Source organism: Aureococcus anophagefferens (genome assembly GCF_000186865.1).
Source record: "Aureococcus anophagefferens unplaced genomic scaffold AURANscaffold_6, whole genome shotgun sequence".
NCBI classification, from domain to species: domain Eukaryota; class Pelagophyceae; order Pelagomonadales; family Pelagomonadaceae; genus Aureococcus; species Aureococcus anophagefferens.
In genome coordinates, this window is record NW_008705566.1 from 2,432,351 (window position 1) to 2,492,600 (window position 60,250).

The 60,250-nt window shown below is 72.3% G+C and overlaps 13 protein-coding genes across 13 annotated transcripts; 5 read left to right on the plus strand and 8 right to left on the minus strand.

Annotated features, from left to right (window-relative positions):
* Positions 1 to 2,069: 2,069 nt before the first annotated feature.
* Positions 2,070 to 2,935, minus strand: AURANDRAFT_58930 (hypothetical protein; the record flags this gene model as incomplete). Its single annotated transcript, XM_009037474.1, has 3 exons — positions 2,070 to 2,379; positions 2,728 to 2,774; positions 2,828 to 2,935. The coding sequence occupies 3 exons, from the start codon at positions 2,933 to 2,935 to the stop codon at positions 2,070 to 2,072; spliced, it is 465 nt and encodes a 154-aa protein (XP_009035722.1).
* Positions 2,936 to 3,369: 434 nt separating this feature from the next.
* AURANDRAFT_17903 (hypothetical protein) lies at positions 3,370 to 3,528 on the plus strand (the record flags this gene model as incomplete). Its single annotated transcript, XM_009037411.1, has 1 exon — positions 3,370 to 3,528. A coding segment is annotated over one exon (159 nt), but the record flags the coding sequence as incomplete, so codon positions are not given.
* Positions 3,529 to 5,289: 1,761 nt separating this feature from the next.
* AURANDRAFT_63300 (hypothetical protein) lies at positions 5,290 to 10,740 on the plus strand (the record flags this gene model as incomplete). The annotated part of the gene is made up of 3 exons (XM_009037412.1): positions 5,290 to 6,477; positions 6,750 to 9,658; positions 9,879 to 10,740. 3 exons carry the CDS (start codon positions 5,290 to 5,292, stop codon positions 10,738 to 10,740), a joined length of 4,959 nt encoding a protein of 1,652 aa, XP_009035660.1.
* A 1,788-nt stretch (positions 10,741 to 12,528) lies between these two features.
* AURANDRAFT_63301 (hypothetical protein) lies at positions 12,529 to 14,388 on the minus strand (the record flags this gene model as incomplete). Its single annotated transcript, XM_009037473.1, has 2 exons — positions 12,529 to 13,853; positions 13,977 to 14,388. 2 exons carry the CDS (start codon positions 14,386 to 14,388, stop codon positions 12,529 to 12,531), a joined length of 1,737 nt encoding a protein of 578 aa, XP_009035721.1.
* Positions 14,389 to 21,814: 7,426 nt separating this feature from the next.
* Positions 21,815 to 22,210, plus strand: AURANDRAFT_24700 (hypothetical protein; the record flags this gene model as incomplete). The annotated part of the gene is made up of 1 exon (XM_009037413.1): positions 21,815 to 22,210. A coding segment is annotated over one exon (396 nt), but the record flags the coding sequence as incomplete, so codon positions are not given.
* A 1,769-nt stretch (positions 22,211 to 23,979) lies between these two features.
* On the minus strand, positions 23,980 to 28,110 carry AURANDRAFT_63303 (hypothetical protein; the record flags this gene model as incomplete). Its single annotated transcript, XM_009037472.1, has 4 exons — positions 23,980 to 24,786; positions 24,990 to 26,172; positions 26,313 to 27,080; positions 27,281 to 28,110. The coding sequence occupies 4 exons, from the start codon at positions 28,108 to 28,110 to the stop codon at positions 23,980 to 23,982; spliced, it is 3,588 nt and encodes a 1,195-aa protein (XP_009035720.1).
* A 1,435-nt stretch (positions 28,111 to 29,545) lies between these two features.
* AURANDRAFT_24297 (hypothetical protein) lies at positions 29,546 to 29,929 on the minus strand (the record flags this gene model as incomplete). Its single annotated transcript, XM_009037471.1, has 1 exon — positions 29,546 to 29,929. A coding segment is annotated over one exon (384 nt), but the record flags the coding sequence as incomplete, so codon positions are not given.
* Positions 29,930 to 30,153: 224 nt separating this feature from the next.
* Positions 30,154 to 30,843, plus strand: AURANDRAFT_12570 (hypothetical protein; the record flags this gene model as incomplete). Its single annotated transcript, XM_009037414.1, has 1 exon — positions 30,154 to 30,843. A coding segment is annotated over one exon (690 nt), but the record flags the coding sequence as incomplete, so codon positions are not given.
* Positions 30,844 to 36,353: 5,510 nt separating this feature from the next.
* Positions 36,354 to 36,584, minus strand: AURANDRAFT_17050 (hypothetical protein; the record flags this gene model as incomplete). Its single annotated transcript, XM_009037470.1, has 1 exon — positions 36,354 to 36,584. A coding segment is annotated over one exon (231 nt), but the record flags the coding sequence as incomplete, so codon positions are not given.
* Positions 36,585 to 36,748: 164 nt separating this feature from the next.
* Positions 36,749 to 37,567, plus strand: AURANDRAFT_24160 (hypothetical protein; the record flags this gene model as incomplete). Its single annotated transcript, XM_009037415.1, has 1 exon — positions 36,749 to 37,567. The coding sequence occupies one exon, from the start codon at positions 36,749 to 36,751 to the stop codon at positions 37,565 to 37,567; it is 819 nt and encodes a 272-aa protein (XP_009035663.1).
* A 41-nt stretch (positions 37,568 to 37,608) lies between these two features.
* Positions 37,609 to 38,439, minus strand: AURANDRAFT_5211 (hypothetical protein; the record flags this gene model as incomplete). The annotated part of the gene is made up of 1 exon (XM_009037128.1): positions 37,609 to 38,439. A coding segment is annotated over one exon (831 nt), but the record flags the coding sequence as incomplete, so codon positions are not given.
* Positions 38,440 to 46,788: 8,349 nt separating this feature from the next.
* Positions 46,789 to 48,420, minus strand: PYK3 (hypothetical protein; the record flags this gene model as incomplete). The annotated part of the gene is made up of 1 exon (XM_009037469.1): positions 46,789 to 48,420. The coding sequence occupies one exon, from the start codon at positions 48,418 to 48,420 to the stop codon at positions 46,789 to 46,791; it is 1,632 nt and encodes a 543-aa protein (XP_009035717.1).
* An 8,695-nt stretch (positions 48,421 to 57,115) lies between these two features.
* Positions 57,116 to 58,276, minus strand: AURANDRAFT_60024 (hypothetical protein; the record flags this gene model as incomplete). The annotated part of the gene is made up of 1 exon (XM_009037468.1): positions 57,116 to 58,276. One exon carries the CDS (start codon positions 58,235 to 58,237, stop codon positions 57,134 to 57,136), a length of 1,104 nt encoding a protein of 367 aa, XP_009035716.1.
* Positions 58,277 to 60,250: the final 1,974 nt, after the last annotated feature.

Genomic DNA, 60,250 nt, shown 5'->3' on the forward strand with positions numbered 1-60,250 from the left:
CGACGATCGCGGACGCGAGCGCGCCTCCGAAACAAACACGCCGTCACTCGCCGAGGCCCGGGATGGTGTGGGTGAGGCGCTGGCGGATGTCGGAGCCGCGGCGCTTGCGCTCGTTCGTGAGGAGGAAGAGGCGGCGCTCCTCCTCGGAGAAGCCGCGCGTCTGGACCCGGTAGTGCGGCGTGACGCGCGGGGGGCCGCCGAACTGCTGGCCGTGGACGCCCATGTTGATGTGGCCGCTGCCCGCGGGCCGCTGCGGGTAGACGCCGTCGACGACGACGCCGAAGGCGTTGGGCCCGCCGAGCGCGCCCTGGCCCTGGTGGTCCTCGCACGCGAGGTCCCACGAGATGCCCGGCCGCCGGTCCACGTTGCAGCCCGCGCCGTGGAGGTTCATCTGGGCCGACGTCGACTGGTTGTAGCGCGGCTGGACGCGGCCGCTCCGCGACCGGAGGAGCAGGTCGCGGCTGAACGCGCCCGCGTCGCGCCGCGGCGGCGCGCGGAACGGGAGCGCTGGCGTCGCGGCGCGCGCGAGGGGCATGTCCTTGACGAGGCGCAGCTGGGGGTGGCTCAGCCACGCCGCGGCCATGCGCGGCGCGCCGACGACGGGGTCCGCCGGCGCCTCGTAGACGGGCGCGTCCCAGACGTGCTTGCCCGCCGCGGCCCGCTGGAGCTCCTCGGCGCGACTGAGGCGCCGCGGCGACGGCTCCGGCGGCCGCCCGAACTGGACGTCCCAGGCGCGCGCCTTCTGCTTCGCGTCCTCCCAGGGGTTGCGGCTGAAGGTCGAGTTGCCGAGCGAGTCGTCGTCGTCGTCGCGCGCGTCGGCGAAGGGCAGCGGCAGCCCGGGCGGCGGCGGGCCCAGCGGCGAGCCCATCTCGTCGAGGGCCGCGAGGTGGGGCGACCGCCCGGCGCTCCAGACGCCCGCGCGCAGCTCGCCCTCGCCCTTGTGCACGCTGTCCATGCCCCAGGTCACGGAGCGGATGCTGTGCTCCGCCAGCGAGTTCTGGTTGAGCATGGGCGACCCCAGCGAGTTCGACGGCGACCCCAGCGAGTCGCCGTCCCACGCCGGCTCCATGACGCTCTTGAACTCGCGCAGCGGCCCGCTGGCGCCCGACGAAGCGACGCTCATGGCGCTGGGGCTGCCAAACGGCTTCGTTGGTAAAGGTGCTGGGCAACATGCTGTCGAGCTGCCCCGACTGGCAGCAGATCTTGCGCGCGCAATGGCCAGGGCGCGCCGAGGGCATTCAATGGATGGAAAGGTTTTCGGCGCGCTGCTGCTTGTGCTCGTGCCGGCAGCGCGCGCGCTGGGCAGGGCGCAGCCGCATGCAAACGCCGTCGCACGGCGGAGCGTCTTGGGCGGCGCGGCGGCCGCGGCAGCAGCAACGCTTCTCCCACGACCCGCCCTCGCCGGCCTCGAGGAGCGCGACCGCGGCATGAACGAGAAGGCCCTGCTCCAGAGCGACTTCACGACGGGACGGCGGCCGCCGCGCAAGCTCGACCTCGCGGCGCTGCCGACGGACGATCCCAAGTGGAACGCCTGGGGCGAGTGCGCCAAGTCGGGCGCGACGAACGCCTGCACGTACGTGCCGCTGAAGCAGCGCTACGACGCCTACTCGAAGTACGCGTCGACGGTCCGCGCGGGCGCCGAGGACTTTCGCGAGATCGGCGGCCTGCTGCGCACGGGGAAGCTCGAGAGGGTCGCGCTCCTGCTCGACGCGGGCGCCAAGGGCCAGGCGCCTGCGCCGACGCGCGCCGCCGGGCGCAGCGCGCTGCTCCTGGCGGACGCGCTCCTCGTCAGCGCGGCGAGCGGCTCGCTCGGCCGCGAGATCCTCGTGGCCCGCTTCTACGTCAACGAGCTCTTCTTCTCCACGGAGGAGGTCGTCCGGGCGCTCGAGGCGGAGGACGTCCCCCGCGCGCTCGACGCGTGGGCCCTCGGCGTCGACTCGTACAACTCGTACTTCACGGTCGTGAACCCGAGGATCGTGCCCAAGGTCGGCGAGCAGTTCGCCCCCGTGCGCGCCTAAGTCGGAGTACGCTTTCTCTTGGACGTCTCCACGTGCGCGCCTCGGGTCGTGCTATCGTCGCTTATGCTCCCGCTTGGACTTCTTCACGGCCCGCTCGAAGGCGTGGATGCGGTCGACGATCGCCTGCTTGTCCTCGCAGTAGACCTCGCCCGCGAAGATAAACTCGTCGAGGATGCGGTAGCAGCTCTCGAATTCGTAGATCAGGTCCAGCTCGCGCACGGTGCCGAAGTACTTGTCCAGGAGCTCGACGAAGAAGTGGATCGCCGCGGCCGCGAGGTGCTCGTTGTCGCCGCGGTCGACGCCCATGATCACGTAGAGCCCCACGTAGCGCTTGTACACCAGCACCGTCTCCCGCTTCTGACTCGGCGGCGGCGGCGGCGGCGCGAACGGGTCGGCGGCCGCGAACGGGTCGCCCGGCGGCGGCGGCGGCGGGCTCGGGACGCCCGCGAGGAGGAAGTCGACGAGCGGATCCGGGCCGTGGCGCGCGACGTGGCTCGCGACGGCGGTGCGCGCCTCGTCGTACGCGTGCTTCAGCGCCGCCGCGCGCGACTCGGCGTTGGTCGCCACCTTCTGCGCGGCCGTCGTCGCGGCGGCGACGGCGGCGGCGCGCGGCGCGGCGGCGCCGCCGTCGTCGAAGCTCGGCGCGGCGGCGCCGTCGTCGTCGAAGCTCGGCGCGGCCGCCGCGCCGTCGTCGTCATTCGCACCCCACAGCCTGCAAAAGTTGGCGAACTTCTCGTTGCGCGTCGACGCCAGCGCCTGCGGAATCGCACTCATGGTCGGATTGCGTCCTGGGACGCCGGGCTGCGCACGAAGGCCTGCCTGATGACTCTGGTCTGGTCCGCCTGCGACATGGTGACGTAGAACTTGCTCAGGCGGATCTTCCCCTGCTTGTTCATCATCAGGACGAAGTTGATCATCGCGCCGCGCGCGCCGCGACGGCGGCCGCGGCGACGGAGAGGCCGAAAGCGCGCTTCAAACAAAAATGATATTATTGTACTTGAACCCCACAAAACGCCGCGCTCTGGCTGCCCCCGAGTGAGAGCCCGCGTCGTGGTGGCCCTGGAAGACCGGGGGGGGGCGTCTATGTCCAGCCCCCGTCTTCATGTTCAGCTCGCTGTTCGGCTGCTGCGTGCGCCCCCCTAGCCGCAGCCCGTCGTCGAGCACTCCGAGCATGGGCGCGGGGCAGGTCACCGCGATCCACATCGAGGACCGGTCCGGGCGCTACGGCGTCGTCCCGCCGCCGCTGGCGGAGCCCATCGCCGGCCCGCCGCCCGCGTCGCGCGCGGCGATCCGGCGCGTGCCGCTCGTGCGCGTCCAGGCCGACGACCTGCGGAAGGACAGCAACGAGGCGTGCTGCGTCTGCCTGGAGCCGCACGAGGTCGGCTCCGTGGCCGCGCGGCTCCCCTGCGGCCACCTCTTCCACGAGCAGTGCGTTACGGAGTGGCTCACGCGCCACTGCTCCTGCCCCGTCTGCCGCTTCGAGCTCGCGACGGACGACGCGGCCTTCGAGCGGGGCCGCGAGCGGCGGTCGCGGCTCGAGGGCCGCCGCGTCCGCGTGCGGCGCAGCGAGGTCGAGCGCATGAGCGTGCGCGCGCTCAAGGACATCATCGGGGCCGTGGGCATGACGACGCGGGGCTGCTTCGAGCGCGGCGACCTCGTGAAGCGGGTGCTCGAGAGCTCGTCGGTGGACGTCGTGCCGGAGACGGTGCACGAGATGACGCGCGCGGAGCTCGACGCCATGACCGTCGGCGAGATCGCGCGCACGGCGAAGCGGCTCGGGGTCATCATGACCACGGCCCTCGAGCGCGACGACGTCGTCGATCTGCTCGTCGGGAGCGGCCGCGTGCTCGTCGTCGAGGACGGCCGCGACGCCGCCGACGGCCCCCGGGCCGAGGCCGCGAGCTCGGAGGCCGCGAGCTCGGGCGCGTCGCCCGCGGCCGCGAGCGCGGACTCGTCGCCCGCGGCCGTGACGCTCACGGAGGAGTCCAAGGAGGAGGCCGGCGACGACGACGCGCCGTCGCCGAAGCGGACGCGGCCCAAGGAGTCGGGCTTCAAGCGCGGCTTCCTCAACGCGCCCCCGTCCGAGAAGAAGAAGAAGCCGCCGCCCGCGGACGACTCATAACGATCAGCTGCACCTGGGGCCGTTAGCGTCGGGCTCGCTTCGCCGCGCGCGCGGCGCCGGCTCAGACGGCGTAGTTGCTGTAGCAGGAGGCCATCGGGAAGTCCGCGGGCAGCGGGTCGGGCTTGCGCGGCGAGCCGAGCGGGTCGAAGATCGCGCGCGCGTAGCGGAGCTTGGGGACGTTGAACTCGTCCTTGACGATCTCGCCGAAGACGAGCTCCCGGTCGCTGTCGAAGTTGTCGGAGCCCTTGGCGGCGACGGCGATGGTGCGCCGCGCGGCGAAGAGGCCCTTGTCCGCGCCCTGGCCGACGACGACGTCCTGGAGGAGCACGTCCGCGGGCTCGTACTCGAGGCGGAACGCGCCGAGGCTTTTCACGATCGCGGCCTTGCCGTTCTCGACGGTCCAGGGGCTCGCGGCGACGGCGTCGTCGGCGAGGCACTTGGCCTCGATGTCCGCGATGGCGCCCGTGAAGTCCTCGGCGGCCCAGCCCGCCGCCTTGAGCTTGAGCATGGTGCGCGTCTCGTTCGCCGTCATGCGAACGCGGCTCGCCTCCGGCGCGCGGCTCCAGGGCCCGCCCTCCGGTGCGAACTCGAGCCGCGGCACGACGGCCGTGCGCGACACGTAGGACTCGGCGTAGATGGGCGTCTTGTCGATGCCGCTCTTCTGGCTGAACCACGTCCCGCCGAGCGTCTCCTCGACGCCCGCGTCCGTCTCGTAGCGCAGGGCCCACTCGACGGCGGCGCGCGGCGAGTAGGCGCGCAGCCGCGCCTCGTCGATGAGCACGATGCCCACGCGGGCGTTCCAGCTGATGGACGCGAGCTTGCGCGAGATGTCGGGGGCGCGCGACGCCAGGAGCTCGTTCAGGGCGTACTTGCTGTTCTCCTTGACGAGGCCCTTGATGACGCCGCCCACGTGGGCCTGCATGGCCGCCGCTGCGATCTGCGGCTCGTGGGACGCTCGATTCCGTCGGCTCCGACGACGCGTGCACCGAGACACCCGACAAGATCGAGCAGCCGCAGCGTGCTCAAGTGACAAGGACAGAGCGTTCAACACTGACTTTATAACTTCACAAATCCAAGCTGCCCCCCGAGGGACCTCTCTAGCGCAGAGGCTGCCTCGGGCGCATCTCCGCGCCGCGCGGCGCCGCGAGCATGTCGGAGCTCAAGTCGGAGCGCACGGGCTCCGTGGCGCCCATGGCGTCGACGTCGGCGGCGTCCCTGCTCACGTCGTCCATGTCGTCGCAGGGCCCGTCGCCGGGCAAGATGGCGTCGCCGTCGGCGGCGTCGCTGCTGAGCGGCTCCTGCGCGAGCCCGAAGAAGACGTCGCGGCGGCCCAAGTCGCGGCGGCGGCCGCGCGCGTCGCGGGGCTGCCCCGCGAACATCGAGCCCATGCTGGAGCCACAGCCCGGCGCGGACGCGCCGGACCGCTACGAGTCGCGGGGCTCCTGGAGCTACACGTGGTGGCTGCCCGACGACCTCCCCGAGGGCGAGGCCGTGCCGTTGGGCACACAGGTCTGCGTCCCCGCGCGGGGCGGCCTCCCGCCGCACCTCGCGTTCGTGCCCTACAAGCAGCCCCCGGACGGCGGCCATCCCGTCTTAGTGTTCCTCCACGGGTCCGGCGAGTCCGCGCCGACGCCGCTGCGGCGCGTCGCGCTCCAGGGCCCGCCGCAGACGGCGGGCCGCGACCCGGCGAGCCTCGACTTCGCCGTGCTGTCGCCGCAGAAGCCCAAGGGCCGCGAGTTCGCGGACGACGACGTCGCGGGCGGCATCGTCAAGCTCGTCGACGCGTACGTCGCGTCGCACCGCGTCGACGCGTCCCGCGTCTACCTCACGGGCGTGAGCGCCGGCGGCGTCGGCTGCTGGGGCCTCGGGGCGCACGCGACGTACCGCGCGCGCTGGGCGGCGATCGCGCCGATCTGCGGCGGCCTGCGGAGCCGCGGCATGCGCCACGGCGCCAGGGCGCTGGCGGCGACGCCCGTCTGGTGCTTCCACGGCGCGAACGACGACGTCCTGCCCGTGTCCATGTCGGACACGACGGTCGACGCCTGCGCGAGGGCCGCGCGGTCCGCGCCGCTCCGCTACTCGCGGCTGGAACACGCGGCGCACCGCGACTACGGCTGGCCCTGCGCGGGCGTCCACGACCGCACGGGCCACGCGGCCTGGGTCCACGCCTACTACCCGCCGGACCGGCCCGCGGGCGACGTGCCCCTCTACGCGTGGCTCCTGGACCAGTCCCGGAGCCAGGACGCCGCGGAGGCGGACGAGCCGGAGCCCTGGATCGTCGGCGCGTCGAAGCCCGTCCACCCCATCACGGGCCTCGGACCGAGCCCCGGGAACCAGGTAAGGAGGTGACAGGCACGCGTCGGGGACGGCAAGTACGGCGCGCCAAGGATGAAGCTGCAGTTCGCGAGGTGACGACTTCATCAAGTGCGTGAGGCGACCGATGTGCACGCGCTGAGGACGATCAGCGCTGAGAGACGATCATGAGGCTCTCCTTGCTCTCCCTCGCCGCCGCGTACGCGTTCGTCGCGCCAAACACGCGACGTGCGCATGCGCCGCGCCGCGCGCATGCGCCGCGCCGCGCGCTCAACGCTGACGAGGCGACGCCGAAGGTCAACGCGACGCGGTGGCTCAGCGGCGAGCCGCTTCCGTCGGCGCCGCGGCGGTGCGACGAGCAGCCGGACAGACAGGGCGACGCGGCGCCGTTGCGGCCGACGTCGATGGCGCGCGCCGTCGGCAGCGGCCCCAGGAGCAGCGCCTCGCAGCGGTCGTCGGCGACGGTCCGCGGCGCCGCGTCGGGCCGCGGCGCCGCGCTCGGCCACGGGCTCGGCGGCAACGACAGCGGCGGGCTCGGCGGCGGCGGCGTCGGCGGCGGCGGCGGCAGCGACAGGAGCGGCGGCGGCGACCCGAAGGCGTCGGCCCGCGGCGCTGAGCGCCGGCCGTCGGCGACGGCCCGCCGAGGCGACGCCGCGTCCTCGCCCCCGTCCTCGCCCCCGTCGAAGGCGAAGCTGCGGCGCATGTCGCGCAGCCTCTACGTGCGCGGCGAGCGGCGCCTCGGGAGCGGGCGCTACGAGGACGCCGCGGACCTCTTCCGCGAGTGCGTGGCGCTGACGCCCAAGGACTCCTACGCCTGGCGCGCGCTCGCGACCGCGCTCGCGGCGGACCCCGGCGGCCGCGCGTCGGACGCGCGCGACGCGTTCGCGCGCGGCGCGGCGCACTGCGGCAGCGTGCACCTCGTCCACGCCTGGGCGAGCTTCGAGGCGGCGGAGCAGCGGCACGACGCCGCGCGGGGGCTCTACGAGCGCGCGCTCGCGCTCGACCCGGCGTCGGCGTACGTGCGGCACGCGTGGGGCGTTTTAGAGCGCGACGTCTTCCACGACGACGCCAAGGCCCTGGCGCTCTTCGAGGACGCCAGTGCCGCCAAGTCGGCGCTGCTGGACGTGGCGGCGGCGGAGACGCGCTACGGGGGCGACGTGCGCCGGCTGCGGGCGCACCTGCTGGAGCTCCTCGGCGCGCGGTCGCCGCGGCGCGACGACGCGGTCGTCTACCGGGCCTTCGCGCGCTGCGCCATGAGCGGCGACGAGCGCGTCGCGGCGCTGCAGCGCGCGCTCGAGGCGGAGCCGCGGAGCGGCGCGGCCGCGGTGGAGCTCGCGGAGGCGTACGAGGACGACCTGGGCGACGCGCGGCGCGCGCGCGCGTTCCTGCGGTCCTTCCTCGACGGCGGCCCGCGCAACGGCACGAAGGCGCGGGACCCCCGGGGCGCGTCCCAGCGGCGCTGCGCGGCCAAGGCGCTCGCGCGGCTCGAGCGGGACGCGTTCGGGAACCTGGACCAGGCCGCGCGATGGTACGCGCGCGCGCTCCGCGAGGACAGCGCTTCCGGAAAACCCGACTGCGGCGTCGCCATCGCCGCGGCGGAGTGCGCCGTCGAGCGGGGGCACCACGCGCTGGCCCGGGAACTGCTGGGCCGCGCCGCGAAGGCGCACCCGAAGCGCGCGAGCCCGTGGATCGCGCTCGCGAAATTGGACGTCGCGCGCGGCGACCGCGACGCCGCGGAGCGCTGCTTCGGCGTCGCCCTGAAGGCGGAGCCGACGCACGGCGCCGCGTCGCTCGCGCTGGGCAAGTGCCGCCACGAGGTCTGGCGCGACGCCGAGGGCGCCAAGGACGCGTACAAGGGCGGCCTCGCGACGCTGCACCGCGACCGCGAGACGTCGCGCGCCTACGCGCAGTGGGCGCCGGCGCTCTGGCACGCCTGGGCCCAGGTCGAGCTCGCCCAGGACGCCCACGGCCGCGCGGCGACGCTCCTGAACCGGGGGCTCAAGGAGATCGGGTTGGCAAAGCGCAAGCGGCGGCGGCTGCCGAGCCACGGCAAGGACGAGGCGTTCCTCCGCCACAGTTTAGGGAGCCTCGAGCTGCGGCGCAAGCGGCCCAAGGAGGCGCTGGACGCCTTCCGGTCGGGCTACGCGCGCCTGGAGCCGACGACGCGGCCGACGCGGCGCGACCGGTCCGCGAGCCTGCTGCTGCTGGGCGCGGCGAAGGCGTCGGCCGCGCTCGAGGCCGCGCGGCGCGACGCCGACGAGCGCGCGGCGCCGCCGGGCCCGTCGCCCCTCGCGAAGAAGGCGGCGGAGCGGCTCGCGGGGTCCTTCAAGCGCACGTTCTGGCGCCGCGACGCCGCCGCCCCCCTGAAGACCGCGCCCGAGTGCTTCGATCTGGCGACGCGCGCGGACCCGTCGCACGCCGAGGCGTGGACGGACTGGGCGGCCTACGAGCTCAAGCGCGGCGACCCGGAGGCCGCGGCGGCGCTGCTGGACGCGGCGGCGGCGGCGCCCATCGTCGCACCGTCCGTGGACCTCGCCAAGGCGCGCGCGGACCGCGCGCTCCGCGACGACGACGGCGACGGCGACGCGCCCGACGCGAGGCGCGCCAAGGCGCGGCGCCGCGAGCGGCTCGCGGAGGCGCGCCGGGCCCTCGCCCTGGGCGCCGCGCGCTTCGTCGACGGCGTCGACGAAAGCCTCGCGCCGAACCGGGTCCTCGAGGCGCTCGACGGCGCGCTCCCGAGGCGGTCCGAGCGGGCGCCGCCGGGCAAACGCGGCGCGGCGCGGGCCGGCGCGGCGCAGCTGCTGGCCCACTGGAGCGACCTCGAGCTCAAGAACGGCGGGGACCCCCAGGCGAAGCGGCTCGCGACTTTGGCGCTCCGCGCGGACGGCGCCTGCGCGGAGGCCCACGTCGCGCTCGGCAACGTGCTCGACCGCCGCGGCGACGCGGCCGCGGAGGCGTGCTTCGAGGACGCCGTCGCCCTCGACCCGGCGCTCGGGCCCGCCCACGCGGCGCTCGCGGCCCTGCGGCGCAACAAGGGCGACTTCGGCGGCTGCCGCGCGGCGCTCGCGCGGGGCCTCGACGACGCGCCGAACTACGCGCACCTCTGGCACGCGGCCGCGGAGCTCGAGGCCATCCTCGGCAACCTGGACGGCCTCGCGAAGCTCCACGAGCGCGCGCGCGACGCGTTCCCGAGCGGGCTCCTGCTGTAAGAGGGTACCGCGACTTTCACCGACCGACTCGGAGCCCTCTCCCTTCAACGACCGGGGCAACGCGGCTGCAAGAAGCAGTTTTTTAGCGCCGCGCGAGCAAAACCACTGAAGGTAAAAGATGGGCGCCGCTCCGTCCTGCGACGGCGCGACCGTCGAGGCGGCCGTGAAGACGAACCGCGCCTTCGTCTTCATCAAGCCGCACGCGTCGAAGGACAGCGTCGAGGCCGTCGTGAAGGACAAGTTCGCGGCGACGGGGATCCGGATCCTCGCGCAGGGCGTCCTCGGCGGCGCGGAGATCGACGCGAAGCAGCTCATCGACAAGCACTACTACGCCATCGCGAGCAAGGCGACGATCCTCACGCCGGACCAGCTCGTCGTGCCCGAGGACAAGTTCGAGGAGAAGTTCGGGGTCTCGTGGAAGGACGCGCTCGCGTCGGGCAGGGCCGCGAACGCGATGCAGGCCTGCGAGAAGCTGGCGATGACGCCCGACGAGCTCCAGAGCGTGTGGAAGGGCGTCTGCGGCGCCGGCGGCATGATCAAGTTCGGCGGCGGCTTCTACTGCGGCAAGATCGAGAAGGGCGGCGTCGAGCTCTTCGTCTTCAACCCGTTCTTCATGGCCATGCGGTCCAAGTTCACGGCGCCGGAGGCGACGATCCGCTGGTTCGACGTCGAGTTCGACGTCGACAAGCTGTCCTGGGCCGACTTCCGCGGCACGGTGTTAGGGCCCACGGACCCGGCCAAAGCGCCCGACGGGTCGCTGCGCAAGGCCATCCTCGACGGCTGGGAGGCCCTGGGCCTCGCGGCCACGCCCGACAACACGGACAACGGCGTCCACGCCTCGGCGAGCCCCTTCGAGGCGCTGGCCGAGCGCGCGAACTGGCTCGCCGCCGACGTCGAGGCCGACTCCTACGGCAAGGCGCTGCTCGCGTGCGGCGTGTCCAAGGAGACGATCGCCGCGTGGGCCGTCGACCCCCGCGTCCCGTTGGGCGGCAAGGAGGGCTCCATCTTCGACGCCCTCGAGGACCTCAACGCCAACGACTGCCTCTTCAAGGCCGTCCACTACGCGCAGTGCGCCTAGAGGGGGGAGGCGGCGTATCTAACACGGACCGTTCGGCTCGCGACGTGCGGGGTCCGTTTTTCATCCGCTGTTTTGCGAGGCCTGCGGCGGGGAGTCTCTGGTGTGCAACTTTCCTTCAAGATGCTAAGATGTCGCTGGGCTGCTCAGCATGAGGCAGCTTTAAACGCGCTGCCGCGTCGCGAGGACCACGGCGTCGACGCGGAGATGGCTGTCCGCCATTCACCCACAGAAAGCCATGGCATGACCTCTCGCGCGCGGCGTCAGGCCGCAGAGCGTCACCTCGACAAAGCCTTCTTTCCGGCGATCCTCTCCTGCCTCTCATGGCAGGATCAGGTCAAAGCCAGTCTTCTCTGCCGCGACATGCTCGAGCGCGTGCCCGATGCGACGTGGCGCACTGCATGCCACGAGCGCTACGGCCAGTGCACCAACTGTAGCTGGTTCGGGAGACCGCCGGCGCCCGGGAGGCCGGGCGTCTTGTTCCACGGCCCGTCGATCGGGCGCGATCGGTGGCTCGTCGGCTCGCGCTGGACGCGCGGCGACCTGGAATGCGGCCGACTGACCGTGCCGCCGACTGCAGGCGCGTTCGCAGCGCAGACGCACATCGCTGCGAACGACGAGTACGTCGTGTACGCCACGGACGACAGCTACGCCAACGGCGACGACGGCGCGTATCCGCTGATCGTGCGGTCGACCAGGGGCCTGGGAGTGCGCGCCGTGCGCCATGGTTACGATGCGGGCTGGACCTTCGCGCTCTGGGGGGGTAACCTCGTCGCCCACGCCAGTCATACGGACGAGATAGAGGTGATGTCCGTCGACGAGCCGTCGCTGTCCAAGACTATCGACGTGGGGAATGCGGTGTGCTGTCTCGACGGGAGCGCGAGTTCGCTGCTCGTGAGGACGCACCGCGACGTTCAAGTGTGGATCAGGGTCGAGCACTCTGACGACCCCGCTGACTTCTCCATCGAGTTGCAGCACGACTACGACATTTATTCTCAACACCTCACGCGTGCAGCGCGATGGGCGCCGGAGTTAGCGACCGTCGACCCTGACGTGTTCATAGCGACGATGCAGGAGGCTGAGAACGGTCCATCGCGAATCCTTATCTTCGGCTGCAACCCCGACTGGCCCATAGTGCTGATAGCTCAGAGCGATCCGGTCGACTCGCCTCATCTGAGTTCGCGGTTTCCGTACGAGAGCATCGCGGTGTCGGGCGAGTACGTCGCAGCGGTGACCATGTTCAGTTCTTGGGGCACATTTAACGAGGATTTCGGTATCGAGCAAGGCGTGCTGCTTGCTCCGCGGATGCACGTGTTCAGCGGAAACGAAGACTTCGGACCGTGTCTGTGGGACCTCGCGGAGGACATTGAACCAAACCCTTACTTCAACGGCTCGCCTCGCATCGTCATCGTGGGCTCGCTCCTGCTCTCGTCGTCGCTGGGCGGCTTGGCCGTCTGCGCCTGGTGCCTCAAGTCCGGCACCTTTCTCTATCGATTTACCGGCTTCTTCGAGCACCCGCATGGCTATGCCGTCGCCGACGACGAAGTCATTACGAGCATGACGCTCAACGCGTCCAAGGATGCTCTCTTAATCGGCTGCTTCGGCGCGAACCATTTCGTGCTCGACGCGACCGGCGGAGCGCACCTGCGGCACACCGACGTCAATGCCGATCGCCAGCGCCAGCACGTGATCTCGCGCGTGCTCACGCGCCTCGGGGAGAAGAAGGGCCTGGGCGACGACGTCGTGCAGACGCACATCGCCGGCTGCCTCAAGTACAAGGACACCGTCTATCTATAAATAGGGTTCCGCCGGCGCGGCCTCCACGGGTCGCGGCGTCCCGCAGCTCGGGCAGCGGTCGCCCTTCGCGTCTCCGTAGGCCGCGCCGCAGTTGGAGCAGAATCGCACCGCGGACTGGCGCCTCGCGGGCGCGGCGGCGACGGCGGCGGCGGGGACGACGAGCGGGTCCGCGGCCTTGCACTCGTCGTCGACGGCGCGGGCCTCGACGGGCGACGCCTCGACGACGTCGTCGTCGACGACGAGGTCCGTGTGCTCGTGGGCGACGTCGTCGGCCGCGACGAGGTCCGCCGCGTGCGCCACGCTCGCGGTCGTGAGCTCGAGGGCCGCGGGCTCATCGTCCGGCCGGCCGCGCAGCGCGTCGGCGACGGCCTGGAGGCCCTTTTTGGAGGCGCGCCGCGCGCGCGACATGACGCCCTCCTCGGCCGCGACCTTGCGCGCGTACTTTGGACTCTCGATCTCGAGCACGACCCCTTCCGGCACGTCGTCGTCGTGCTTGGACTCCTCGAAGCTGCCGATCTCCTCCATGAAGAGGGGGGAGCTCCGGCGGCTGGCCGGGAGCGCGCGGCCGGGCCGTTTCCTCACCATCCGCCGCCGCGCCGCAAGGGCCGCGAGCAGCAGCAGCGCGCCGACGACGGCGACGATGATGTAGAGATTCGCGCTCGCGACGCCCGGGATCAGCTCGTCGTCGTCGGGGTCCCGGGGCACGCCCGACGGCGCGGGCGTGGGCGACGGCGACGGCGCGGCCGTCGAAGGAGCGGGTGACGGCGGGACCGAGGGTGACGGCGTCGGCGATCCTGAGGGTGCTGGCGACGGTGCGATCGACGGCGGCAGGGACGGCTCGGGCGACGGCGGCGTCGTGGGCAGATACGTCGGCGAAGAAGAAGGAACGACCGTCGGCGAGAGGCTGACGGACGGCGCCGCGCTCTCGCAGAGCTCCGCGTCGACCTCGCAGTCGTCGACGCATTCCCATCGGATGGCGTAGTCCTCATACCAAATAAACCATCCATAGTCGAAGCGCGTGCACTGGTCGTCGTCGTACGTCTGCTCGAGGTACCGGTCGTCGCAGCCGTCGTCCTCGAACATCTCGAGGGAGACCCGCGCCGAGTCCAGGCAGGCCACGCGCATGCTCCGCGCCTTGCCGTCCATGTAGAGGGCGACGCATTGGCCGTCGACGGCGAGCTGGGGATTGCTCATGCCGGTGATGCCGCTGTCGCCCCAGCTCATCGTCGACTCCTGGCAGCTGCCCCCGTTGAACCCGGTGAGCCGCACGCCCGCCTCGGCGGCCGCGGCGAGGAGGGCCAAGCGCCACATCGCGGGGGCTGCGTGTCACGGGCGCGCGGGGGGCTGCGTGTCACGGCGATGTTCCACGAATATTCCCGGACACATCGTTCGACAGCTCAGGTAGCTCTGTGGCGTTTCATAACAGCACGTTGACATTCAACTTAGTCCGAACCCGAGCTTCTCGTAGTCGAAGCGGCAGGCGTGGCCCGTGCTCGCGTGGGGGTCGCACCAGCCCTCGCCGTCGAAGAGGCGCGCGGCGATGTGGACGCCGCGCTGGTGGCAGCCGCGGCCCGCCGCGCACGCGGGCTGCCGCTCCATGCAGCCGTCGTCGCAGACGTCCAGCGCCTCGAGGGGGCACGTGCGGTCGTCGCGGGGCGTGAAGACCTTGACCCAGATCTGCCCCCCCGCGCGGACGCGCCGCAGGCAGAACTCGTGCATGCGCGCCGTCGGCACGCCGCGCGCTTTGACGGCGTTGAAGAGGTGGCGCTCGCCGGAGAGGCCGCTCTTGCCCCGGTCGTCCGCCGACGTGAAGTTCGCGACCGTGTCGATGCGCGGCAGGTAGACGTGGAGCATGGCCTCGCGCGCGCCGACGGCGAAGCGGTCGTTGAGGAGGAGGTCGTGCTGGATCGAGCACCCGAAGTGCGGCACGAAGAGCTTCGCGACGGGGCTTTTTTTGACGTAGGCGTAGACGTCGCCGGGCACGGACCGCGTGAAGATCGTGTCGACGCGCACGGACGCGACGACGTCGTAGCGCAGGTCGAGGGCGAGCTCGCGCGCCTCGATCAGACGCGCCGTCTCCTTGAGCGAGTGGAGCGCGCGGAACAGGTTCTGCAGCGACGCGCCGTGGTCCTTGTAGAGGTCGCGCTTCCGCTCCCGGCTCAGGCTGTGCCTCAGCCGGCCCAGCTTGACGTCGAGCACGTTCTGGTCCTCGAGCGCGTAGCGGCACGGCGCGAGCCGCGTCCACGCGAGCGGCGCCGGCAGCGCCTGCGCGCGCTCGTTCGTGCGGGCGTTGGTGATCTTCGCGACGACGTTGAGGTGGAGGAAGACGTCGACCGTGTAGGGCTCGGGACGGTGCGCGAGCAGCGGCGCGAGCATGAAGGTCTCGAAGTTGGCCATCGTCGAGTTGGAGCGCAGCAGCCCGAAGAGGGCGATGGCGATGCGCGTCGTCTTCTGCGGATCGTGCGGGAAGTTTTGCACGCCGCAGCGCGGGGCCGGCTCCCGCGCATTGCCGGCGGCTGCGCCGAGCAGCCACAGTAGCAGCCCGGCGCGACGCGCCGCCATCGCAGAGAGCAATTACTTCAGGGTAACTTCAAGTTATCCGTTGATGAAGTTGTAACAAAAAGATGGCAGCCCGCTTGTCGGACCCGCGCCTCGAGGCGGCGCACGAGTCGGCGCTGCTCATCCCGGCGACGGCGCAGTTCATCGAGCTGCTGGACCGCGTGCTCGGGGCCGCGGCGGCGGAGGTCTGCGCGCGCCACGACCAGCATCCCTACGTGCGCGCGTCCCTGGCCGTCGTCCTCGGCGGCCCGGCGGCGAAACGCCACCTCGCGCCGCCCATCGAGACCTGGCGCCTGCGGCCGCCGCACTCGACGCCGGACCAGCGCGCGGCGCTCCTCGCCGAGGCGCGCGAGCAGCTGCTGTCCGCGTTCGCGGCGTCGCTCGCCGCGGAGCCCGAGCACGCGGCCGCGCGGACGGCGCTCGGCGGCGCGCTGCGCGTGGCCTACCGGCGCCACCTGGGCCTCGGCGACGGCGACGCTGACGCCTGGGACGACGGCGACGCCGACGACGGCGACGCCGACGACGGCGACGCCGAGCGGCGCCGCGACGCGTTGGCGCACGCGCTCCTCGCGCTCGTCGACGGCAACGGCTTCCGCGAGACCTGGGGCAGCGGCGCGACGCGGGCGTCGGCGCCGAAGGTCCACACGCGGGACTACGGCGGCCCCGGGCCCCTCGAGGCGCTGGACCCCGCGGCCTTCGGCGACGACCCGACCGCGGCCGAGTCCGCGCGCGCGCTCGTCGCGTGCCGCGGCCGGTCCCTGCCCGGCGCGCTGCGGCGGCGGCTCTGGCGCCTGCGGCTCGGCGACCTGGACGGGGCGCGGGCGCGGCGCGTCGCCATGGACCTGGGCGAGGCCCGGCGGGCCCAGGGCCTCGACGGGCCGTCGCCCGTGAACGCGGCCGTCGCGGCCCTCGTGAAGCGCGCCCTCCCCGAGCCCTGGCGCCGGAGCCTCGGCGCCGACGCGGCGGCGCGCGTCGCCGACGCCGCGGCGCGCGCCCTCGAGGACCTCTACGCGCTCAACGGCGGCGGCGGCGTCGCGGCGCTGAGCAAGCGCGCGGCGGCCGCGGCCGTCGCCCTCGCGGCGCTGGGCGTCGCCCCGGGCGACGGGGCCGCCGACGCCCTGGCGCCCGACGAGCTCCTCCTGCTGCTCCACCGGGCGCTGGCGACGCTCGCGCCCGGCGGCGTCGGCGGCGGCGCCGCGGCCGCGGCCGAGGACGCGCTCGCGCACCTCGAGCGCGCGGACGCCGCCCTCGCGAGCCACCTGCGGGGGCTCGCCCACGGCGCGGCGGGCGCGACCGGCGCCGCGAACTTCCTGCGGCCCGTCGTCGACGAGTACCTCGCGCCGCTCCTGCCGCTCGACGCCGTCGCCTTCGTCTGGGACCACTGCCTCCTCGACGGCTGGCCCGCCGAGTTCCCCGTCTTCCTCGCCGACGTCCTGCGCCTCCTGCGGAACCAGCTCCTCGCCGCGGCCGACGAGCACGCGCTCCGCGTCGCGCTCATCGACGCGCCCGCGAAGGTCCGCACCTGCGACCTCCGCGACGCCTGGGCGCGGCGCCAGCGCCTCAACAGCCCGAGCAAGGCCGCGCGCCTCGGCGCGTCGGGCCGCCTCGGCCGCGACGCCGACGCGTCCTCGTCGGCGCTGCCGACCGCCGACGGTAACACCGGCTGAACCCGTCGACGATGCCGCCCGACTCGAACTCGCCGTTCTCGTCGCGGGGCTGCCGCGATCCACACGCGCCATGGGGAACAAGACCAGCGCGCTGGCCGAGGAGGTCGCCCACGTCCATCATGCGGAGGAGGAGGAGGAAGGGCTGAACACGCGGCTCATCTCCATCTTCATCTTTTTGCTCGTCCTGTTCACGCTCGCCGCGGAGACGGGCCTCGACGCGCTGCACGAGGCCCTGGGCGAGGCGTCGTCCGTGGGCAACCAGATCCTGTCCAAGGTGAAGAACGAGGTCATGCTCGTCGGCGTGCTGAGCCTGGGCCTGACGCTCGCGGAGGGCGTCTGGGACCTGCCGGAGGAGGCCGTCGAGAGCTTCGAGTGGGCGCACACGCTCCTCTTCGTCGCCGCGCTCGTGCTCGTGGGCTTCGCGGCGTCGCTCATCGAGGCCTGCGCGCGCATCTCGGCGCGCTACCACGCCACGGAGGGCATCTCGCTCACGTCGCTCATCCGGCGCAACGACAAGTACCTGAGGAAGGGCGGCGACGCGACGAAGTCGTGCGACGACGTCATCGTCGTGAGCCGGACGACCGTGTCCTGGTCCGAGGCGGCGCACTACGCGGCGCTGCGCCAGGACTTTTTTAACCGCATCGACCTGCCCATGGCCTTCGACTTCTCGCTCTACCTGGACGGCGCGCTCCGCGAGTTCATCGTCGAGCTCATGGAGGTCGGCGTCGCGAGCTGGGCGGCCGTGCTCTTGGTCGTCGCGCTCAACGAGGCGCGGATCGTGGTCTTCGACATCGAGAGCCTCGCCGCGCGCGTCGGCCTCGACGTCGGCGAGTCGGACGTGTTCCTCGCCGCGGGGTGGCTGCTCGTCGCGTGGTCCGCGTCGCTGCGGGGGCGGCTCGAGCAGGCGTGGACCCAGCTCCTGAAGAACATCAGCTGCGCCACGCCCAAGTGCCTCGGCGGCAAGCTGCGCAAGGCGCGGACCGCGCGGCTCCTCGCCGGCGGCGAGCGGAAGCGCGAGGAGAAACTGGAGGCGACGATCGAGAAGCGCGAGCGGCGCCGGTCGGAGGTGCCGACGGCGAACGAGCTCGAGTACGAGGAGGAGGTCGAGACGCTGGAGAAGGACGACGAGGACGACCCGCTGGGCGTCCACGAGCAGGAGGAGGAGGCGGAGCTCCGGACGATCCGCCGGTCCGCGTCCGTGACGCGCGACGTCGTCGCCAAGCTCTTGCACGAGGGCGCCGCGCCGCCGGCGGCCGACGCCGTGGGCACGCCGGCCTTCCGCGACGTCTTCCCGCGCGACTCGCCCCGGTTCTTCTCCGCGCTCGTCGGCGCGCTCATGCTCCTGAACTGCTTCTACGGCGCGCTGCTCGTGATGCGCTACGGCAAGCTCGCCTACGCCTTCGAGGCCGGGGGCACGTGCGCCGCCGGCGTCGTCGGCGGGTCCCGGGCCGCGCGCGCGGCCTACGTGCTGGCGACGGTCGCGCCGATCCCGCTCGTGCTCTCGGCGATCCGGAAGCTCGTCGCGACGGGGTCCTTCATCGCGTCCCTGGCCCACGAGTCCGAGGAGCTCGTCGACGAGGTCCTCGAGGAGTCGCTCAAGCGCGAGCACGACGTCCACGCGGTCCGCGTCGCTTTCCGCCTCGCGTTCGAGACGGCCGGCGGCGCGTCCGTCGACGACCTCCGCAAGGTCTTCGACACCTTCGACGTCGACAAGGACGGCGAGATCTCCAAGGAGGAGGCGGGGAAGCTCGTGCGCTGGATCCACGGCCACCGCCTGCCGCGCGAGCACTTCGACCGCATCTGGCGCGAGCTCAACAGCGACGAGGTCGGCGGCGTCGACTTCGGCGAGTTCACGACCTTCGTCGACCCGGCCTTCCACCGGCCCCTGCCCAAGTCCGTCGACTGCGGCCCGAAGCTCGACCTCGGCGCCGCGACGCCCGCGAAGTCGCCGCCGAAGCGCCACGACTCCCTCTTCGGCGCGCTGCCGAGCATGGCCGGCCTCTTCCCGGCCGAGGAAGGCGACGCGGCCGCGTCGTGAGGCGGGCGGGGTTTTATGTCGCGCGCGTCGGTCCCTAATTCACCTCTCCGAGCCTCCGTGAGCTCCACTTCAACTTCAATTTGCTGAGCATGTGAAAACACGCGAGATCGTCGTGCGGCACCGTGCTCACAGGCGCCTGTGGCACGGCGACGGCCGGGCCTACTCGCGCGTCGTCCCCTCGGCGGAGAGACACGACGCCGACTCGACGGCCGTCATCGTCAGGTTGCCGGTCTCGCCCATCTCCCGCTGCTGCTCGACGACGTCCAGCAAGATGGCACGTCGAGCGCCGCTGATGGCGTTCCTCTGGGTCGTCGCGCTGATGGCGCCGCGCGCGTCCTCCGACGGCGAGGCGCTGCCCCAGGCGGACGGCGCGCTGAAGGTCCTCATGGTATCCATCGGCCTCCACGGGCACGTGATCCCGCTCGTGCGGCTGGCCGAGGCGCTCGTGGGCCGCGGGCACGACGTGACCCTGGCGACGCACGACTCCGTCGAGGCGCGGCAGTGGGCGCGCGACGCCGGCGCGCGTCCGGCGTCCGGCCGCGCGCGCGCGCGCGCACGCTCCGCGCTCGACGTCCCCTCCCCCGGTCGCAGGCGCGCGGTTCGTGAGCGCGGGCCCGCTCGAGGCCGCGGACCGGCTGAGCCACGGCGGCCGCGACGACGCCGCGGACCGGTCCGCGGGCCTCATGGCCGCGGCGCTGCGGGGGTTCAACGCGAAGGCCGGCGGCGACGGCGCGCGGCGCGACGTTTCCGGCGGCGCGCGGAGCGGCGGGCCGCCGTCGCCCTGGGACCCCGGGTCCGGCGGCGGCGGGCCGCCCGGGGCGCCGCCCGAGGACGACGAGAGCGATTTTTTCTCCGCGGACCCGCTCGACGCGCGGCGGCTGCTGCACGCGACGCGCGTCGCGCGGCACGAGCACGCAAAGGCCGCCGGCGGCGACGCCCCCGACGAGGTTTTGGACCACGGCGCGGCGCACGCCGCCGCGGGCACGGCCGCCGTCTTCCGCAAGGCGAGCCGGCGGTCGTCGAAGCTCGCGGCGCTGACGTCGCTTGTCAACGAGCTCTATTTACCGCTCGCGCGGCCCGTCTACGAGGCGCTATTCCCTTATCTGGCGGGCGGCGAGTTGCCGGACGTGTTGGTGATGGACGCGGCGACGCTCGGGGCGCGGGATCTCGCCGACGCGTTCCGGCTGCCGCTCGTCGTGAACAGCCCGAGCCTGCTGCACACGTTCGGCGGCGGCAACGCGTCGCGTCTGCCCGCGTGGGGCACGGGCCACCCGAAGGACATGGCGTTGTGGCAGCGCGTCGTCAACCACGTGCTGCCGCGGTGCCTGGCGCTGGCGCTGACGCCGGCGCTGCTCGCGCTGAACCGCGAGCGGCTCGCGCTCGGCCTCCGGCCGCACCGGGGCCCCGACGACCTCGTGTCGTCCGCGATGCGCGTGCCGCGGAGCGGCGGGCTGGCGCTGGGGCGCCGGGGTGCCGCGTCCTACGTGGAAGGCGAGGGCGTCGGCACCTGCGAGCCGGGCGCGCCGGGCAACGCGACGGGCCGCGCGAGGGCGAGGTCCAGGGCAGCAAAAGAGAGCGAAATTCCCAACTTCAAAGCCTCATATCTCGGCCGTTTTCCACTCGTTTTGGCTGATTTTTGGACGAGCGATCATCTCTCGGAGCGGTCTCGAAGCGTGGATGCTTTTTCCGGAACGCGCGCGCGCGGAACACTCACGTTGAAGCGACGTTGAATCACTCTTTTGCTGCCCAGGCGAGGTCCGAGCTCACGCTCGTGAACACGGCCTTCGGGTTCGACCACGACCGGCCCGTGCCGGGGCGCGTCGTCCTCACGGGGCCGCTGCTGCCCGCGGCGCTGACGTCGGCGCAGACCCTCGACGACGCGCCGCCGGTCCGCGTGCCGACGCTCGTCGAGCGCTGGCTCCGGGGCGGCAACGCGACGGTGACGCCCGAGACGCACCGCACGCGCAAGGGGGCGAAGAAGCAGGCGCGCGCGGAGAAGAAGGCGCGGGACGTGGCCGACGACGACGGCGGTGATGAAGTTGGCGTCGTCTTCGTGTGCCTCGGGCGCATGCCGCGCGTCGAGCCGTGGCAGGCGCACGCGATCGTCCGGGGCCTGCAGCCGCCGGCGTCGGGGGGTTCGGGCGACGAGGGTGCCGGCGACTTGCTGGAGTGGCGCGTGCTCTGGGCGCTGCCGAGCGACCAGCGGTCGTCGCTGCCGCACGCGCTCCCGCCGAAGTTCCGCGTCAAGCTCCTCGGGCCGCTGTCGACCGTGGCGATCGTCGCCCAGCCGGACGTCAAGGTCGTCGTGAGCCACTGCGGCGCGGCGGCGGCCCAGGAGGCGCTCTACTTCGGCAAGCCGCTGCTCTGCGTGCCCTTCTTCGGCGACCAGCCGGACGTCGCGGCGCGCGTCCGCGACGCGGGCGCGGGCCTCGTCATCGACAAGCACGCGCTGAGCGACGCGCGCGTGCGCGACGCCGTCCGCGTGCTGCACGCCAACGAGTCCTTCCGCCTCCGCGCGCGGGGCGTCGCGGACGCGCTCCGCGCCGCGGGCGGCGTCGTCGCGGCCGCCGACGCGCTCGAGAAGTGGATCGGCGCCGCGCCGCGCGGCGGCGGCGCCTGCGGCGCGGGCGACGACTGCCCGGCGCCGCCGCCGCGCCGCTGCGGCGGCGAGGACGAGCCCGCCGAGCCCTGGCACCGCGAGGCGAACCTCGACGACTACGCGCTCGGCGTCGCGTTGCTCTGCCTCACGACCCTCGGCCTCACGACCTCCGCCAACTTCATCCTCGCCTACGCCCGCGCCTAGGCACCCCCGGGGACCCGCACCCCCGGAGCGCGCCCGCGCGCCTCTCTTCGTACATGCTGACGTCCTTCTCGCGGACTGCAACTTTACGGCTCCCGAGCTTGGTTGACCCTCTGGCGATCGCAGCTGATCAGCTGAGACGACCACCAGCGCGCTGCTGCGACCGCCGCTGCGACGCTGCGCTGCCGCAAAACCGCGCCGTACGCACCCTAAACGATGAGCGCCCTCGTCGAGGCCAACGACGACAACGTGTCGCTGGACGTGCACCACCTCGCGTCGACGATCAGCGTGCCCTACGAGGACCCCGGTGACCTCACGGCGCGGGCGGCGAGCGCGACGCAGGCGCTCATCGGGTCGCTCTTCGAGCTGCCGGCGACGCGGAGCTCCGTGGGCCCCATCGCGAAGCTGCCGCCCGCGACGACGGCGCTGCCGCGCGAGAAGCCCTGCCCGGAGAAGAAGGCCGAGACCAAGTGGGACAAGTTCGCCAAGGAGAAGGGCATCCAGAAGAAGAAGAAGGGCCGCATGGAGTGGGACGACGAGCGCGACAAGTGGGCGCCGACCTGGGGCTACGACCGCGCGGGGTCGGCGCTGGACGACGCGCCCATCGTCGAGGTCAAGGCCGGCGGCGACATCATGGCGGACCCCTGGGAGGCGAAGCGCGCGGCGAAGAAGGAGCGCGTCGCGAAGAACGAGGCGCAGCGGGAGAAGAACGAGCAGCGCGCGAAGCGCGCGCGCAACGGCGGCCGCGACGCCGACGGCGACCGCCTCGCGGCGCCGAAGGCGTCCGATCTCATCAAGGCCGCGGCCGCGCGCGCCAAGGCGGACCCGGACGCGCCCGAGGGCCTGCCCGTGGACATGACGCGGAAGACGCACAAGGGCGCCAAGGGCGTCGCGGGCGCGCTCGCGCGCGCGCAGCTCGCGACGGCGTCGCTCGGCAACTTCGACGCGATGCTCGACGGCGAGCAGGCGCGGCCGAGCGGCGAGGCCAAGGGCCGCAAGCGCAAGTTCAAGGCCGTCGCGGGGCCCGCGGGCGCCGACGCGGACCGCGGCATGGCCGTCATGCGCGACCTCGAGGCGCCGCGCGCCCAGAAGCCCAAGAAGGGCGCGAAGGAGGTCATGGACACGCACGACGGCGAGCTCCCCAACGGCCAGAGCTTCAAGCGCAAGAAGGGCCGCGCGGGCGCCGGCAAGATGAAGAAGGTCACCAAGGCGCGGGGGAAGTAGGCGGCGTAAGCGCGGCGTGCCTATCTCTCGAGACCTGCCGGGCCCAGAGCTCTCTGGGCGTGCACAAACACCACTACCGCGAGTCTTACATCCAACTATCGGCGTAGGCCCACAGTCGCAGAAGCTCCTCCGTGCAGTCCGCTTGGGTATTGAGGAGCTCCATCTCAATCACCCCGATTCTTCGCAGCCTGTATCCTCCTTCATCGTCACGGTCGAAAAATTCACAACCTCGTAAATATAGTTCCAGGAAGCAGCCACGTTCTCGCATGAACCCCTCATCAAGACTCAGGCCTCTCGCGTTATTGATGAATCGCATACATTTACCGTCGATCTTTCGAACCACGCACACGGTTATAGATACATCAGCAGGCTCGTCTCGATCAACTATGCAGTGCTCCTCAAGATCATGCTCACCGAACTCGATCGCAAATCCCTCAAGGTCGTCTTTTTCTTTCATATCAAAGAGTCCGTCGATGACGGTGACGCCGCGGTGCTTAAATATCACTAGAGCTGAGTACGCGTCGATTCCAGGGATGGTGCGCGGTCTCCGACCCAGTAGCCGCTGCATCCGCACGTACTCTGGCCGACCAGTGAGCGCGCCTGTCACGGCTCTCAGCTGCGCAGCCTCCGGATAGTCTCGCGCCGTGTGCGCGCTCCACGTCGCGTCTGCCGCGACGAGCTTCTGCGTCGCCCGAGAGCACGCGCCAAGACTGACCAAGTCCACGGTCGAAAGGAATTCGCTCGCCAGGGACACGCCCAAATTCGTGGCGGTGCGCGAAACCGGTGCGCGGCGGCGCTCCTTCCGTCGATTCACCTCGGCCACGCGCTGCGACATCGCCTCGCTCGCGGTAGAGACGATCTTCCGAAGGTCGTCTGGCAAGTCCGGCAACGAGAGAAGGCGAAGCGCGTCGGCGCCCCAGGCACGTATGGCCTTCTCCGTGCTGTCGACCATGCCCACTTTGAATGGGCTGCCCCAAGCCGTGGTTGTCGCTTCATCCTCGGCGAGCGCCCGGTGCTGTGGCTCGCGGCCGCGGCGCCGGCTCAGTGGCGAGGCGAAGCGAGCCAACATCACCATGGGACTGGCTTGGTCTTGGCCGGGGGTCGCATGCGCACTGTGGCACCGTGGCTGACGTTCTTACGCCGCCCGCGCCCGACCCTCACCACCCGTGGGCGGAGTAGGGCTTGATGCCCGCGAGCTTCTCGACGCGGAGGCGGCTCGAGCGGTCGTCGACGACGGCCTGGCGGATGACGGCCATCTCGCCCTCGCCGACGCCCGCGTTGCGGCGGCCGATGCCGGCCCAGACGACGCGGCTCGAGCCGCGCTCGGCCGTGAGGAGGCGCGACACCTGGCTGCTGCTCCGGCCGTCCTCGAGGTACTGGCGCTCGGGCGTGATGGACGTCGACGCGACGAGCTTGGGCCGCCCGCAGGCGTCGACGTGCTCGTAGACGGCGCCGAAGATGTAGTCGCTCCGCGCCTTGGCGCGCGACGGCCGCCCGAGGGACAGGTCCGGGAGCGCGTCCTCGTACTCCTTGACGCGCGGCAGGCCGTCGCGGCCGCGGTCGTCGCGGAGGTCGCGCGGCGGCGGCAGCAGCACCTCCATGCCGCCGTTCGCCGCCGCGCGCTCCTTGCGGCGCGCGACGCATTTCCCGAGCGCGTCGCCGGCGACGCGGTGGTCGTCGGAGCTGCCCACGGCGCGGAGGGCCGTGCCGCGCGGGCCCTCGATGAGCATGGGCTCGACGTCCTTGGCCCCGCTCGTCGCCTGGCCCACGAGGGCCAGCACGCCGGGGCTCTGCCACGGCTGGTCGCTCAGCGCCGCCTCGCGCCGCGCCCGCGTCTCGTTCGTCGACCCGCCGCCGCGGCGCCGGCTGCCGTAGCCGCCGGACGACGTCGGCCGCCGCGGCCGTGGCCGCGCCGTGCCCGGCGCGAGCATGGTCGGACGACGGACGCTGTTGTCGGGGCTGCTCTCACAAAACGCCGGATTCACACAGTTCGTGACGTTCAAGGTTAACTTTAGAGCCCGCCGGGGATTCGCCGGCGCATGCCGACGCTCTTCCCGAGCCTCGCCTTCGCCTGCGTCTCGGGGCTCCGGGCCCGCCGCGCGCCCGGCCCGGGCCCGCGCGGCCTCGGCCGGCCCGAGGGCGCCGGGCAGGGCCCCGGCGGCGGGACGAGCGGCGCCGCGGCCGCGGCGCGCGCGGGCCCGTGCGCGACGACGACCGCGCCACCGCCGGCGTCGACGTCGACGCGCAGCGTCCCGGAGGCGACGTCCTCGGCCGGCGCGCCGCACTGGAGGTGGGGCACGCGCGGCTGGAACGCGGCCGCGCGCGGCCCGAGCGCCGCGACGTCGACGTCGACGGCGCACGGCGTCGACGCCCAGCTCGCGAGGACGACGACGGCGGCGCCGTCGACGACGAAGGCCGTGCGCTTGACGCGGTCGCCGCAGTCGCCCGGCGCCGTCGCGGCGAAGCGGGCGTCGCCGCGGCGCCAGAAGCCCACGAGCTCGGAGTCGCGGAGCTCGAAGGCGTCGACCACGGCCCAGAGCGCGCCGAGGCGCGCGAGGGACGTGTCGCTGTCGAACCAGCCCGCGCGCTCCGTCATGCCGAAGAGGAGCGCCCGGTAGTAGAGCCGCGGCTGCTTGCGCACGGCGCCGCTGAGCATCTGGCTCGGCAGGCCGAAGGGCACGCCCGCGACGCCCACGAGGAAGTGGTCCGGCCCGAGCTCGTAGTTCGACGCCTCGCCGGTCCACACCGCGTCCATGTGGGGGTAGAGCTCGAGGTAGACCGCCGTCTTGTTCGCCGCGTGGAGGTCGAGGAAGGGCGCTCGGTGCGGCGCGTTCTTTTTGCTCGCGACCTTGGACAGCGCGCGCTCGGCGCCGCGCCGCGCGGCGCCGATGGCCGCGGGCGACGCGGAGATGCCGTCCATGTAGAAGCCCTTCATGCCGCCGCAGAGCGCGAGGTGGCGCGCGCCGCGCTGGAAGAAGCGGAGCCAGGCGCCGCCGGCCGCGACGGACGCGGCGACGTCGTCGTCCGTGCCGTGCGGCGCCGCGCCGGCGCCGGCGCCGCCGCCGCGCACGGGCGTGCGCCAGGCGAGGACGTAGTCGCCCGCGCCGAGGCGCGCGTCGAGCGTGCGGTCCGTCCGCGGCCTGCCGTCGGGCGACCTGCTCTCGTAGGCCGCGAGCGGCGCGTCCGCCGTGCCCCGGAAGAGCGCGGACGCGAGCGCGAGCTCCGCCGCGTGGATCGACGTCTCGCGGTGCGTGTAGTAGGGCGAGACGGCGACGCCCGCGGCCTCGCAGCTCTGGGCGTAGCGCCGCAGGCGGTGCATCGTCGCGTCGTGGAACGGGTAGTTGATGTACCTGGGGCGTTTCGGGGGCTCGCGCGGGCGTTTTTTTCTCGCGGGGCGCGGCGCGCGCGCGGGTTGAGCAGGCCGCCCTGGTGCAGCGAGACGCCGCGGACGCCCCGCTTCGCGAGGGCCGCGCAGTCCGGCGGGTCCCACTGCTTCGCGTGGAAGCGCCGCATCTCCGGCGCGAAGATGGCCGCCGGGGTCAGGGCCCTGGCGGGCGTGACCGCGAACGAGAAGTCGAGCCGCGTCGCCGAGGCGGCGCCCTTCCTCCCGAAGACGCCCCTGCGCTTGTGCTTGGCCGCGGGCCCGCCGGAGGCGCGCAGCGTGACGACGCCGTCGTCCGTCGTCCAGCCCATGCCGCCGTGGCGCCAGCCCGCCGGGTAGGGCGGCGACAGCTTCCAGTCGAGCTGCGGGCCGTCGCCGTCGTCGCCCGCGGAGCGGTCGCGCGCGGAGAGGAGCCGGAGCTTCGCGCCGAGGTCCACGGTGCCGAGCCAGGCGAACTGGTCCCAGACGGAGCCCTCGGCGCCCATGCCCGGCGGCGAGCCCTTGCGCGCGTCGAGGGGGCGAGAAGGCGCCCACGTCCACGCGTGCCTTTTCTCGCGCGCGCCGCTCCGGAGCCCGAGCCCCGCCGCGAGCGGCGCCGCGCCCGGCCGGAAGGACGCGACGACGCTCACGTCGTCCCAGGGCGCCGGCGCCTCGACCGTCGCCGCGGCGACGACGCGCGCGTCCCGCGGCGCGACGCGCGCCTCGAAGGACACGCGCGACTCGCCGCACGCGGATGTCCAGCGCCAGACGAAGACGGGCGCCCCGTCGTCCAGGGAGCGCGTGAGCACGTCGGACGTGCGCTTCCAGGCGCCGCAGTCCGGCGCGAGCTCGAGGCGCAGGCCCCGGTCGTCGAAGAGGTCCGCGCCGCCGCGCGACCTGGGCAGGAAAAGGGTGATTCAAGTTCTCTTCAACGTGAGTGTTCCGCGCGCGCGCGTTCCGGAAAAAGCATCCATGCTTCGAGACCGTTCCGAGAGATGATCGTTCGTCCAAAAATCAGCCGAAACGAGTGGGAAACGGCCGAGATCGGAGCCTTTGAAGTTGGGAATTTCGCACCCTTTTCCTGCCCTGCGCGCGACACGGCCGCGAAGACGCCGAGCCCCGCGCGCTTGCCCCGCGCGAGCGCCAGGGACCGCCCGAGGCCCAGGTCGATGATCCGGTCGTCGACGGGCTCCGCGGCCGGCGCGCGCCGCGGCGCCGCGCTCGCGAGCCAGGCGACGCGCGACGCGGGCGCCGCGGGCAACGCGCACGGCGACGCCGGCGGCGGCGCCTCCAGGGTCAGCCGCGCGGTCGCGACGGCGCGGCCGCCCGCGCGCACGGTCAGCGCGCCCGCCGTCTCGCCGCCGCGCGGCCGGCCCCGCGCGGCGAGGGCGACGACGAGGGGCTCGCCCGCGGCGACGGCCGCGAAATGGACGCCGCAGGCGACGCACGCGACGCCGGGCGCGTCGACGGTCACCGTCGCGTTCGCCATGGCGCGCCCGGCGACGACGGCGACGAGCGCGACGCCCGTCTCGCCGAGCGGGACCGCGACCGTGTCGGTTGTTGGTTGGAGCTTTTTGAGCGCGTCGAGCGGCAACGCGCGCCCGAGCGGGAGCGCGGCCGCCGGGTCCCGGAGCGGCCAGGCCGCGACGGCGTGCGCGCCGCCGGCGACGGCCGCCGCCGCGTCCCGCGTCGCGGCGGCGACGTCCGCCGGCGCCGTCGCCCAGGCCTTGGCCTCCCGCGCGACGGCGGCCTGGAGCGCCTCGCTCCAGGCCGACGACGCGCCGCCCGAGCTGCTCTTCAGCGCCGCCTCCGTTGCGTCCGCCGCCGCCGTCGGCGAGACGAAGTTGTCGTCGTCGCTGAAGACGGCGTTCTCTTCTGCAAATGTTACTGCTAGCAATAGCAGGAATCGCAATGGGGCAGCCCCCATCGCGTGTAGTTTTGGGGTTAATGGTGCCGGCTCGTTTCATGCGATCTTTGGCCAAGGGGATCTTCAAGATCCCCTTGCTTTGGCTGCGCGGCTATGGAGGCAGATGAAGCTTTATTAAAGCATGCCTATGGGCTGTGGGAAAAAATAGTCGAGAAGATTGAAGAGGAACACTCCACGGAGGACGCACGTGATATTTTGTGCTTGCTCATGCAGCGCGTGATGGAATTTGGCAATACCGTCTGTGAGGACGAAATAAAGAGACGCGCTCGACTTGCACTCAGGGTGGGCACCAAAGAGGACTTAGCAAAGGCCGCCCGCGCCAAAAAGAAACTGGATTTCGCAAAGGCCGCCCTCAAAACGACAAGATCTCTGATCGAGAGCGAGATCAACAACCGTTCGCTTCGGAGCTCCAAGGCCGATCTGGAGACGGAGTTGAGCGACTCGGGGAAACGCGCAAAAAAATTACGGAAGGAAAGAAACGCCGCAGCCGCGGAAGTCGAGGAGTTGCGTGCGCACAGGGATAGATTGGCTGAGGAGCTCGACGCATACAAAGACGCGTCGAAAGCAGCCGTCGAAGTTCTAAAAAAAACGCAGCGCGCCAAAATACCGAGGCTCGGCACGCAGACCGGGAAGTACGAATTCGAAAAGGTCGCGGACGCGAAGGTCAAAGAGGGTCCTTGGGCCGACGAGTTGACGAAGGAGCACATCGACAAGATGAAGGTGCCGCAGCTACGGGCCGCCCTCGACGACCGCAGTCTCGACACCCAGGGCCTCAAGTCCGACCTCAAGGAGCGGCTCCTCGGCGCCATCGATGATGGTAAGACGAACTAAGTGTGTAACTGCAGCTAACCCAAAACCCGCGCGCCCCACGCAATCACGCCGCCTTCGGCTTCGCGGGCGCGGCGCCGCGCGAGAGGCCGTAGGCGAGGACGCCGCCGAGGGCGACGGCGCTGCCGACGACCTTGCGCTGGGAGGGCGCCTCGCCGAGGAACAGCACCGCGGCGACGAGGACGAAGACGCGCTTCGCCGCGTTCGCGACGGCCTGGGGCACGGGCCCCAGGAGGTCGAGGACCTGGAAGGAGAACTCGTTGGAGAGGTAGTAGAGCGCGCCGGACTGGGCGACGAGCTTGAGCACGAGCGTCCGGTCCAGGCCCGGCGCGTCGAAGGCGGCCCGCGCCGCCGCGCCCTCGAGGTAGAGGCTCGGCCCGACGAGGCACGCGCACGAGCAGCACGTGAGGAGCGCGTAGTTGTTGCGCGCGTCGAGGCCCCGCTCCTCCTTGATGCGCTTCGTCATGAGCTTCTTGGCGATGACCTTGGCGAAGGCGAAGCAGACCGTGCTCGTCAGCGCGGCCTTCGCCGCGGGCCCGAAGAGGTCGCCCAAATCGACGGTCGCGCCGGGCTTCATCGCCGCGTGGACGACGCCGCCGACGATGGGCGCGAGCGACGCGTTCGTCGCCAGCGACGGCCGCGACCCGAGGAAGACGACGCCGATGACCGTGCCGATGATCGGCTCCAAGGCTTTGATGACGTGCGCCATGAACACCGAGCCCGCGCCGAAGGAGAAGACCTGCGCCGCGTGGCCCGTGCTGTGCAGCAGGCCCATGGGCAGGAAGTTGGCGCCCAGGAAGTGCGCGTCGACCTTGGGCGCCGTGCGCAGGCCCGCGAGCCAGGCCGGCGCGATGAGCGCCACGCCGGCGAAGAGCTGGAGCCAGGCGACGACCCACGGGTACGGGAACAGGTTCAGCGCCTGCTTGTTGAGCACGTTGAAGAACGAATTGCAGCTGTACCAGCCCAGCAGGTTGAACGCGAGCGCGAGCATGGCTGGCAGCGCGCGACGACGACGACGTCGAGGCGCGGCGGCAAGATCGAGACAGCAAAAAGGCAACCCTGGGAAAACAGCGACTTTTTGATCTTTTTGCCACAGGCATGGGCGCGTCGCGCCTGCATTCAAACCACTCAATAATGATGCGAGCCCTCGTCTACGCGCTCGTCGCGAGCTTGACGCGCGCCGCGACAACGACGACCACAAATTTCCGCGGCGAGGACACGTGGGTCGTGCTCGTGGGCGCGAGCCGCTACTTCGCCAACTACCGCCACGCGGCGAACGTGCTGGCCATGCGGCGCATCGCGCAGCGCCTGGGCGTGCCCCGGGAGCGGCTGCTCGTGCTCCTCGCCGAGGACCCGACCTTCGACGGGCGGAACCCGCACCGCGGCCGCGTGTTCATCTCCGCGAACGGCAAGCGGCGCGCCGCGGACGACCTCGCGGGCGACTGGGGCGCGAACGCGACGCACCTCTTCGCGGACGTCGACTACGCCGGCGACGAGGTGACGCCGGAGCTCGTGCGGCACCTGCTCACGGGCCGCCTCGGCGCGTCGACGCCCCGGTCGCGGCGCCTCGACTCTGGGCCCGCGTCGAACGTGCTGGTCTACCTCACGGGCCACGGCGGCGACGAGTTCCTCAAGTTCCACGACAGCGACGAGCTCTCGGCCGTCGAGATCGCCGACGCCGTCGCCGAGATGCGCGCCAAGGGCCGCTACGGCCGCCTCGTGCTCGTGGCCGACACGTGCCAGGCCGGGTCGCTCCTCGCGCGCCTCTCGCCGTCGACGACGCCGAACGTCCTCGGCGTCGCGTCGGCGAAGCTCGGCGAGAACGCCTACGCGGCGGGCGCCGACGCCGTCGTCGGCGTCGCCCTCGCGGACCGCTTCACGGAGCACGTGTCCAAGTTCTTCGACGGCAACCGCGCGTCGTCGGGCACGTGGGGCGACTTCGAGCGGAGCCTGCGCAAGGCGCCGACGCGGTCCACGCTCGTCGTCGAGGACGCGGCCTGGGGCGCGCCGGACTGGCGCGCCGCGCCCCTCGCGGCCTTCTTCGGCTCCGAGCCCACGTTCCACCTCACGCCGTGGCCGCCCTAACGTTAGAGCATCTCCCGCGCCGCGGACGCGAGCGTGTCCGCCTCCGCGAAGGAGAGCCCCATGTCGATGAAGTCGTCGAGCGTCAGGTGGGGCAGGTCCCGGAGGCTCTGGATCTCCTCCTCGCGGAACCGCGCGACGTGGCGCCGCAGGCCGAACGCCTCGAGGAACGTCGCGAGCTGCTCGAACGGCGACGCGACGGGCGGCGGCGCGGCCCGCGGCGGCGGCGCCCTCGGCGGCGGCGCGGGCGGCGGCGGCGCGGTCCGCGCCGGCGTCGGCCTCGGCGCGGCGGCGGGCGCCGCGGTCCCCGGCTTCGGCGCGCCGCACTGGCGGCAGGCCTTCGTGGCGCGTTTGTAGTTGACGTTGTCGCAGAGTTGGCACCGCCAGAAGCCGTGCTTCAGCGGCAGCATCGCGCAGGCGCTCGACCGCGGGTCGCCGCAGTCGGCGCAGACCAAATTCTTCGAGAAGTTGTGCTTTACGCAGCCGTCGGCGCCGCAGATCCAGTCGCCGACCATGGCCACGATGGGGCAGCTCGGCAGCCGCTTCTTCCCGCAGGCCATGCACTTCTTGCGCTTGACGCCGTGGAGCTTGTGGAAGTTGTTCACGCCGCAGGCGCAGATCCAGTCGCCGGGCTTCCACGAGCCCCTGACGTCGACCATCGTCGGGATGTCGGCCGGCCTCTTGCGGCGCCGGCCGCTCGACGGCGCCGCGGGCCGCGGCGGCTCGGGCTCGTAGTAGGGCTCCGGCTCCGGGGCGGCGTACTGCGGGACCGGCTCGGGCGCGTAGTAGGGCTCCGGTTCGCGCGAAAAGTACTCCGGCTCGGGCGCCCAGGGGTCCGACCACGACGGCGCCTCGGGCGCGTACGTCGGCGCCTCGGGCGCGTAGGCCGGCTCCCACGACGGCGCCTCGGGCGCGTAGGCCGGCTCCCACGCGGGCGGCGGCGCGGCGACGGTCCGCGGCGAGCCGCCGCCGAGGCTCGGGAAGGCCTCCATCGTCGGCGGCGCCTGCGGCGCCGCCGCCTCGCGCGGCGCCGGCTCCGGCGCGCGCGGCGCCGGCTTTTCCCAGGCGTCGTCGCCGTCGTAGGTCGGGGCCGGCTCCGGCGCGCCGAGGTCCAGGAGCTTCTTCGCGCCCTTCTTCGGCTTCGCCCTGCGCCGCGCCGCCTCGGGCTTCTCCGCCGCCTCGTCGCCTTTCTTCACGCGGAGCGAGCACGCGTCGAGCGCGATCTCGGACGGCGCGACGACGGCGCGCGGCGCGGCCGCCGCCTCGCGCTTCGCGGCGACGGCGCAGCGCCGCGCCGTCGCGCCGCCGTCGTCGTCGGCGGCCTCCTCCTCCTCGGCCTCGTAGCCGTAGTCGGCCCACTTGTTGACGATGACGGACACGCCGCCGCCCATGCAGCCGCCGTCGCAGTTCGTGAGGAACTTGAGGCGGCCGGCGCGCGTCGACGAGTCCCGCGCGATGAAGCGGCGCCGCCCGAGCTTGACGGGCTTCTTGCACTTGCGGCACGACTCGCCGTTCGACTGCGGCGCGGGCGTCGCCCGCACGGACGCGGGCAGCGACCACCAGAGCTCGATGAACTCGTAGGGCGACTGCGCCGCGCCGATGCGCCGCGCCCAGGCCTCGCCGTTCTCGCAGAGCCGCCCGGCGTCCCGCGCCGCCGCGGCGCGCGCCTCGGAGCTCTTGTGCGCCGCGTAGTAGGCCGGACCCACGAGCTTGGCGCCGGCCTGCTCGCGCCCCTCGGTCACGAAGCGGACCATGCTGTTCGCTGCGCTGCTCGCGCGGCGCGCGCGCAGGAGCGAAGGAGCGCGACGAGCGGCGCGCGCGCAGGGCGTCAAGAGCACGCAGGAGCGAAGCGCGACGAGCGGCGCGCGCGCAGGGCGTCAAGAGCGCCTTCGCTTGAGTCCCACCTCGATGCTGAGTGCTCTCCGCTCGGCGCGCCGTCGGCGCGGCTGGCTTTTTGAACCTTTGAAGCGCCGCCTGAGCAATCCTGGCAATGCTCTCGATGGTGGGGCTGCGCCGCGCCGCGCCCGCGGTCCGGTGGCTCAAGCAGCCGCGCGTGTCGCTCCGCTACCTCAAGGACCCGCCGGCGCCGCCGCCGCCGCGCCCGTCCTGGGACGGGAAGCAGATCGTGCGCTTCGGGCCGAACGATCCCATCGACCGCCTGCGCGAGTGGCAGGCCATGAGCCCGGAGACGCGGCGCGATTGGGAGAAGCTCGGCTGGACCTATGAGAACTGGAAGACCGGCTACCCGCCGAAGCCGTGGAGCGAGAGCTGCGACTGGGGCGAGCTCTCGACCGTGGGCGGGCAGGCCCACGCGCGGCGTCGCGCGACAGGTTTCATTGAAGACATCCAACCCTGTGTAGGCCGCGCGCGACGCCGCGATGCGGCTCGGCTACGACGGCCGGCTCTGGGACGCCGACGACGAGGCGACCTACGCCGCGGACGTGCAGGATGGGAACTACCTCAAGACGGCGCTGGCCATCGTCGCCGGAATGGTCCTCCTCTGCCCGCTCCTCGCCTGGCTGGACAGCCGCAAATGGAAGAAGATCGGCGTCACCGACGAGGAGCGCGTCCGGATGCGCCACTTCATCACGGCCGCGACGCGCAAGGACGCGGCGCTCGTCAAGGCGCTCGACGAGCGGGAGGTCGACGACGGCTCCGACTGGTACCTCGGCCGGCTCCGCGAGCTCTACGTGAAGCTCGCGGACAAGAGCACAGGCCAGATCACGCGCGCGTCCTGGGACGCGGCCGGCGGCGGCGCGATGGCGGCCGGGCCGGACGGGTGGGGCGACGCCGCGTGGGAGGACGCGGACGCCAAGGACGCCGCGTGCCTGCTCTTCTCGGCGGCGGACCTCGGCCACGACGAGGTGCTCACGTTCGCCGAATTCTGCCAGCTGGCCGTGCTCTCCGCGGAGGCGGGCGCGGGCGACGTCGACGCCCAGGCGGACATCCTGTGCATGCTGGTGGACGAGGACCGCAACCAGGCCATCGAGCACCACGAGCTGCGGACGTTCTGCCACCGCGCGAAGCGCTGGGGGCTCTGCCGCGATCTCGGCAAGGCCGACGACATCTGCGACGACATCTGGCACGAGGCCTACGGCGACGAAAACGGCATGATCACCAAGGAATCGTTCCGCAAGGTCGCGCGCCGCTTCCGGCCCGTCGACGCGCCGGGCGCGGTCCTCGGCGCGGGCGACGACTGGGCGGACCTGCGCAAGAAGCACGAGGAGCACTACTTCAAGGTCCAGGAGCGGAGGGGCGGCGGCAGCGGGCACATGGGGGGCTGCGCCGGCGGCGGCGGCGGCGGCGGCGGCGGCGGCGGCGGCGGCGGGTGCTTCGCGGCGGGGACGCGCGTGCGGCTCCGCGGCGGCGCGACGGCGCCCATCGAGCGCGTCGCGATCGGCGACGCGCTCGAGGGCGGCCGCGCCGTCGCGACGTTGCGCTTCGCCGGGGACGCGGCCGCGCCCCTCGTCAACGTCAAGGGCGTGCTCGTCACGGAGGACCACGCGGTCCAGGTCGACGGCGGGCGGTTCGTGCGAGCGCGCGACGCGCCGGGCGCGTCGCGCGCCGGCGGCGCCACCGGGGTCGTCTACGACCTCATCACGACGGACCATCGCATCGGCGTCGTCGCGGACGACGGCTCCGTCCTCGTGTGCGCCGACTACCTGGAAGTGCCCGAAACCGCCGCGGCCTACGACGCCATGCTGGCGCGCCTCAACGGGTCGACCCGCGCGATCGCGGCGGCGATGTAAGCGGTTACGCGAGGGCGGGGAGGAGCATCAGCGGCGGAGGGGCGAGCGTCACTTCCGGCACGACTCCTTGGACTTCTTGGAGAGGAGCGAGGCGACGACGCCGCGGGGCGGCGTCGGCGGCCGCGTCGGGCTCGGCGGCGGCGGCGGCTTGGCCGCGCGCGACCACTTGCTCTTCATCGCGGCCTTGGCGGTGCCGCGGTACGCGTTCCGCGGCGCCGGCGCGGCGCCCCCCTCGCACGCGGCGTCGTCCTCGTCGTCGCTGTCCGACATGCAGCGCTGCATCTGGTGGCCCATCATCTTGCTCACGAGCTGCTTCTTGCCGCGGCGCTCGTAGGTGCGCGCGTCCCGGACCGACTCGACGACGAGGTCGAGGTCGAGCTTGAGGCGCGACACGAGGCCCGCGTGCGCCGCCGAGGCCGGGCACGCGGCGACGCGCGCCTTCATAGCCTCGAGGCCCGACCGGGCCTCGTCGATGCGGCCCGCGTCCGCGTGCGCGCGCGCGGCCTTGAGCGCGTCCGCGGTGTCGAGCCGCGCGCGGTGCACGGCGATGCGCTCGTTCGGCGCCGCGGACGGCGCCCGGGCGGCGTCGACGCGCACGCCGGCGGCGGCCGCCGCGCTGACGACGTCGCCCGTCGCCGCGGCGACGTAGCTGAGCGAAAAGTCGACGGCCGCGGATCCGTCGTCGACGACGAGGTCCACGAGGACGTCGCGCTCCTCCTCCGCGAAGATGTCGCCGAGGGGCACCGTCCAGTGATTGTCGTCGACGCGCGTCGCGCCCTCGCGGCGGACGCGCGCGATCGTGGCGCCCGTGGCGCGGACGTCGACGACGCAGTTCTGGCCCACGACGCTCATCAGGCCGCCGAGGCAGTCCGCGAAGGCGCCGACGACGCGGTCCGCGTCCTCGATAAAGTAGTAGGAGCCCTTTCCGTCGCCCGCTGCGGCCGCGACGGCCTGGAGCAGGTCCGCGTTGTGGTCCGTGCCGTAGCCGAAGGTGTAGAGGCTCGTCGTCGTGCCCGCCAGCAGCTTCGTCGTCGCGTTGACGAGGGCCGCATCGTTCGTGACGCCCGCGTTCGCGTGGCCGTCCGTGAGGAGGAGCACGGTGCGCACGCGCTCCAGGGCGTTCGGCGCCGCGAGGAGCTCGAGGCCCCGGAAGAGGCCGCCGCTCAGGTTCGTCGTGCCCCCCGGGCGGAGGCGCCGCACCGCGGACTCGGTGGCGCCGGACACGGGCAGGAGCTCGAGGTTCGTGGCGACGTTGTGGTCGAAGGTGACGAGCCCGAAGCGGTCCGTGGCCCGGAGCTCCCGGACGAGGAGCTCCGTCGTCTCCTTGCAGAGCTCGAGCTTCCGGTCGCAGCCCATGCTGCCGCTGCGGTCGAGGACGACGACGACGTCGACGTCCGGGCGGCGGCCCTCGGGGACGGCGGAGGCCTCGATCGTCGCCGCCAGCGTCACCGTCGCGCCCGCCGCGGCGACGAAGTCGCGCTCGGCCGCGGCGGTCAGCGTCAGCGCGGCCGGCGCGGCCGGCGCGGCGTCGACGGCCATGGGCTCCGGCTCCGGCGCGGCCGCGGGCGCGTCTTCGCCGTCGACGACGCGGCCGCCACGGACTCGCAGGCAGACGTCGATGACGTCCGTGTCCTGGATTGAGTAGTCGCCGAGGGTGCGGCCGTCCTCGAGGGCCCGGCCGCGAGATAGCAGATGCTGGTGCTCGATGGGCAGCCCCATGCCGTCCTCGACGGACTGCTTGAGGGAGGCGACGGTGTCCGTCGGCGCGACGTCGAGGGTGGAGGTGGCGCCCGCGGACTGGATGAAAAGCTGCATGGTGTTGTGCGTGTGATTTGTGTTTGGACTGGCATCGTTCTATAGCACAGCCGAAGAATGTTCGCGAGGTTTGTATCTAAACACTGACTGTAGTTCAATTTGTATTTTGCATCGCATCTTGCATCGGGGGCTGCCTCGTCATGAGCTCGCTCGACGCCGCATTTATGGACAAGTACCTGCAGCGCGTGGGCATCGACGACGATGCGTCATTGTCGGCAAACTACGAGACGCTCGCAAAGATTATGGAGGCCCAGTCGCGCTCGATTCCCTTCGAGAACATCGATGTTGTATGCGGCAAGACGATCTCCATCGTGCGCAGCGACATCGCGCGGAAGCTCATCGACGAGCAGCGCGGCGGCTACTGCTGGGAGTTGAACGCGCTGTTGCAGATGGCGCTGGAAGCTCTCGGTTTCAAGGTGGCGCCGATGATGTGCCGCGTGCGCTGGAACAAACCGAGCGATGCGGACGGTCCTGTCTCGACGTACACGCACATGGCGCTTCGCGTTGTGATTGGAGGCAAAGCTTGGCTCGCTGACGTCGGTTTCTCGGGCGTCAATTCGATCGCGCCCGTGGAACTGAACCACGAAGTCGAGCAGAAACGCCCCGAGGGCACGTTCCGCATCTCGCGCGAGGGAGACTACTCGGCGCTGCAGCTCTCGGTCAAGGGCGCCTGGTCCAGCCTCTACAAGTGGCGCGACGAGCCCGCCGCCCTCTGCGACCAGGAGGCCGCGAATTGGTACAGCTGCACGTTCCCGACCGCGCGGTTCACGACGTCGTTTTTCGTTTGCCGCGTCGTCGGACACGAGCGCCACCACATCCTCAACGGGGAGTACTGCGTGCGCGAGGGCCACGGCGCCGATCGCGCGACGACCAAGCGGCGCATCCGAGACGAAGCGGACCTCCGCGACCTGCTCGCCGCGGTCTTCGGCCTCTGTCTCGCGGCCGGCGCGCACCCGGGCCTCGGCCGCTACCTCACGAAGTAAGGCCTCAACCCCGCTACCTCACGACGTAACGTTTAGTCGTCCTCGTCCATGGCCGCCTGCTGCTTCTGCACGTAGGCGCGCGCGAGGTCCTTGACGGCGTCCGCGGACGCGGCGTCGCCGTGGGCCTCCTCGAAGGCGGCGAAGCGCTTGAGCGCTGCGCGCATGGCCTTGGGCGGGAGGTTGACGCCCGCGAGGCGCATCTGGATCGCGCGCGCGTGAGCGACGTCGCCGGCCTTGAGCGACTTGGCGACGTAGAGCTGCCAGAGGTCCGCGCGCTTGGGCCACTTGGCGAGCGTCGTGTCGAAGAGCGTGCGGCCGCGGTCCGCGGAGCCGACGTCGAGCTCGAGGCAGGCGAACTTGGCCAGGAGCGACGCCTCGGCCTTGGGCCCGCCGTCGGCGCAGGCCTGGACCGCGCGGTCGAGCACCGCGCGCGCGTCGTCGGCCGCGCCGGCCAAAAGCCGCGACCGGCAGTGCGCGAGCCAGACGTCGTCGGGCGTCGCGCCCTGGCGGCGGCTCCGCTTCTCCGCGCGCGCGTAGGCGGCGTCGGCGGCGTCGTAGTTCGACGTCTCCTCGTGGAGCGCCGCGAGCTTGAGGAGCACGCGCGTCGGGTCCGCGTTCTTCGTGGCCCGGTCCACCGCGGCGCTCAGCGACTTGGCGTCGCCGTGGTCCCGCTCGTGGGCGAGGAGCGCGGCCCAGGCCTCGAGGCGCTGGGCCTCCTCGCGGTAGCCGATCTTCTTGAGCGCCCGCTCGAGGACGCCGCGCGCGCCCGTCGCGTCCGATTCCGTCACCAGGAGCTTCGCGTAGGCGATCCACGTCGCCGCGGCGTTCCACTCCGTCACGAGGAGCCGCTCGTAGTCCTCCGCCGTGCGCGGGCCCGCGTCCGCGAGCAGCGCCGACTCCGCCGCGTCCGCCTCGTCGTCGAGCGCGGCCTCCGACGTCTCCGCCTTCTTCGCCTTCTTCCGCGACGGCGCCGCGGGCGCGTCCTCCTCCCAGCGCAGCGCGCCCGCCTCCTCCTCCTCCTCCTCCTCCTCCTCCTCGTCGAGGTCGTCGTCGGACTCGTCGTCGTCGTCGCCGGACTCCTCGGCCTCGTCCTCGACGAGCCCGCCGACGTCGTCGCCCTCCTCTTCGTCCGAGTCCTCCTCGTCGTCGTCGTCCTCCTCCATGGCGTCGTCGTCGTCGCCGCTGTCGTCGGCGAGGAGGGCGTCGGCGCGCGCGAGCGCGTCGTCGTCGCCGTCCGAGTCGTCGTCGTCGGACGCGTCGGCCATCGCCGCGTCGTCGCCGTCGAAGTAGGACGGCTTCAGGCCCAACGAGAGCTTGCGGCGGCCGCCGGGCTCCGCCGGCTCATCGATCTTCAGCACCTTGGCCTTGACGCGGTCGCCCTTGGCGAAGAGCGTCGCCACGTCCTTCACAAAGTCGTCGCTGAGCTGCGACTTGTGCGCCAGCCCCGACGCGGCGTCGCGCGGCGCGTCGTCCAATTTCACGAAGACGCCGTAGGCCTCGACGCGCGTCACGAGGCCCGTGAGCACGTCGCCGACGTCGATCGACGCGACGACGGCGCCCTCCTTGTCGATGGCCGACGGCCTCAGGCTCAGGTCGAGCTTGCCGTCGTCGGCGACGCGCGTCACGACGGGCGCGACGAGGCGCCCCACGGGGAACGTTCCCGGGACGTCGGCGACGTAGGAGTCGGCGAGGTCCTTGAGCAGCACGCGGCCGACGACGTTCCGCGCGAGCTCGACGAAGACGCCGGCCTTCTTGTCCGCGCCGACGACGAAGCCCGGCCGGACGTCGCCGACTTTGGGCTTCGCGTCGGGCGCCGTCGACGCCCGGGCGAGGCGGCTCGGGCGCAGGGACACGTGCGCCGTGCCCTTGACCATCTCCAGGACGACGCAGCGGACGGCGGCGCCCGGGGCCGGCCCGCGGGGCCGGTCGGACCAGGCCCCGGCGTCCGCGAGCTCCGTCGCCGCGCAGACGCCGTCGACGGAGCCCGGCAGGGAGAAGGCCGCGTCGAGCTCGCCGAGCTGCTTGCGGCCCCGGCGCGGCGCGAGGCCCTCGACGGCGACGGCGACGACGACGTCGCCCGGCGCGAGCGCCCTCGGCGCGCCGGCGCCGTCGAGCCACGACGTCACCGCGTGCTTGCTGCCCGGCGCGGCGGCGACGTCGACGCGCGCGGCGCTCCGCGCGGCCTCGAGGGCCGCCGCGCCCGCGGCCTTGGCCGCGGCGTCGTAGAAGGCCGGCGGCTCGTCCGCGCCGGCCGTCGCGGCCTCGTAGGCCGCCTGCGCGAGGTCCGCGAGGGCCATGCGCGCCTTGAGCGCCGGCGCGAGGGCGACGCAGACCTGGGCGTCGGCGTCGCCCGCCGGGAGGCAGGCGCCCGAGGCGCCCGCCTGCGCGAGGTACGCCGCGACGTCGTCGGCGCCGCGGCCCTTCCGCGCGCACTTTTTGCCGAGGCCGAGGTCCAGGAGCGTCAGGCCCTTGTCCTGGCGCTTGGCCAGGAGCACGCAGTGGAGCACGGCGCCCTGGCGCACGTCGTGGAACGGGTGGGCCGCGCCGAGCGTCGACGACGGCTCCGTCATCGCCTCGGGCGCGTCCGAGACCCGCGCGACGGACGCCACGAAGCAGTCCGACGCGTGGAGCTGGCAGCGCACGCGCGCGTCCTCGCCGCCCTCGACGCGCACGCTCAGCGCGATGGCCTCGGCCGACACCTTGATGACGCGGCCGTGGACCGCGTCTCCGACCTCGAGCGCCGCGACGTCCGTGGCCGGCAGGTGCTTCTTGCCCGCGGGCCGCCGCGCGCGCTCCTCGTCGCCGGCGTCGGGGTCCACGGCGATGGACCCGCGGCGGTGGCGCGGCTGGTCCTCGGCGTGCGCGTCGACGGCCGCGTGGACGACGGCGAGGTGGCCGAAGGGGCTACCGCCGAAGCGCGGCTCCGCGGCTCCCGGCCGCGCGACGACGAAGCCCTCGACGGCCGCGGGCACGGCCTCGCCGCGCCGGTGGAAGTCGCCGACGCTCGCGATGACGAGGGCGCCCGTGGCCCGGTCGAGGGCCAGCGCGGCGCCCGCGCCCGGCGGCGGGAACGCCTGAGCGTCGAGCGCGTCCGCGGCGTCCACGGCCGCGCCCGCGGCCAGGGCCTTGAGCCCCTCCTTGCGCTTCTTGCCGCGGCCGGGCTTGACGACCTCCGGGAGCATGGAGCAGAGCACGCGCTTGGCGCGGCCGTCGACCGCGAGGCAGCGGACCTTGACGACGTCGCCCTTGGCGCACGCGAGCGCGTGCGCCGCCGGCGCGAGGCAGGGCGTGCCGTCGACATTGCAGGCCACGCGGCCGTCGGCGTCGACGGCCTCGACCAGCGCGTCGTAGGACGCGCCGAGCGCGACGCCCGCGTAGAACGGCGGCGCCCCCGCGTCGACGATCGCCGCGGCCGCCTCGAAGAGCGACGCGCCAAAGGCCCCCGCGCCGTCGCGGGGCACGCCGCGCGTGCGCAGCAGGATCTTGCCGTCGTCCTCGATCTTGTCCACGCAGCAGCGCACGACGTCGCCGACGGCGAAGCACTCCTCGACGGACGCGATGAATTTGTCCGCGACCAAGGACCGCGGCACGAGGCCCCGGAGGCCGCCGCCGAAGGCCACGAAGGCGCCGTAGGGCTTGACGGCCGTCACGGCGCCGACGTAGATCGTGTTCAGGGCCAGGTCCTCCGCCGCCGTCGGGAAGTCGCCGCCCGACGCCGCGGCCAAGATCGCCGGCGCCGCCGCGATCTTCGCGACGGCGCCGCCGCCGGGGCCCTCGACGACGACGCAGGGGAACGTGGGCTTGTCGCCGGCGCCGAGGCGCCGGAGCACGTCGCCGGCGAGGGCCCCGTGGTCGCAGGCGAGCGCCGCGGGCAGCTTCGCGAGGAACGACGACCCGTCGGGCCGCGCGACGCGGCAGAGGCCCGCGGCCACCGTCGCCGCGGGCGCCCCCGCGGCGCCCGCCGCGCGCTTCTTCTTCGGCTTCGTCACCACCAACTCCGTGACGCGCGCGGCGTCGAAGCGCTGGCCCGGCGCGACGTCCGCGGCCGCGGCCGCGGACGACGCGGCGTCGTCGTCGCTGAGCGCGAGGAGCAGCCGCGGCTTCGACGTGCCGTCGGCCCGCGTCTTGGCGACGACGCCGCGCACGGCCACCGTGACGCAGGTGCCGAGGGGGAAGGCCTCGGCGGCGTCGGAGACGCCGCGCGCGCGGAGCGACTCGGGGCTCACTCGGCCGTGGACGTTCGCGTAAAAGGTCACGGTCAGGCCCCGCGTCGCGTCCGCGCCCGTGACGAAGCCCACGAAGGAGCCGCCGACGCGCTGTTTGGCGTCGGCGTAGGACGCGAGCTTCGCGCCCGCGTCCTTGACCAGGGACCGCTTCGCCGTGAGCTCGACGCGGCGCGCCTCGACGCGCAGAACCCTCACGTCGATCACATCGCCCTTCTTCGCGTGCTTCCGCGGGTCGACGCCGCCGCTCTCGGCGACGTGCATGTTCGTCAGCGAGCCCGTGAGCGTCTCCGAGAGGCGCGCCTCGACGCCCCAGGACTTGACCGCCAAGACCGTCGCCTTGAGGAGCGCGCCGGCCTCGAGCTCGTCCTTGCCCAGGGGCACCTCGGGGTCCATGGACTGCTTCACCATGGAGCAGAGCGCCCAGCCCTCGAGGGGCGCCGCGCCGACGACGCGGCAGTCGACCTCGGCGCCCACCTCGAGGCGGTCCTCGTCGTCGTCGGACGAGCCGTCGTCGCCGTCGCCGGCCTTCTTCTTCTTCGCCTTCTTCTCCGCGGCGCCGGGCCAGCGGGAGACGTGGACGAAGGCGCCGATCTCCGTGTCGCCGTGGTCGAAGGCGAGGACCGCGCCGACGCGCGGGTCCACGCGGCGGACGACCGCGCGCCGCGCGAAGGACCCGACGGCCGGCAGCGCGAGCTCACCGCCGTCGACGGCGGCGCCGCCGAGGGACACGAGGTGGGGCACGCAGGTGAGGCGCACGACCTTGGCGCTCCGGTCCACGAGGAGCACGCGGCACTCGAGGCGGCTGCCCGGCGCGAAGCGGTCGTCCGCCGCGTAGGCGTCGTCGCCGAGCAGGCCGTCGAGGTGGTCGCGGTCGACGCAGCCCGCGAGCATGCCGTCGCAGAACGTCACGGTGACGCCGTTGGGCAGCTTCCGCGCCACCGTCGCGGCGACGCGCTGGCCGACGCAGAGCGCCTGGAGCGTCCACTTCTTCGCGTTGCCGCCGTTGGCCGCGTCCGCGACGGCGCCGTCGCGCGCGAGGGCGACGACGCCGCTCTCGGCGTCGACCTTGAGCACGCGGCACTCGACCAGAGCGCCCGCGGCCAACTCCCCGTCGCAGTCGCCGCGCTTGAGGAAGCCCGTTGCGCCCGCGACGCCGACGTCGACGACGTAGCCGCGCGCCTCCGCGGACGTCACGGCGCCGCACAGGGCCGCCACGCGGCCCTTGGCCAGGTCCTCGAGGCGCACGCCGCGCTGCACGGACCGCGGCTGCGCCGTGAGCTCGACGCGCTTCGCGCCGCGCGCCGCGCCGGGCGCCGCGCCCGCGCGCGACGTCCGCAGCACCGCGCAGCGCACGACGGCGCCGGCTTTGAGCGTGAGCCCGGCGCTGTCGCCGCTGACGAGGTCGACGTGGCCCACGAGGTTGCCCGGCAGCGACACGAGCGCGTTCTTCGCCGACGCGCTCCGGACGACGCCGAGCGCGGACATCTCCGAGTGGTAGCTCGCGAACTGGACCTTGACGAGCTTCGCGGGCCGGCCCTTGGACCCGGCCTTGACCGCGCCCTGCGAGATCATGTCCAGCGCCTCGGTCTCCTTGCTCTTCTTCTGCGGCGCCTCATCGCCCTTGCTCTTGTGCGTGCCGAAGAGCACCTCGTCGGCGACGACCTTGCGCTTCTTCTCCTTCTTCTTGTCGTCTTGCGGCGTGTCCGGCAACGAGCCGCGCGGGAAGAGCGCGGCCATGGGTGCGGCTGCTGCTCGACGACGGCGGCGGTGGTCGTCGAGTATCGCCGGCTTGGCTGTGGAGCTTCGGCTCCCGAATCGGCGGCTGATCGCCCCGGGGGTTCCGGTCGTCGACGGCGTCCGCGCCCGACCTGCAGGCGTGCGTGGTAGTTCGATGCGGGTTAGGATTATGTGCGCGACACGTGGTGCGATTCGTGGGGAGCATGTTCTCCCGGAGCGCGGGCACTGGCGCATCGCCGCGGCGTGCCGCGGCGGCCGCCAGCCTGAGGAGCCCGGGCAGCGCGGCGACGTTCCAGTCCGCCGCCTCCATCGCGTCGACGTCGCGGCCCGCCATGGCCCGGTCGAGCGCGTCCTTCTCGACCGCCGACCACGGGCCGCTTTCGAGGAGGGGCTCCGCGCCCGGGTTCGCGAGCACGAGGGGCAGCGCCTTCTTGCGCCGCGGCAGGTAGTCGGCGGACACGTAGAGTTCACTCACTTCATGTAGGCGACGAGAAGAACACGCGCGTCGGCCGGGACGGCGAGGTCTCGCGCGTCGTGCGGTCGCTTCGCATCCTCGCCAACGCGAGCGCGGAGCCCGGGCCGCGGCCGCTCCTGAGCGCCGCGGCGGCGCGCTTCTTCGTCGGCGCGTCGAAGGGCGCCGTCGCCCCATCCCTTCGAGGTTTCGCACGCGCGTGCTATGGAGCGGTACGCGCGCAGGCGGCCCTTCGGGCGCTTGACGCAGGACTGGCGGCCCTTGGCCTTGGTCTTGCCCTTGCCCTCAAGCGCCCGGCTCGTGGAGCGCGCACGCCGTGCTCCGCGAGCACGGCTACGACATGAGCCGCTTCGACTCCGCGGCCGAGGCCCGCGATCATTACATCGCCGTCGCCGCCGCCGGCGGCGGCTCGCTCCCGAAGGACGTCGAGGCCGCCGCGTTCAGCGCTTTGCACAACGCGTCGCCCCTCGCGTTCAGCGCGCGCGGCCTATCCCGGAGAAGTTCCGCGTGAAGATCGGCGTCGGCAGAGGTCCTAGATTCGAAATGGCGGCACCTATCCTCTAGCAGCTGCTCGGACGTGTGTTGGAACGCGCGTCGCGGCTTCTGCTCGAACTCCGGACCCCCGGCGAGCAAGTTGCCCCGGGGTTGTACAGCTCGGACAGTGCGGTCAAGCCGTCGCCCTCGACGCGCGCCTGTTTATATAAGCTCGACGCCGACGTGGGTGCAAGCCGGGACACTTCCCGCGCCTACTTCGGCCTTGCATCGTCCCAGCAAACCCTTCGGACCAACCGGCCCGAAAAAAATCCGCGCCAAAAGCGTTCGAATCCGCCGAAACCCCCACGCGCGGCAAAATGTCATTTATGAACGACGAGAGCGACGACGAGGAGCTCTGTGCTATCAGTCTTCGCACGCGGAGCAAGTCCAAGCTTGCAACGCCGAAGCCGGGCGCCGTCGGCAACGTCGGCAACATCTTCGAGGTCCGCGCGGAGGCGGCGCTCTCGCAGAGCCAGCGAGAGCGTCCGGCGAGCACGGGCCGCGACGACCCCGTGGCGCGGTCGCTCTTGACGACGCTGGACGCCGAGGAGGACTGCTGGGAGCCCATCGAGGGCCTCGAGTCCGGGAACCCGAAGAAGCGCAAGAAGCCGCCGCTCGGGGGGACGCCGGCGCGCAAGCAGACCAAGCCCCGTCCCGCGGAGACCGCGGACGGCTTCACCTCGGCCCCCGTGGCCCGCGTGCCCCTCACGTCGCTCTCCGTGGCCTTCGGCTCCCTCGGCTTCAACCCGCCCCGCATCCAGCCCGCGTCGGGCTTCCCGGCGCCGCGGCCGGCCTGCGGCCAGGGCGGCGGCGCGCCGCGGCCGGAGACGCCGGCGACGCCGCTCCCGCGCGACGAGGTCCTGCGATAACCGCCTTCGCCTCATCGTTAGTCGGGTCGAGGGGGGGATGGGGCAGCACCAGGTGATGCGTCGTTCCGCGCACGCGAGTTCAAAGTCCGAGCCGCCGGCGCTCCGCGGGCCGCGCGCCTCTCCCGCTCGGGACGGATCCCTGCTTTTGAGACGCCCCGCCCGTCCGGTCAGCGCCCCGGACCGCCGGCGCCGGGCGCCCGGCGGGGGGCGGGCGGCGCCCCGCCCGCCGGACCCCTGGAGGGGCCGCGGCTGCCACACGCGAAGGCGGAACGTTAAGATTGGATTTCGTCACCGTCGAACTTCGCCGCAAAGTTCGGACGAACGATTGCCTGAGCTTTCGGATGGAGAGGCCGATACCTCTTCTCGCGTATCTCGGGGACATGGCAAGCATGTTGAAGATCTCTGTGGCAATTATGGGAAGCTCTCGCTTGGCTGGCCCAACCGAGCTCAACCTCGCTAGCCGTCGCAAAACGGGCTCGACCTAGCTCTATCGACCGTCTCGAGCTGCCATCTGACGCAATGGCAGCCCTGGACGACGACACCACAGAGGCGACACCACTGCGCATCTGGGAGCTCGAAACGACGGCGGCGGCCGTGCGGGACCGGCGGCTCAAGAGCGCGCACACGGCCGAGGGCGCGGCCCTGCGGCGGCGGCTGGCCGCCTGCGGCGACGCCGGCGCGCGGCTCCTGCGGCGCCTGCTCGCCGCGGAGCCCGACGCCAAGGCGCTGCCCAACGACTACGCGTTCGATGAGAATTTATCCGTGCGCCAGGCGTCGCGCGTCGCCGACGGGAACTGCCTCGGCGCCCAGGTCTGGGAGTGCGGCGCCGTCCTCGCGGACTGGCTCGAGCGCCGGCCGGACGTCGTCGCCGGCGAGCGGGTCCTCGAGCTCGGCGCGGGCCTCGGCCTCGTCGGCAAGGTCGCGGCGCGCGGCGCGGCGAGCGTGCTCCTCACGGACGTCTGGGGCGTGCCCGACGCGCCCGGCTGGGCGTCGCTGGACTGGAACGACGCGGCGGCCGTCGCGGCCCTCCGCGAAAACTTCGCCGGCGGCGCGCCGGACGTCGTCGTCGCCGCGGACGTCGTCTACTCGGACGGCGCCGCGGGGCTCCCCGCGGCGCTCCGGTCGCTCGGCGCGGGCCGCGTCTACGTCGCCTACAAGCACCGGCGCGCGAGGGACGCCGCGGCCTGGCGCGACCTCGAGCGCGACTTCGCGATCGTCGAGGAGTCGGACCCGCTCCTCGCCGTCGTCCGCGACTGCTGCCGCGTCGCGATCCTCCGCCTCGAGCCGCGACGATGACGCGCGAGGAAGGACGCTCGGAGCCACTCGTAATTTGTTACACTGTACGCGAGTGGATTTGGGGGGCGACGCGGGCGGCACCTTGGATCACGAGTCGTAGAAGCACTGGCCGCCCCAGCAGTCGAGGCCGCCGGCCTCGATGACGCGGATCGCGTTCGCGCAGCCCGGCGTGTTGAAGGGGAGCCCCGCGGTGGCGACGATGCGGTCCCGGGGGTCGTTGACGAGGTGCTTCTTGTGCGCCAACGCCAACCCCGCCTCGAGCATCTTGTAGAAGGTCGACGACCGCTCCGTGGCGACGACGGCCGGGTCGAGGAGCGCCGGGTAGACGTAGGCGGAGAGCGTCAACGCGCGCGCGACGTCCGGCGACGGCGTCACGGCGAGGATGGGCACGCCCGGCTTGAGGCGGGCCATGCGCTGCGCGGCGGACCCCGTCGTCGTGAAGACGAGGAGGGCCTTGGCGTCGAGGGACGACGCGAGGCTCGACGCCGCGAGCGCGAGCGCGTCGAGGTCCGAGTCGTCGTCGAGCTCCGGCCGGAAGCCGCCGATCGCGTGCTCCTTCACGAGCGCCTTGTGGCGCGGCGCCGTCTCGACGCGCTCGACGAGGCGCCGCTGCATGGCGACGGACTCCTCGGGGTACTTGCCCGCCGCGGACTCGCCGGAGAGCATGATCGCGTCGCAGCCGTCGAAGATCGCCGTCGCGACGTCCGAACACTCGGCCCGCGTCGGCGCGGGCGAGTCGATCATGGACTCGAGCATCTGCGTCGCGACGATGACGGGCTTGCCCTGGCGGCGGCACTCCTCGATGATCTCCTTCTGCACGATGGGCACGTCCTCGGGCGCGCACTCGACGCCCAAATCGCCGCGCGCGACCATGATGCCGTCGCAGACGTCGACGAGGGCGCGGAGCATGGCCGGCTCCACGGCCTGGGGCTTCTCGAGCTTCGCGAGAAGCTTGGCGTTGGAGCGTCCATTGATGCGGCGCTTGAGCTCGAGCATGTCCTCCGGTCTTTGCACGAAGCTCAGCGCGATCCAGTCGACGGTGACGCCCTGGAAGCCCTCCATGAGGAACTCCAGGTCCTCGATGTCCTTGGGCGTCATCGCACTGCAGGGGACGACCGTGTCCGGGAGGTTGAAGCCCTTGCGGCTGCTGAGCCACGCGTCGTTCTGCACGACGGTGTCGACGAAGCCCGGGCCCTTGGCCTCGACCTCGACGCGGAGCTTGCCGTCGTCGAGGAGGATGGCGTCGCCGACGTTCAGCGCCTCGAGCACCTCCGGGTGCGGCAGGCTCACGCGGCGGCCGTCGCCGGGCGCGTCGACGTCGAGGTCGAAGCGGTACTTGTCGCCGCGCTCGAGAAAGACCTTGGGCGCGGACTCGGGGAACATGCCCACGCGGTGCTTCGGGCCCTGCAGGTCCGCGAGGATGCCGATGGGGTGGTCGTACTTGGCCTCGATGGAGCGCACGATGCGGGACGCCTCGAGCTTGTCCTCGGCGCCGTGGCTCAGGTTCATGCGGAACACGTCCGTGCCCGCGAGGAAGAGCTTCTCGATCATCTCCGGCGACGCGGACGCCGGGCCCAGCGTCGACACCTGCTTGACGCCCTTGCGGAAGCGCGCGTCGGAGATGTCGCCCGCCGCGGGCAGCGAGTGCAGGAAGTCCGTCGCCGTGACCGATTCCTGAGCCGTCGGCGCCGTCGTGAGCCACGACGGCCCCGTGTTCATGTGCAGCGTCGTGCGCGAAGGCGTGCGCACCGACGCGCGCGGGCCGGGGCGCGTCAGCGCGGCCGCATTGCCAAACAGGATTGCAGCCAACAGGCGCATTGAAGCCATCGTAGGCCGCGCTCGCAGTGCGAGTGTGAGAATCTGATCGACGTAAGATCGACGTAAGCGCGTAATGTTGAGCCGTCGTTGCACTAGAAGTTGTCGGCAACAAATTTCGCGGCGGCGTGTCCAGGAGCCTGTCCTCGCGCCCCGACCTCGCGCCTTCGCCTGCACACAAGTACGCGGCCCTCATTTACACGGAGATCGTGTCCGGCACCTCGGGCCGCTGGCTCTCGGAGGGCCGCTCGTCGTCGCCCTTCTTCAGGGGCGAGAAGCGGCCGAGCGCGGGCAGCCGCGGCGTCGCCTGCCCCTGGGATATGGACAGGGGCCCGACGGAGCCGCCGCTCGACGGCGTCGCGGGCGGCGCGTAGCCGCCGTAGTCCTCGGACGCGCTGAGGCGCGGCACGGAGAACATCGTCGACCGCGTCGCGTCGTCCATCTTGGGCAGCGCGAGCGACGAGTCGAGCGTCGCCGGGAGGTCGCGCGTGCGCCCGAAGAGGCACACGATCGCCACGCAGATGAGCGAGATCGCGTTGAGGTCCTGCGAAAAGTCCGCGGCCCGGTCCTGGTGGCGCAGGCTCCCGAGCGAGAGGCCGACGTTGCCGAACGCGGACGTGATCTCGAAGAGCGCGAAGAAGAGCGCCGCGGACGTCGTCTGCTGGTGGCCGTCGTCGTCGCCGCCGGAGACCGTCGCGTCGATGGTCGCCTGCTTGGCGGCGCCCGGCCGGTAGCCCTCGGCGGCGGCGACGGCGACCCACGCGCTGAAGATGATGAGCGCGTCCTTCGCGGCGCCCGACACGCGCGTCGCGTCCCTCAGCAACCGGCGGACGTGGTAGCGCAGGGCGCTGTACCGCAACGCGACGCGCTCGCGGAGGGGCGCCTTGTCGTCGGGGTACTTGAGCATGAGGAGCAGCCGCGTGTCGACCATCGCGTCCTCGTCCGCCTCCTCGCGGAGCCCGTCGACCGTCGGCGCGCGGCGCCGCGCGCGCGCGAAGAAGAAGTCGCTGTCCGCGCGGGGGAGGCTCGGGCGGAGCTGGGGCGACGCCGCGGGCTCGGGCTCGCGGCTCAGGAGCGCGCGCGACAGGAGCCGGCCGCGGAAGTGGTTCCGCCGCGAGTGGCGCGCCTCGCCGCGGCGCCGCGACGACCGGCTCCGCCGGCTCCGCGCGCCGCCGTGGCCGAAGCGCTCGAGCAGATCGTCGGGCGCGTCGCCGGCGGGCGGGCCCCGGGCCGACGGCCGCGGCGTGCCCTCGCGCGACGCCTCGCGCGACCGCCGCGCGCGCTCGTCGACGGTCGCGCGGCGCGCGTTGCCCCGGAGCAGCGCCGACGTCGTCCGGAGCACGACGACGTAGGGCACGGGCGCGAGCCACATGTTGAGCAGCTGGACGAGGAGCGTGCCCCCTCTGAGCTTGTCGAGCTCGAGCGCCGTCGACCCCGCGTGGCGCGTGTTGATGGCCTCGAAGGCGGCGAGGCCGAGCTTGCGGCCGTACCACATGCCCCGGTAGCCCTCGTCGCCCCAGCTCAGCGTGAGCGTCGCCGCGATCTGGAGCGCGAAGAGGCCGAACTGCATCGACAGGAGGAGCCACGTCTGCTGCGACACGAAGAGGCACGAGTAGCACTCGCGGCCGTGGAGCAGGAGGTAGCGGTAGAAGATCTTGCGGTTGCTGCCCCGCGGCGCGGCCGCCGACAGGCAGACGACGATCCAGCGCACCATCGCCGGGTACAAGACGTTCCCGAGTAAGGCGCAGAACGCGACGAGGAACAGGAGCATGCCGTGGGACTCGAAGCCCTGGAAGCTCTTCGCCTGGAGCGTGAGCCCGCAGTTCGTGAAGGACGACACGACGGTGAACGCGGACCACTGCCAGACCGCGACGCCCGCCTCGCCGGGCCCGAGCTTCTCCGCGGAGTGCGTGACGTCGACGTACCAGTTCAGCGCGCCGAAGAACACGAGGTAGACGACGACCTGGTAGACGACGACGACGCGCACGAGGAGCACGAGGGCCTTGTACTCCACGAGCCACTGCGGCACGACGCGGTAGTGGTCCAGGTCGAAGGTCACGTCCGCGACGCGCGACGTCGAGCACCAGCGGAACTTGCGCCGCTTCGGGAGCATGGACGCGAGCATGCGCGGGTCGTCGCAGCGCGGCAAAGCCCGCTCCAGCGCGCGGAGCCGCAGGACGACGGGCACGAGGCTCAGGACGACCGCGGACCCGAGCTGCATGAGCAGCCCCAGGATGAGCTGGGACGCGGGCCTCAGGTGGTCCAGGGCGATGCTACTTAAACCCGTCGACGTCAGGCAGTTCAGCGCGAGGAACACGCAGTCGAACCAGCCGTGGCGGCCCCGCTCGACGGCGTACAGGCACGTGCCGCCGGCGACGGAGAACCCGACGAGGAACGCGACGACCCAGCGCACGAAGCGGAACTGGCGCGTGCCCTTGAGCCCCGCCTCGGCGTTCGTCACGATGAGCGGGTCGTCCGGCGCGCCGTCGGCGGACCCGCCGTCGACGACGGCGCCGCAGGCGCGCCGCAGGGCGTCGTCGACGGGCGTGTTCATCGGCGGGAGGAAGGCGGCCTCCGCCGGCGCGGCGTCCGCCGCCTCCTCCTCGAAGCCCTCCTCCAGCTTCGTTTCGTCGTCCATCGTCTAGAAGACCACCCTGGTCGAGTCCATAGCCAGTTCCCGAGGGCAGCTTGCTGATTCGCCGGCTGAAGAACAGGGGAAAGGTGCTTGAAATCCATCTGAAAATGCTCTATCAACCTCTAATGGGTTGAAAATGAATGAAACGCGTTGCCCTGACATTGAGATTTCAGCTAAGCCCCTTGATCAATTATCGGCACACGCAGACACCACGGCGACATGTCCGCGGAGGCCCAGGACGTCCCCTTCCGCCAGTACGAGCGCCTCTGCGAGAACTTTCGGCTCCTGCGGCGCAAGTACGACTCCCTCAAGGAGGTGCACCAGGAACTCCTCTGGGGCGAAGCCGTGCTCGCGCACGACGCGGGGCTCGCCGCGGGGCTGCCCGCGGTCGACGAGTCGCTCGTCGAGGAGGCCCACCGCGTCGGCGACGTCACGACGGGCGCGACGCTCGGCTCGGGCGCGTGCGGCAGCGTGCTCGAGGGCGCCTGGCCCGACGGGCGCCCGTGCGCCGTCAAGCGCATCTCGAAGCGGGACGCGAAGACGCTCCAGGTGGTGCGCAACGTCGCGTCGGAGCTCGAGGCGCTGCGGCTCCTGAGCGGCGCGGCGCACGCGCTCGAGCTCCAGGCGGCGCTCGCGTCGCGCGACTACCTCTACTTCGTCGTGGAGCGCTTCGGCGAGGAGCTCTACGCGCTGCTGAAGCGCGACGAGACCGCGCTCACGTCGGCGCAGCAGGCGGGCGTCGTCCACGGCGTCGCCGCGGGGCTCGCGCACATGCACTCGCTGGACCTCGTGCACCGCGACGTCAAGCCGGAGAACGTGCTCCTCGCCGACGCGGGCCGGGGCGGCGGCTTCTGGGACGTCCGCGTGAAGCTCTGCGACCTGGGCCTGTCGACGCGCGTGCCCGCGGCGCCGTCGCCGGCGTGCGTGACGGCGACGCGCGGCGCGAACGGCCGCGAGGGCCCGCGCGCGTGCGCGACGCGCCTCGTGCTCTTCCAGTGCTGCGGGTCCATGGGCTTCTTCGCGCCGGACATGCTCGACCCGGCGGGCTACGACGGCCGCGCCGCGGACGCGTGGAGCCTCGGCTGCCTCGCGCTCGAGCTCGCCGCGGGCACGCGGCTCTTCGCGCGCGTCTGGTTCCGCGAGTACAAGGCGTTCTTCGCCCAGCGCGGCGACCGCGACGGGGAGCACGGCCGCTTCGTGGCCAACCTGGCGCCCCTCGCGCGCGCGCTCCGGGGCCGCGGCGAGCTCGCGGCGCCGCCGGACGTCGCCTGCGACCTCGAGGAGTGCCGGCCCCGGTGCCGCCAGTCGCCGGCCTTCGCCGGCGCGAACGCGTGCCTGGACACGGACGCGGCGACCCGCCGGTCGGCGGCGGACGCGCGCGACGCGCTCGCGGCGACGTACGCGCCCTGACGTTGGCATCGAATTTGCACCGCCCGGGCGATCTCACTTCGACTACCGCTTTCATTTTCGTTGCCCTCCTTTTCTTGCCCTCTTTTTGTTCCCCACGCACAGCTGCCTCATCGTCCCAACGCCAAAAGTCGCCGCCGCCGTCGAATCCCGCCACGTCTCGTCTCGCTTCCCCTCACCCCCCTGCCGCCTTCTTCCATCGAAAGACCCGTCCGTACCGCCACACGCCAACTATCGCCCCATGCTAAGCCAAGCTACATCGTCCGTGTCTGACGGTATTGCACAGGTCGTAACCAATGAGCCAGTTCACCAGGGTTCTGGGGATTGGTGAACATCGAGGGTGGTGTTGGACCGATCGAAAGCCGCGTCGTCTGACCTCTGCGTTTCCGACGTGCGCCGCGACCGCACAAGAGCCGCGCCGCGCGCCGCAGGAACCATGGGCCACCCGCGGACGTGGGTGAACGTGAAGCCCGACGAGTCGCGGGTCCCGAAGAAGCTGCCGCTGGAGATCGTCGAGACGGGCAACGCGGCGGCGAACCGGGCGACGTGCGAGGCGCCGAGCGGCGCGGCGCTGGACGCGCTCAAGGCCCGCGTCGAGGCCCGCGAGGAGGAGCTCTGGCTCGTGTCGAGCGATAGCAAGTTCTACGCGCGCTGGTGCCTCCTCGGCCACACGCCGATGCGGCAGGCGCCGCAGGGCTGCGTGCTCATCCCCGGGTCGCCGACCTACGAGGACGAGGACGGCCAGCTCGCGGCCCAGTCCATGGACAGCGCCCTCATGCTCACGCTCGCCGACCACCTCCAGGCCAACGGCATCCCGACGATCCGCTTCGACTACCGCGGCGTCGGCAAGTCCAAGGGCAAGTACAACACGGTGACGTGCGTCCGCGACATCGTCGCCGCCGTCGCCGCCCTCTGCGGCGGCAACGGCAAGACGGGCCCCTGCGCGCGCTGCGTCATGGTCGCGCACTCCATGGGCGCCGCGAACTCCATCGGCAACATCTACACGCGCGGCTGCAACAAGTTCGTGTCCATCTCCCACGGCCTCGGCTTCGGCATCACGCTGCCCAACGGCACGGCGCGCGACGGCGGCCAGACCTGCAAGCCCGAGAACAACGTGCTGCGCAAGCTCTACAACCGCACGTGCATCTTCTTCACGACGATGCGCATCTCGATCCCCAAGCTCTGGCTCCTCGGCGGCGACGACCACCTGACGCCCCTCCGGGAGCTCCAGGTCTGGATCGAGCGCTACTCGCCGGGCCGCGGCGACCTCTCGACGATCCACACGGTCCGCGGCGTCCGCCACGACTGGCGCGGCCACGAGCTCGAGTGCGCGAAGCAGGTCCTCAAGTGGATCACGGGGCCCGCGAAGGAGATCGTCTTCCGCATGGACTTCGCCACGGGGCCCGTGGACCACGTCTTCGAGTAGGCTCATAAGCTATAGATCGACCGCGCGCATCGCGAGCGCGGCGCGGAGCACGGCCCCGAGGCCCGGGCCCGACCGTTCGAAGCTCGTCGCCGCCGCGGCGTAGGCGCCGGGGTCGTCGTGGACGCCGAAGCCCTTGCAGATGCCCGTCACGACGCCGGACGCGTCGATCGCGCGCTGGAGGCCGGCCCAGGCCGCACGGAGGGCCGGCGCGAAGGTCGCCGCGTCCGCCCAGCCGCGGTCGATCGCCGTCGCGAGCGCGTACACGGCCATGGCGCTGCCGCTCGTCTCCAAGAACGTCGTCGCGTTGTCGACGATCTGGTGCCAGCGGCCGTCCGACGATTGCGTCGCGACCATCGCCGCGAGGTGGTCGAGGAGCGACGCGAGGACCCGAGGCGACGGGCCCGCGAGGAGCACCTCGACCTTCGCCATCAGCAGCCAGCCGTTCGCCCGGCTCCAGGCGCAGCAACTCCTCGCGCCGTCGCGGGCGTCGGCGCCGTGCTTCCGCGGCGCCGCCGGAGCGGCCGCCGAGAGGTGGCCGTCGATGCGGAGCACCTGGTCCGCCGCGAAGGCGAGGAGCGTCGCTCGCACATCGTCGGGCACGTCGAGCGGCGTCCGCGCGAGCCGCGCGGCGAGCGTCGCGCCCATGAAGGCGTCGTCCGCCCAGATCCACCGCCCGCAATTATCGCTGCAGTTGACGCCTTTCGTGTAGCGGTTCCGGCTCGCGGCGCCGTCCTCCCACAGCGTCGGCCAGGGCAGGACGTAGCGCGTCGCGGCGGCCACGGCGATCGCGAGGTCCTGGGCCGACCCGCCGCGCTCCGCGCGGTCCAGGTAGGCCGACGCGAAGAGCGGCACGACGTCGCCGATCGCCGAGCCCCAGGGGATCGTCTCGTTTTTGAGGAGCGGCGCGGCGAAGCCCTCGGCGGCGCGCGCGCCGCCGGGCAGAAACCCGTCCAGCAGCTCGTCCGTCCAGGCGGCGAGCGCGCCTTGCGCGAGCACCCGGGAGGCCTCCCGCATGCCCACGGCGATGATGCCGGTCCCGTAGCTCCAGGCCGCTTCCCCGAAGACTGTGGACGCATTCGGCGCGACGCTGCGCATGATCTTGCCCGCGACGGCGTCGAGGACCTCCAGCGGGTCCCGCGCGGCGACGATCTTGCCCGCGACGGCGTCGAGGACCTCCAGCGGGTCCCGCGCGGCGGCCGCGGCCAAGAACAAGAACCATCGCATTGCCAACACGGTAACTTAGCGCGCTTGAAGCCACCTTGAATTTACGAATTTAAACGATGATGCGGCTGCTCTGGCCGCTCGTCGCCGTAGCAGCCCGCGAGCGGCGCGAGCTGCCGCTCGCGCCGCTCCGGCCCTGGAACCAGTCGAAGCTCCTGCAGCACCTGCACATCCAAAAAAGCGGCGGCACGAGCATCGACGCCTTCTTCGCCGAGCGCCGCGTCGTGGACCGCTACCGCGGCCACAAGCACTTCGACGCGTCCTGCATCGATAAGGACGACGGCGTCATCTTCATGGCGCGGGACCCGACGGCGCGCGCCATCTCCCACTTCCACTTCGTCAAGATGCACGCGTGGACCGCGAGCTACCCGGCGATCCGCGGCGCGCCGTCGCTCACGGCGCTCGCCGCGGCGGGCCGCGGGAACCTGTTCTGGCGCGACGGCGAGGGCCTCGCCAGCTGGCTGAGTGGTACCTACGTCAAGCCGGGCTACCACTGCGACGGCGCCGCGGAGCGCTTCGTCGGCGCGGCCGTCGCGGAGCGCGCGCTCGCGCTCATGCGCCGCGCGACGTGGTTCGGCGTCCTCGAGCGGCCCCGGGACAACGACGTCCTCTTCCGCCGCGTCTTCGGCGTGCCCTTGGACATGCCGCTGAAGAACGACAACCGGCGCTACGACGCGGGCGGCGAGGACACCGCGTTCCTCGGGGAGCTCCACGCGTGGGACCGGTGGCTCTACGCGTGCGCCAACGCCATCCTCGACGCGCGGCTCGCGGGGCGAAGCGCGTTCGCGGTGCCGGACGCCCCGTCGGCGGCGGCGCGGAACCGGTCCGAGGCCGCGCTGCGCGCGTCCGTCGGCGCGCGGCGAAGGCACGAGGCCGAGGACCGCGCGGCCCTCGCGGCGGCCGCCGGCCGCGGCGACGCCGCGCCGCCGTCGCCGCCGCGGCGGAAGAAGCGGCGGCGCGCGAATCGCCTCGGCGGCCTCCGCTGGGCGCTGGGGGCCGCGCCGCGCGTTCACGCTGTAACTTGAAGAGCATGTTGCACAGGGTTGCACCAAACTCTCCGGCTCCGCGCGCCGCGCGCTGCAAGAGCGCAGTTGTCCGCGCAGACGGCTTGCGCGACGTCAAATGGCTCGACGACTGCTGCTGCTCGCAGCGCTGCACCTGACGACGACCGCGAGTCTGACCTTCGGCCGCGGCGCCGGCCCCAAGTGCGACCAGGTCTGGCTCGCGCTCGAGGCAAAGGGCGTCGCCTACGCGACGGAGCGACGAGACGACGACGCGCCGGTCGTGCGCTGGGACGACGGCTCGGAGACGGCGGGCCCGCTGCCCATCATGGAGCGCCTCGACAAGGAGTGCGACGCCGGCGCGCGGCTCTTCGTCAGACCCCGCGCGGGCATCGACCGCGTCCGCGACACGAACCTGAGATTTCGACCCATCTTCCCGCGGAACACGCGCGACTCCGTTGGCGCGCCCTTCATGTACAAGGAGGACGGGTCGCCGACGTCGTTGGACTCCATCCGCGTCACGCTCGAGGAGACCGACGAGCTTTTAGAGGAGAACGCCGAGGGCGACTTCTTCGCCGGCGACGCGCTGACGGCCGTCGACTGCGCCTGGGCGCCCTACCTCGCGCGCATGGCCGTGCAGGTCCCGCTGCTCCACGGCCACTACGCGCGGTCCGCGGAGGAGTACCCCGCGCTGCATCGATGGTTCGAGGCCGTCGAGGCGGAGCTGCCGTGCTTCGGGCCCTGGCTCGACGATATGGCGGCCGCGTGGCGCGACGCGCTCGACGAGCCGCCGGGCGGCTTCCTCGCGACGACCGAGGACGTCGCGCGCGAGGCGGGCCGGGCCGTCGTCGAGATCGACCCCTGGCGCGAGGGGTCCCCGAAAAAGGCCTCCAAGGCCCAGATCGCGGACCTGACGCGAGGCTTATTCTAAATCTTCACGACGACCTTCCCGACCGTCGTGCCCGAGAGCATGTGGTCGATGGCGGCGGGCACGGCGTCGAGGCCCTCGAACGGGCGCTCGTCGACCAAGGACCGGAGCTCGCCGTCGTGGAAGAGCGACAGGACCCGGTCCTTGCAGCCGACGATCGCGGAGAAGTCGGGCCAGGCGTTGCCGATGATCGTCTGGTCGCCCCTCGCGATCGTTTCTTTTTTCCAGAAGAGGTTCGACGTGTCGAGGCCGTGGGCCGCCGTCTCGGCCGCGGCCTCCGGGTTGTGGGGATATTCGGAGATGTAGCCGATCTGCAGCAGCTTGCCCTTGGGACCGAGCGCGCCGAGGGAGGCCTGGAGCATCTTTCCGCCGACGCCCTCGAGGACGACGTCGAAGCCCTCCGGGCAGATCTCCGCGAAGGCTTCCGCGCACTCGCGCTCTTTGTAGTTCACGACAAAGTCGCAGCCGAGAGCCTTCAGGATCCGGGCTTTTTGCTCGCTCGAGCACGTGCCGACCACCGTCGCCCCGTTTTGCTTCGCGATCTGCACCGCGTAGTGGCCCGCGCCGCCGGCCGCCGCCGTGACGAGCACCGTGTCGCCGGCCTTGATCTTGCCCGTCTCCTCGAGCATGGCGCAGGCCGTGAGCGCGGAGATGCGCAGGCCGACGTACTCGGGCGTCGCCTCGGGGATGCGCCAGAGCATGGACGCCTTGCTCGTCGAGTACTCGGCGAACGCCGCGTTCACGAAGCAGACGCTGTCGCCCACGGCGACGTCGCGCACGTCCGCGCCGACGGCGGCGACGAGGCCCACGCCCTCGGCGCCGAGCGCGAAGTCCGCGGCCTCCTTGTTGCCGGCGAACATGTGGTCGCCGCGCGCGCGGAACGTCTCGCAGCCGCCGTTGACGCCCGCGTAGCACACCTGCACGAGCACCTCGTCCGCCGCGAGCTCCGGCGTTTCTACGTTGACCACCTTGGCCACCTCGCCGAAGCTCGAGCCCGTCGCGCCGGCGACGAGGGCATTGTAGCTCGTCGGCACGGGCCGCAGTTCCAGCGCGCTCGGCTTCGCGGCCACGAGCGACAGCAGGGCTGCGCGGTGGGCCCACATGACGAGATCGGGGTGCACGCTGCGGGCCTCTGCGACGCGCAGGGACACGATGGCCAGCGTGGCGCCCGAAGGAATTGAGCATCCGATGGTGCCGTTGTGAGAGCTGTTTGAGGACGATGCTGCCGTTTCCAAATCCTAAATCTGACGGCGCGTGAGCATCGGCTGCCTGACCTGCGTGGAATACTTTTGCAAGCCACATGTGGCTCGTACTATCCTGTTCGCATTGCTCTTCTCGGCTGCCAATGCCATCACGGAGCCGACGGAGCCCATCACGGAGGCGGACGTCGCTGCCGTGCAGCAGGAGTGGAGCGACTCCCTCATCAGCATCGGCAAACACTACACTGACGGTGGCGACTACCAGGCCGTCGCCAAGGCCACGCTCGACAAGCTCTACGGCTACGCGTCGGGCTTCGACGTGCTCTTCAAGCCGACGAAGGCGGCCGACAAGGCCATCCGCCTCACGGAGGCCGAGGCCGCGTCGTACTTCGTCGGCGCGAACGGCGAATGCAGCGAGGACAAGGGCTTCGCCTTGGCGCCCTACACGGCCGTGAGGTGGGAGAACCAGGGCACGATCTTCCACGGCGACTCGGCGACGGCCATGGGCGAGTACTACTTCACGGACGCCGGCGGCGGCGTGACCAAGGCCGAGTACACGTTCCAGTACGCCAAGGCCGCGGACGGCTCCCTGAAGATCGTCGTCCACCACAGCAGCCTGCCCTTCGTCAAGACGTTGCCGCTCGACCCCGAGAACGAAACCACGTACCGCCCCTAGACGGCCCCGCCACCTAAGCTGTATGTACACACCTACCGCTTAAGCTGCTCGCGCAGGCCGCGCTTGCAGAGCGGGCAGTTGAGGTCCGCCGGGGCCCCTCGCAGCGCCGTGTTCTTGACGGACTCCCGGAACCACTTCGCGATGCAGGCCCGATGGAACGTGTGGTCGCAGGGCAGCGCGACGACGTCGCCGTCGCAGGGGCCGAGGCACACGGGGCAGTCGTCCGCCGACGGCGCCGCGGGCCGGCAGTTCGCCGCGACGGCCGATCGCACGAAGCCCTCGGCGACGGCGTCGAGCCGGCTCGGTTCCACGGTGTGCAGGGCGCCGAGGTTGCGCAGGAGGCTCTCCGCCGCCGCCTTGACGTTGGCGTTGTGCGGCAGGCGCCGCAGCGCCGCCATCGCCTTCGCGCCGCCGCCCGACGACCGGATCGCCCGCTCGCACTCGTCGCGGACGGCGAGGTTCGACAGGAGCTTCAGCGCCTCGAAGACGGCGAGCCGGTGGTCCCCATGGGCGTCGAGCGCGGCGAGCGCGGCCTCGACGCCGCCGAGCCGCGCGATCGCCGCGATCGCCTCGCCGCCGCGGAGGCCGACGTAGTCCGACAGCGCTCCCAGCCCCAGCGACTGCGCCAGGGCGCGGCCGCCGTGGGCCTTGACGACGGCGAGCACGGGCTCGCACATCTTCGCGCGCTCCGCCAGCGGCGCCGGCGTCTCCTTGAGCTTCAGGAGGCACGCCTCGGCGAGGCCGCCGTGCGCGGCGCCGAACTCGCGGAGCGTCGCCAGCGTCGCGGCGAAGCCCGCCGCGCGCACCGTCGCCGGCGTCGGCGTCGCGCAGCCCTTGCCACACGATGATTTGTGCGAACACCAGGCCGCGCGCTGGCACTGCGTCGTGCAATATTTGACGGCTTTGCAGCGGCCGCAGCGCAGGAGCTTTTCGGGTTCGGCGCCGCAGTGGGCGCAGCGGCGCTCGAGCCCCTCGAAGGCGGCGAGTTGCTTGAGCTGCTTGAGCTCCTCGTCGATTTCTCGATGAGCTGCGAGCTCGGCTTCCATGCTTTGGTTTACGGGGCAGCCCAACTGTATGATGTTGATGTTCCCGGGCCTAAGCTGAGGTTCAATATATCAGGAATAGGTTTCTTGCTCAACATTTCGGAGTCTGGTGCGACGCCGTCGGCAGATCTGCGTGCGTCTCCGGCGCGTCGGGCTGCCCGTGCTCTGGTGCCAGGGTCCAACAGGAGCGTCGGCCGG